The sequence below is a fragment of the Zea mays genome, chromosome 1 (genome assembly GCF_902167145.1).
Source record: "Zea mays cultivar B73 chromosome 1, Zm-B73-REFERENCE-NAM-5.0, whole genome shotgun sequence".
Taxonomy (NCBI): Eukaryota; Viridiplantae; Streptophyta; class Magnoliopsida; order Poales; family Poaceae; genus Zea; species Zea mays.
Window position 1 is genome coordinate 281,322,396 of NC_050096.1, and position 71,374 is coordinate 281,393,769.

The 71,374-nt window shown below is 46.0% G+C and overlaps 4 protein-coding genes, 1 long non-coding RNA gene and 1 other non-coding gene across 9 annotated transcripts; 4 read left to right on the plus strand and 2 right to left on the minus strand.

Moving 5' to 3' along the window:
- The first annotated feature begins 10,814 nt into the window (after positions 1–10,814).
- Positions 10,815–14,917, plus strand: LOC100384369 (CwfJ-like family protein). The gene is made up of 8 exons (NM_001357634.1): positions 10,815–11,624; positions 11,731–11,930; positions 12,021–12,221; positions 12,296–12,856; positions 13,284–13,363; positions 13,563–13,917; positions 14,089–14,301; positions 14,385–14,917. Exons 1-8 carry the CDS (start codon positions 11,276–11,278, stop codon positions 14,715–14,717), a joined length of 2,292 nt encoding a protein of 763 aa, NP_001344563.1. The 5' UTR covers positions 10,815–11,275; the 3' UTR covers positions 14,718–14,917.
- A 3,226-nt stretch (positions 14,918–18,143) lies between these two features.
- LOC115029020 (MIR166hHG) lies at positions 18,144–19,108 on the minus strand. The gene has a single exon (NR_163707.1). It is a non-coding gene; the product is annotated as an MIR166hHG (long non-coding RNA).
- MIR166h (microRNA MIR166h) lies at positions 18,595–18,670 on the minus strand. The gene has a single exon (NR_121041.1). It is a non-coding gene; the product is annotated as a microRNA MIR166h (primary transcript).
- Positions 19,109–20,327: 1,219 nt separating the features above from the next.
- LOC100274394 (uncharacterized) lies at positions 20,328–42,058 on the plus strand. Of its 4 annotated transcripts, XM_035965164.1 has the most exons (13): positions 20,328–20,796; positions 23,982–24,110; positions 24,347–24,469; positions 24,746–25,627; positions 26,162–26,268; positions 26,370–26,457; positions 39,619–39,701; positions 39,795–39,868; positions 39,984–40,036; positions 40,965–41,141; positions 41,230–41,349; positions 41,517–41,605; positions 41,716–42,058. In XM_035965164.1, the coding sequence occupies exons 1-4, from the start codon at positions 20,476–20,478 to the stop codon at positions 25,043–25,045; spliced, it is 873 nt and encodes a 290-aa protein (XP_035821057.1). In that variant the 5' UTR covers positions 20,328–20,475; the 3' UTR covers positions 25,046–25,627; positions 26,162–26,268; positions 26,370–26,457; positions 39,619–39,701; positions 39,795–39,868; positions 39,984–40,036; positions 40,965–41,141; positions 41,230–41,349; positions 41,517–41,605; positions 41,716–42,058.
- LOC109943544 (uncharacterized) lies at positions 26,464–32,756 on the plus strand. Its single transcript, XM_020546921.1, has one exon. It carries the CDS (start codon positions 27,029–27,031, stop codon positions 28,085–28,087), a length of 1,059 nt encoding a protein of 352 aa, XP_020402510.1. The 5' UTR covers positions 26,464–27,028; the 3' UTR covers positions 28,088–32,756.
- On the plus strand, positions 36,467–38,195 carry LOC100281108 (uncharacterized). The gene is made up of 2 exons (NM_001154027.3): positions 36,467–37,294; positions 37,507–38,195. Exons 1-2 carry the CDS (start codon positions 36,536–36,538, stop codon positions 37,645–37,647), a joined length of 900 nt encoding a protein of 299 aa, NP_001147499.2. The 5' UTR covers positions 36,467–36,535; the 3' UTR covers positions 37,648–38,195.
- Positions 42,059–71,374: the final 29,316 nt, after the last annotated feature.

The following is a 71,374-nucleotide window of genomic DNA, read 5'->3' on the forward strand; positions in this document are numbered from 1 at the left end:
GTCCAATTTCCCTTAGCCTTTCTGGCAGCTTCCTGACTTCCATGAATAGCAATAGGCCCTTGCTCTGAAGGTATCTTCATGCATAGATATGCTGGATGAAGAATTGCTTCGAAAGCATTAAGTGTCCCTCGACCGATGATTGCATTGTAGGGATATTCCATGTCAACAATATCAAACACAACCTGCTCAGTCCTTGTATTGTGGACAAATCTGAAGGTCACTGGCATTGTGATATTTCCAAGTGCTACAATCTGCCTTACTCCGAAGCCACAAAGAGGGTGTGTAGCATCATGAATCTTGTCCTCTAGCTCTTGCATCTGTCTGAAGGCCTTAGCAAATATGATGTCAGCTGCACTCCCTGTATCAACCAAAACATTGTGGACCAAAAATCTCTTGATGACACAAGATATGACCATAGCATCATTATGAGGATAATCCTTGAGCTGAAGGTCCTCCTGGGAGAAGGTAATTGGGATATGGGACCATTTTGTCTTGATGAAGGGTCCCTGCACCCCAACATGTTGTACTCTTCTCTGAGCCTCCTTCTTCTGCTTCTTGTTAGTTGGCTCTGAGCATGAACCACCTGTTATCGGGAGCACTAGCTTTGTAGCCAAAGCAGCTTCAGCTTGCTTGTTGGACGAAGCCATCAGCTCAATCAGTGGAAGTGAGTTCACCGGAGGTGGGCGCCAATGTTGGAGACTTGTTCTCAAATGCTATGGATTAAGAACAAGGCAACATAAAAGGGTTAATAGTTAGAACCCTTTGTCCTTCGAAGCATTATATCTCTTAGGATATAAAGATCTTCAGACGAAGGGCGTGAAGGACATACCTTCGACATTTTAACACATATTAATGAAGGAAAAAGCATATAAAACATGAGAAATAACATAGACAATCATATGGCATCATTAATATCCTCAAATCATATTATTATGAACAAACGTGAACAATATCTAATTACATTTATACCTTCAGCTCGACAGAAGGCAAAGATCCAAGTGTGACGTGCGAGCAAATACAAATCAGCATGAACAGTACGGGGGTACTGTTCATCTATTTATAGACATAGGGCGCAGCCTGTGAGATTTTACATTCATGTCCTTTACAAGAGATTACAACTATGACACTGGCTCTCATGGACTAATCGATCATTTTATCTTTAAGTCAGTGCGATCCTTTGTCTTGAGACATGTTACTGTGCCGAAGCTTCATGGATGGTGGCTTCGGCGCTGCTTTTGAGAGGATCTGCCGAAGGTATCTCCTCTTTTAGGATCTTCGGCGACGAAGCATACCCCCAACAGCTCTCAAGTTCTCCGTTTTTGGCGATTAAAGCCAAAGGGGGAGAAAATATTAAGTCCAAAGCAAACAGACCGCACCAACCATTTCAAATTTCAAAAAATTTCACAAATGTTTGTTTTTCAATTGGTATTCAAGGCAAATTTAAATTAGTATGAACTTTCAATTGGCATCTTCAAAATTAAAATTTCAATTAATGTATTCTCTAGAGGTACCAATTGGTATCTATGTTTCACTTAATTTGTGAAAATAAAATTTCAAAATTGGTATCTATTTCAAAACCCTCTTGAAAGCTAACATGAGAATTTCATTCAGGGGGAGCTTTTATTTAGTCAAAGAAAAAGCATTTGAAACAGGGAGAGAAATTTCAAATCTAAAAAATGCTTCTTGCAATCATATTCATATACCTTTGACTATTTGCAAAAAGACTTTAAAAAGAATTTCCAAAAGATTTGCAAAAACAAACATATGGTGCAAAAGTGGTCCAAAATGTTAAATAAAAGAAAAGCAATCCATTCACTCTTACTCTTAGTAATACTTTCAATTGGTTTAACTTCAAGTAACCTATGCACTGTCATCTCTATTGCAAACTAGTTACATTTCTGCACTTTATATTTGCTTTGGTTTGTGTTGGCATCAATCACCAAAAAGGAGGAGGTTGAAAGGGAAATTGGATTAACCATTTCCTATAATTAATTTTGGTGGTTGATGATCAACACAAACACATGGACTAACTAGTTTGTCTAGAATTCATGTATTACAGGTGCATAAGGTTCAACACAAACCAAAAAAAAGAATCAATTTAGGGGACACAATCTGATTGGAGCAAAGAACTTGAATGTGCTGAAGAATGGCGCACCAAACTGTCCGGTGTGCCACCGGACAGTGTCCGGTGCACCAAGCCGTACAACTCCAAACCAGACACTCTCGGGAATACCAGGGCGCACTCCGCTATAATTCACCGGACTGCCCGGTGTGCCACCGGACTGTCCAGTGAGCCAACGGAGCAACGGCTCCCTGCGCGCCAACGGTCGAATGACAGGATAAACAGTGCAGCACAGTGCCGCGCAGAAGTCAGAGCAGCGAAGTCAGAGGGGCACCAGACTGTCCGGTGTGGCACCGGACTGTCCGGTGCCGCAAGAAGACAAAGCCTCCAATGGTTGACCAGCTCCGAACCCTAACGGTTGGGTGACGTGGCGGCACACCAGACAGTGCACAGTACCTGTCCGGTGGCGCACAGGACTGTCCGGTGCGCTCATCGCCAGCAGCCTTCACCAACGGCTATGGAAGTGGTTGGTGGCTATAAATACCCCCAACCACCTCATTCATATCCATCCAAGCATTCCAAACATCTCATTCAATACAAGAGCAAAAGACTTCACTCCAAGACACATCAATTAGATTGAATCATCGCTAAGTCTCCAAATTCACTCAATTCCATTAGGGATTTGAGAGAGGGTGTTTTGTGTTCTTTTGTTGCTCTTGTTGCTTGGCTTGGCCTTTTTCTTTTCCCATTCTTATTCTCAAGTGCTTTGTAAGCAAGGTAAGAGACACCAAGTGTGTGGTGATCCTTGCGGGGTCTAAGTGACCCATGAGATTAAGGAAGAAGGTTCACTCGGTCTAAGTGACCGTTTGAGAGAGGGAAAGGGTTGAAATAGACCATGTCTTTGTGACCTCCTCAATGGGGACTAGGTTCTTTGGAACTGAACCTCGGTAAAACAAATCATCATGTTCACTCGCCTTGATTCTTATTTGATTTGTTTTTCCCTCTCTTTGGACTTGAATTTAATTCTAACGCTAACCCCATCTTGTAGTGTGTGTTTAAAGTTATAAATTTCAGGTTTTGCCTATTCACCCCTATCTAGGCGACTTTCAGTAGTGAACGAACAAATTCATGCCCACTGAAAGGGAAATCGGGTCAACCATTTCATAATTAATTTTGGTGTTTGATGATCAACACAAACACATGGACTAACTAGTTTGTCTAGATATTATCTATTACAGGTGCATAAGGTTCAACACAAACCAATAAAGAAATCTAGTTAGGGACACAATCAAGAATGGAGTAAAGAACTTGAGTGTGCTGAAAATTGGGGCACCGGACTATCCGGTGTGCCACCAGACAGTGTCTGGTGCACCATGCTCGTACAACTCCAAACCAGCCACACTCGAGAATTCCAGGGCAGCCTCCGCTATAATTCACCGGACTGTCTGGTGTGCCACCGGACTGTCCGGTGAGCCAGCGAAGCAACAACTCCCTGCGCCAACGATCGACTCTGCAAAGTGCTACAGTGCGCTGCAGTGTCACGGCAGAAGTTAGAGCACAGAAGTCAGAGGGCACCGGACTGTCTGGTGTGGCACCATGCTGTCCGGTGCAGCAAGACGACAGACAGCTCCAACGATCAACTGCTCAGAACCCTAACGGATGAGCTGACGTGGCATGCACCGGACAGTGCACAGTGCCTGTCCGGTGCGCCCATAGCCAGCAGCCTTGGCCAACGACTACAAAGTGGTTGGGGGCTATAAATACCCCCAACCACCACATCCTTTGGTATCCAAGTTTTTCAGAGATCACATTCAATACAAAAGCTAGTGCATTCACTCCAAGACACATTTGCAAAGATCAAACCCTCTAGAAGTGCCAAATTCATCTCAACCACTTAGTGATTTGAGAGAGTATGTTCGTGTTCATTTGCGCTCTTGTTGCTTGGATTGCCTTTCTTCCTTCCTCACTTCTTTTCTAAGTGCTTGTAAGCAAAGCAAGAGACACCTAAGAGTGTGGTGGTCCTTGCGGGGTCTTAGTGACCCGTGTGATTAAGGGAAAGGCTCACTCGGTCTAAGTGACCGTTTGAGAGAGGGAAAGGGTTGAATTAGACCCGGTCTTTGTGACCTCCTCAACGGGGACTAGGTTCTTTGGAACCGAACCTCGATAAAACAAATCATCGTGTTCACTCGCCTTGATTCTTGTTTGATTTGTTTTCCCTTCTCTAATGTTTCCTTACTTTATTGAATTTGAGTTGGCTCCCATACGTCATCCGCAATCCTTGAACAACTCCTAGCAAGAGAGATATTCTTTTTGACTTGAATTTAATTCTCATGCTAACCCCCGACCTTAGTGTGTGTTTAAGTTTATAAATTTCAGGTTTCGCCTATTCACCCCCCCTCTAGGAGACTTTCACCCACGTACCCGTTGGGTTTCCATTTGAACCCATTAAAAATCCATGGGTGGAGAATTAGCCAAAAATCAAGCCCTAGTAGAGAAAAAACACCGGGTCTCGTATAGCGATACCCATTGCCATCTCTAGCAAGATAGCTTTGAGTATTTTGCTAAAACAATCTTTTCATATAGAAACTGTTGAATTCCTATCCATCTTCTATATCTATACCACTATATAATCCACTAGTTTAAACTTTGCAAAACCCACCCAATCAAATCACCCCCACACTCATAACCTCCACTAAATCCACCAAACAAATTGCATTCAGATGTAACACACCATCAAAACCAATGGTTAAGATCACTAGATAACTCACTCTCCCTTACTCAAATCCAATGGACAATATTATTTAGATCATCTCTCATCCCTCCCTCACCCGCGAGGTCACGACCCTGCCCCAGTCTCCCCTCCCCACCGCCCCTCCCCCTCACACGTGCCACCGTCAACCCTTCCCCTCACGCCATCGCCGCCATCGACCCCTCCCCTAATCTCATCTCTCCAAAATCGTAGTGTCAGCATGAGCTATATGTTAGTCTATATATAGTGAGTTTAAGTGCCTTTCTGACGTCACAGTCACTTTCTACCTTCTTAGGGAGTATCAGCTCTTTTTTGAGGTTGGTCTTGGACAAAGATAGATCTACCATTTTACTATGTTGCATATTTTTTTATAATTCAATAAAACTATTCTAATTCAAAATAAAACCATACGCATTCAATAACATGATAGCCCTTAAATTCAAATATTAACCTTGAAACTAAGACATTTTATCATATAAACATTTTAACATGATAGCCCTTAAATAGATCAATGAAATACAAATAGTTCAAAGTATAATGATAAAAGGCGTACAACAATACTACTTATCAGCGTCCTAAGAAGATTATATCCTAGATATTGTCAAGACTCCTTTCAAAAATCATGATATAAGTAAAACTTGAGGGGAGTCCATACGACGCCAGCCACATGTCCTTCAGGCCCTACGTACTAGGAGGGACTTGCTTGGCTCCAATTAAGGTTGGGTTTGCTCACGCTTGAGGACTTGATCTCGGTACTCTCTGAACTTCTGGGGATGTATCAGCCTTTAGCGCCCTTCAGACTAGAAGACAAGAGTCTCAAGGCCATCTAGGCCGCTAGGGCTCTCCGAGTCTCTTGGGTCCCTCGGACCTCAGATACCCCTGGTATCAGGGCAAGTTTTTTTTTGGGGGGGGGGCTCTCGATCATCAGGGCTCTTCATGTGGGAAGCCAAGCTCCCTACTCAATCAAGTATGAGATCCATTACATACTAAGGAATAAGGCTAGGCACACCCCTATGGTAGGACGGTCCTAGAAGGTATGACCCCAACGACATATTCGTCTCTACTCAAGACGACTACATGGTACTACCAATCTAGATAAGGCTTCCATCCATTATATTAAATATGATGGATGATATTGTGGTTAAGGAGGTACATTGTAGCCACGTCAAAGGTTAGTGTACATACCCGAGGCCATTGTGCGGTGTGTGCCACCACTTGTGTAGCCACACCTAAACATACTAGCGTACCTACAAACATTATACGATACAAGCAGTGTCAACTAATGATAAATAACATAACATTGTACTTCCTATCTCCATAACAACTAAGTCACCACTAATGACACATAGCATAATGTTACTACTTCATGCATCTATGACAAGTTCAAGTTGCAACCATATCGACGTATAACCATGGAGTTCCATTTGTCAATTACCAAACAATGCATTTAGACCACGGTACAATTGCAGTGAAGAATACGAGATATCGAGTACTCAATGAAGACTATGTTTTCTACTTTGAAATATGATTACATAAATCAGAAGCGCATAAAAGAAGATGCATCCTTATTCATAAATATGTATACGTTTACAAGGAGAAAACACCTCCAACAAAGTCTAACTTCTTTCACATATGAAGTGGTGGTGGGGGCTACTTGATCTTCATCTTGGTGAAGCTGCTCATTTGTGCATTAGTTCGGTTGCCCATGAACCACTAAGTTAAAATTAGTGCTGAGAAGATGGATGTGAAGGAGTCTTAGAACTTGCTTGATGCAAGGACTCACCATACTCTACATGTATGACTTTAGCCACTTAGGAAGGTCCTTCATAAGTTCTAAGAGCGACCACACATTATCCCTCCTCTCATCCATTAGGAAAGAGGCCACGAACAGGGACAAGCACCTCTTAAAGTCCTTTCAACTCCACCATCATAGAGGCTTCTGGATCCTTCACCTATTGAATAGTCGTCATGGTTTACATGAGCTCTTGGATAGCGTTTAGACGTATTCGCTCAAGATGGCGTTGTGCCTCCTTTAGTTTAGCATTAGCAAGTTAGTTTCTTTGCTAGCTCATCATATTTTTGAGTTGTGCAGTTGTACTGGAGCTTCCAATCCTCTTCCTTCACTGCATGTCGCTTAACTTGGAAGCCTTGTATACTCAAATATAGAATTAGTTGAGTCATACAGGTATGCACACAAGATGACAATTAGACAAGAATATGGCTTGAAGAACCCACCTTGCAATTGGTTGGTCAAAGACTAAGCATTTCCCTTCAAGCTAGCCTCTCGATCTTAAAGTCTCTTAAGTTTTGTCTAGAGGATTTTCTTATGTTGCTCTGACTTGTCAACTTGAGTTGAAGAACCTTGATGGCTTCACTGTGTTGGGCTTCGACGTGTTGGGCTTCGACCACATGCCTATATCTTTTTATTCAAATTTGCACAACTTTTCTTTTATCAAGGATAAGGGGAGGACACTACTTGTGTATAAATACATAAGGCAATAAAACCACTTAGTAACAAACCATCTTTTCACAACACGAATCGACAAAGTCCTATCTAAATCATTTTTCTTTTCTATATCTCATTCCTCTCCAACAACGTCCTCTACATATAATTATCTATATTAGAGATATATTTTATTTTTAATTTTGTATGTATTTATTTGTCATACTCTTAAATGTATTGTATATATTTTAGTTATACTCTTATTGTTTAAAGTATAAAAAGATAAAGAAGATGAGAGAAGATAGAGAACACTCTTACATGCATAGTAGACATGAATCTGCTCTAAAATTTAGAACATTGAAACATTTATCAGTAGTTATTAGTAGGGGCGGATTTAGACCTAGACGTCGTAACCTGAGGCATGGCCCATATATCTACAATATGTCCATCATATCTTCCGTGGGCCATTTTTCTTAATTCACTCATGTGTCCCAAGCGATCAAGCTGTCCAGCATTCGTCAAATCCGCCGCCATCCACCAGGTTCCATCTCCATCGCTCTCGCAGCCTCGCATGTCGCACCGGTTCAACTAGAGATGTCAATGAGAAATTTCCACCGGGCTATAGTATCACATATCTATTTTTATCATGTTTGTTACATCTTTATATCCATCCCTATATCCATCATGGGTGCAAAAATTATCTCATACCCATCCTTATTCGGGTTTTGGGTTCCCAATGGGTCTTCATCCCCAATTAGGGGATAACTAGGTACTAACAGCAAACATAAACTATCCAAATTTCAGACATCACCACATCAGCAAGCCCTCATCCATGTATCATGATCCATTCATCCATCCATCGGATAAGAAATCAATACTTTTGGACCAATAGAAGAAATGAAGAAATGGAGTCCACTCATCTTCCTTGGTCACCATCTGAGTTCGTTGGCGCATGAGGATCCATGGTTGTCACTGTCATCCTAAGCTCCCAGCAGTCGGCGGTGCTCCTCGTCTCATGTGAAGTCGCTAGTGTGCAATGCCAGCGCAACTATCCAGCGCGTGCGGCAGTTGGCCGGCTGGGCAGGGTGTAGCGTATGGATGATTATTTTAGGGTTTTGTTTTTATGCTAGTCTGCTAGTTGCCTTGACGTGTTGCCTTGTTGGGCTAGAACCTAGGGCCCGGTGCGCTGTCGTGCTGGACTTGGTGACCAGCTCAATTTCAACTCATCTATACTATACTTAAAGCACCAGTTTCAACGGTCGTCATGCGTTGTTAAAAAACGGTGCAAGAGGTGGGATTCGAACCCATGCCCTAATGAAAGAAGGGCGGAAGACACTGGGTGGAATTGTCTAACCAGTAGAACATCATGTTAAGATGTTTTTAATATTGAATATAAATTGTATATAGGTATATACGTTTTTTTGTAAAAAAAAATAATCGTGTCGAGCCGGGCCAGCACTACGGGCCGAGGCTACAGCCCAAGCACGGCACGACGTTCTTGGTTCTTGCAAGCATTAGGTCGTTTCTGAGACCAAATTTGCGCAATGGACTACATGGTGTTTGACGTTGCTGAATTGGATGGAGCAGCAATGATTTGTCACACTAACAGCAAAATGAAAGGTTATTTATTGGTTCTAAACGTTAGTAATTGCTACGAAGTAGCATAATTTATATGGAGCACATCCAATTTTTATTGATGCCTGACTTTAGCAATCACTCCATATTTTGATCTATCTTTTTTATAAGTTTGACTTCATGGGACTTATTTTAGAAACTTGATCTCACAAACTTTCTCTTATTTGGTCTATGTATGATGGAATTATGTCATTTTATAATCTCTGTTCATTCAGTCAATCGTTATGAACTCTTTTCTAATCGCTCACTTCATTGGTCGTGTTGTAACAAAACATATTTGCATGGAGTAAACAATAACATCAGTTAGCCAAATCAAAAAATATATTATACAGAGAGCGGAGACAATCAATAAAAAATCTTGAATTTTTTTGATGGATAGTTTACGTGGGTATTGTTGTAAGCCGTCGCAACGCACGGGCAACTGACTAGTTTATACAAACATGACAGATATACACATATGAAATAACCATGAGTTTGGATTATTGCTTCCTAGACCCATACTCGTTCAATGGGTGAATATTTTGTCCCATATCTATACCCATGTAGACAATTTTTATTCTATAACCATACTCTAAGGGCTTGTTCGGTTAGCTTTCAATCCATGTGAATTAAGTGAGATTAGGTGTGTTTAAATCCTAAACAAGTCAAACCTCTTCTTAATTTTTTCTAATAGGCCTAATAGGAAAATTCCCCACAGGTTATCTGGTAGAGAACATATCTGATGCACATAGAAGATTGGTGCACATGGTGCACATATTAAATTATCACCACTCATTTTAGATCTAACGTCTCTAGTTATTTGGTATATTTTGCTGAGGACACCCTCCAACGTGGTGGTGTGTAGTGGTGGAAGGTGTTATTTGTAAATTGAATGATCAACTAGAAATATTAGATCTAAAATGAGTTGTGATGATTTAATATGTGCACCATGTGCACCAGATATGTCCTCTGTGTGGTATCGGTCCCCCGTTGACGTCTCTAGGGCCCTGTTTGTTTTGGCTTCTGGCAGCTTCTGGCCATCAAAAGCTGCTGCGGACTGCCAAACGCTCAGCTTTCACATAATCAGTTGAGTCGTTGTAACAGTAGGAATCTGTCACTTTCTAGATCCTGAGCCCTATGAATAATTTTATCTTCCTCCACACGTAATCGTAATGATACTTAGATTCTTCCCACAGCCAGATTCTCCTCACAGATATATTTTTAGAAAAGATGGTCAGAAAAAGAAAAAAGCTGAACAACATGCCCTAGGTTCGACTAGAGATGGCAATGGGGACCCGATCCCCGATTCCCCGCGGGGAATTCCTCTATTAGGCCTTGTTCAGTTATTCCCAATACACATAGATTGAATGGGATTGAAAAAAAATTAAGAAGGAGTTTAACTTGTTTGGGATTCAAACCCATCCAATACCACTCAATCCACATGGATTGAGAGCTAACCGAACAAGCCCTTAGGGGATGGGGATGAGGAAATTTCTTCCCCCACGGGGATGTAAATGGGGAAAATTTCTCCCCCGACGGGTAAACGGGGACGGGATGGGGAAGCATTCCTCCCCGCGGGGACCCGTTAAACTTACATATGACGATGTTTTTATATAATAGTTAATAATAGAAATAAAAAATTATCTTGACAAGAGATCAATAGTTGTACAAATGCATTCATTTTAATATACACATAATAATTTTTACATCTAACAATGTGTATAAGTGACAATGTTTTATATTAATAACAAATGAAGTACGATCTAATTATAATTTAAGCGGGTACGGGGATCCCGATGGGGATTTATCTCCGTGGGTAATGGGGATGGGGAAGAAATGTCTCCCGCAAACGTTCGTGGGATCCCGCGAGGAAATTTTTTCGTCACGGGGACGGGATGGGGAGCTAAAACCCGACGGGGAATTTCTCGTTGGTAAAGGGTTCGACAGTTCGCCAACGCCCAGCTTTCTACGTGCTCCGGCCAGCGCCGCCTCGCCCAGCCACCTCCGCGGCTCCGCTCCTCTGCCTCGGCCTCGCGCCCTCTCCCAGCAGCTTCCTCCTGCTCGCCCCTCGCCGTCTCCGGGCGACCGGGCCTGCAGGCGCCGGCGCCTCGCCGCGGCGCCGCCCGGAGCGGCAGCTCCTCGGCCGGCTCCCCTCAGCGGCACTTTGGCACGGCACTTCCGCAGGGCCCAGGTCCCAGCGACAGCCGACAGGCTCACAGGCAACACCCCTTCAGGCCTCAGGAGCTGTCTCAAGCCTACAGCCGTTCCGCCTCGCTCTTGTATCTGACGGTCTGACCCTACCCTATCTCTGAGGAGGTCGAATCTGGCCTGCCCTTCTCTCTCTTTCTCCTACGATCCTTTCTCTCAGTCCAACGAAACCCTCGGAGGCACGGTTCGGTTCGACGACATGCTGTCTGGCGTGAAGCTGGTTCCGCGAGACCAGATCCAGTCTGATCAGAAGCGTAGGGGTGACCAGGGCTCCGATTCCGACTCCTCCGACGGCAAGAGGCCGTGGAAGCACAGTAAAAGAGGGCGGGACAAGAAAGAGAAGAAGAGACGAAGCAGCCGGCGGCAGCGGAGGCGGAGCAAGAGGTACTCGTCGGAAGATTCTTTGGGGTCAGACACCGACGATTCAATCGGAGAGGAAGAGGAGGATGATGTCAGTCGGAGCAAGCGTCGCGGGAAGGACAGGAGGCGGCGACGCAACTTCTCTGACGACGATGATTCCGAATCCGGCGAATCTGACCGGGGAAGAGGTAAATAAACTAGTACAAAATTTGGTCAGCATTTGTTCTTCTGTTGTAATTTTGATAAGCTTGGATATCTTTATCTGATCATATGAGGTATTGCCATTTGTTACAGCCTCTCGCAGGGGGAAGCAGAGACGTGATGACGAGGATGAGGAGGAAGAGACTGAAGGTGATGGGCTTAGGGCAAGTGAGGTGGTCAGGAGGGAGATGGGGCTTGAATGGATGCTCAAGCCAGCAAGCAGCAGCCAAACTGAGGGCACCGGTGTTCGTAAGGTTGATAATGTCGAGAAGGATGAATCTGCACATGAAGAGGTAATGACAATGCACCATCTTGCATGTGATTGCCCTGACTGTTTTTGTCGATAAGCTGTAGTAATCCGCCTTTTGCTTGACTGTTGATAGATTATGAGACCGAACCCAAAGGAACTTAACCCATACCTTAAAGATAATGGAACCGGATACCCAGAAGAATCAACCCCATCAAATGCTGGCAGTCAGTTGCTTGCATCCTCTGTTGTGGGTGATGGAGGTGCCAGCTGGAGACTTAAAGCTTTGAAGCGTGCAAAGGAGCAAGCTGCTCGCGAAGGAAGAAAACTTGAGGAGGTATGCAATTATTCTCAGTAACCAATTCATTTTTTTATTTCTCATTAAATTTTGTGACTATTCAATTTCTATAGGTTGTTGAAGAGAGATGGAGCTCATTAGGCGACTTAGCTGTTTCAGTATCAGCATCAAGAGCTGCCCATTCACATGCTCATTTGCATGCCATTAGAGGCAGAAAATCTGGTAATGCTGACAACTCAGAAGAACGTGTTAAAAGAAATCCAGAGGGTCAGCTGGATGGTAGCAGTGGCAGACGTGAATATCTACGGGATGTTTCTTCTCAGCACCATGCCATGAGAAAACCAAAACCTGATTCTGTCCCATGGAAAAAGAGAAGACAGAATATATCTTCTGAAGATCAGGCACTTATCTCATCAGCGGTAGCAAGCTTAAATAAGTTTTCTGATGATGGAAGCTTTATGGAAAAGATTAGCAATGTTGAGAGCAAGAACACAAATGTTTCCACTGCTAGTGCTAGTGCTGATGAGCAGAGGGACAATGGGCAGAAAACCCCTAAGGAGAGTTCAAACAAAGTACAATTAGTGAGCACTCAGAAACTAAATGCAAACCAGATGGCTGCAAAGATTCTGCAGCTCCGAATGAAAGGCAAGCATCAAGAAGCTGAACAACTTTCGGTGAGTCTTTCAATTATTTTTCTTGTGGCAACGCTGTCACTTTTTTGACTGAATCTATGAATCATTAGATATCAATTTATTTTATAATGCAATAATGGGAATATGCAGAGTACCCTTAACAGATATGTGTTTGATTTAACATCGTAGATATGCTAGTTTTGTGTTTCCACCATCATCTGAGTCCTAAACTTGCATATATTCTGAAAAACTGCACGTAACTAAGGTTCAAAATATGGATTGCATTGGTCATACTGGGTCTTTATTTTCCTAACAGATTGCACCATATATTTGAACTAAGCATATATTTGCCCACATCTCATGATTTAGGAAACTGGGATAAATGTTTTGTTATCTATAAAAATAGGGAGAGGTTGAGATTTTTTATTTGCCTGGCACTATGGCTGAGCTGCTCGTTGTACTTTATCAGAGAGAAATGGAAGCTTTGCTGGAGAATCAGGATACTGCCCATGAGAAGCCTGGTCATGGAAAAGAAAGAAGCTCAATCAGGTAACTATGTCCAGCCATGGTAAAGAATGATATCTGAAAACAAAGTAAAGTATGCACTTGTCATTTTGTGGGGGAAGTATTGTAGGAATAAATGATTTCCTGGAGTACTATGGAAAAGAAGTTCTGGTTTCATTGTTATTTTAGCACTTCTATCCTAATACTCTATCTGCCTGTTGAAGAGTTCTTTTTTCATCTGCAGGCCTACATTGAAGCCTACTGCAGCTGATCACAGGAGAAGAGAAGATGATGCGGACCTTCATTTGGCTAATAAAATTATGCACAACAAGCAGTATAACATGTCCAAAAGTATAGAAGATGAATATGATTTTGGTGATGCTCCCACTAAAAAGGACAAAAGAAAGAATAAAGAAGCACGTGACGAGAGGAAAAGCACTGATAGACGTATGTTGACTCAGAAGGAGCGTTGTATGTATTGCTTTGAGAACCCATCCAGGCCAAAACATCTGGTTGTTGCTATTGGAAACTTCAGCTACTTGATGCTGCCACAGTTTGAGCCTGTTGTTCCTGGGCACTGTATTATTCTCCCATTACAGGTAACAGTTTTTCTGGCCCTGTTGCATTTGCACGAAATTATGCTTTCTTAAGAACCAACCAGCTACTACTTATTTGTGCTTTTGAATAGACTTTTAAAAAAACATTCTGTCCTTTAATTTACGAATAGACAATCAGTTTCTCATTATTAATGATTTTGATAATGGTTGTAGCATGAATCTGGAACGAGAACAGTTGATCAGAATGTTTGGGGGGAGATCCGCAACTTCAAGAAGTGTCTGCTGAAGATGTTTGCACAGCAGGACAAGGATGTGTTGTTTATGGAGACTGTCATAAGCCTGGCCAGACAACGGAGACACTGCATGATTGAGTGCATCCCTGTCCCTTGTGAAGTGTCAAGCAATGCCCCAATGTACTTCAAAAAGGTCAGCTGTCTAACTCCACTTTGATAGCTGAGAATGCTCTCTTGTGCTTTCAGTTGTAATGGGATTGTTTGCATTTACTCCAGGCTATTGATGAAGCTGAAGAAGAATGGACCCAACATGAGATGAAGAAGGTTATCCCGACAAGTGCAAGCCGCAACTTGAGGCAAGTCATCCCGGAGAACTTTGCCTACTTCCATGTGGAGTTCGGGCTGGACCGTGGCTTTGTTCATGTAATAGATGACGAGAGCAAGTTCAGTGCTGGATTTGGATTGAATGTCATTAGAGGGATGCTCCAGTTGCCAGAGGAGGACATGCACCGTCGACGAAGGCACGAGTCCATGGATAACCAGAGGCAGGCTGTTGCTAGCTTCATGAAAGATTGGGAGCCCTTCGATTGGACGAAGCAACTTGATTGAATGTGAATACAGTTTTGAGAACGCTCGAAGAAAAATTGCACGACTTGTACTAAAAGATTTTGTAGGAAACTTGTATTGATGTTATGCTATCACTTTGTTTTGTTTCCCAACATATATGTTTATTTCCCCAGAAACTAACAGGCGCATGTTCTAGCTGTAAAATGATATCGACTGAGCAATGACTGTCATTTAAACTTGCATAACGATGGACCTATGTGTGATTAATTTTAAACCTTCACGCTTTTTGTTATTCTTGCCTATCATGCAGGTTTCTTGGTATGAACATAGATTTCACCTGGTGCCTTGGTTATCCACTGAAAACTCAGAAGAGGTTTCGGCTTCCATCTGCCATCGAAGGTAAGCTACCAGGTAATATTATGTTTCTATATATTGAGCGGGCTGCAGGTTCCATCTGCTGGAAATCAAGTGTAGGAATGATATATGGCTGATATAGCATGATTATCTCATCTTCAGTAGCAGACATTGCATAATACATATGAGCACTGGATGAAGTAGACATTTCTTCGTGATTCTATTCTCGCGATTCCTCGTAATGCATATAAAGGCATCTGGCTCATCAACACGTCTGTCGTCTGAGCCATACTCCAACACATAAGGTCCATGGACAACTAAAGAATCTGTTACATGATCTATTACAAAACTAAACAACATAAAAACAAAACTCTGATTGCATAATGTCTCGTTTCGTCTGAACCACGAGAACACTAATTATGCGTCGGTCTAAACTTGAGGGCAGTAACATATGGTCCGTGTTAACGCTATGATCCTGGAGATAGGAGGAGTTGACGGCGGTGGTAGCAGAGAAGAGGGGAAGGGGGCAGCAGTGTCGTGGGGAGAGGTGGAGGCTTGGAGTTGTGGGGGAAGGGATGATTCAAATACTATTATCCATTAGAATTGAGTGAGTAGAGAAGGATGATTATTAATGATATGAACCATTGGTTTTTATGGTGTGTTAAGTCTGAGTACAATTTATTTGATAGATTTAGTGAAGGTTACGAGTGGAGTGATTTGGTTAGGTGAGTTTTTTTTAAAGTTTAAACTGATGGATTATATAACGGGAGCATTATGGAATCCGTCTCCAAGATAATTCGTGACGTTCCTAGTTGTGCTGTATGGACACTCTTGTAGGCCACAATTGCTTCATTATGCAAGGCCCATGAAGCATGAGAAATGTTCCCGAGCACCTCTTGATTCTTGTTCCTCACCACAAATCCAGTCTCCAATTCTCTTAGGACTTGTTTGATTTTATGAGAATTCATATGGATTGAAGGGGATCATGTGGATTTTAATCCATAGCAAATCAAAATTCTTCATAATCTTTTCTATTCTCTTCCAATCCATGGATTATAGAAATAACCGAACAAGAACTTATTTGGATCAAAAGAATCATCAGAATTGATCCTATATGTATCCTCTTGTGGAGGATTCCATGAACATCCAACAACAGGTATTACTTTCTTTTCAATTTTTTTGCAGCTTTTCAAATTCCATTAGGAAGAATGATATAGAACCACAAATTGTAGTTGCATTCGCCACTCTCCCACCATCATTACCCTTATTTCTTACCAAACACCGTCTCCAAAGTCCAAAGAAAGACATTTTTTTCCATAGCAAGCTTATAAGTCAAATCGACTGAAAACCTTTACTTCGCATCAAAATACCAAGTCTTTTTGTTTCAAGACATGCATTATCAGCTGGTTTCTGCAGTTGAAGCCCTTTCACCTTAGATTATGCTAGCATAGTAACGATTAAACTTTGACAGAATTATTAAAGTGAAAAAGTTTACTTAACACCTTAAACTGTTTCTAGTTGTTTACTCCCCCATTGCACCCCACACGAGTGGTGGAGCCAGGATTCTACGTAGGTTATTTAAAAAATAGCGCTCTCCAAAATAGTACTCCCTCTGTTTTAAAATAGTGTTTGTTTTAACTTTTCAATTTTATGTCTATATTCAAATAGATGATAAAGAATTTAGACACATATATAAACACATGCATCAAATATTGCATGAACCTACTATCACCCTAAAAAGAATTTTAATTTAGGATAGAGGGAGTAAGTACTAAGGGTTTCTTTGGCTGCATAGTAAGGAATTATATGTCTTTCAATCCCTTCTAATTCTCATACAACCAAACAAGGCCTAATAGTACTAGTTGAACTAGACATCTTAGTACATGCAACACATATTGTATTTTAGAACACATGACTATTCCAAGGAACACCTAAGAATATACCTAGCGCCGCCCATGCCCCACACCTTTAAAACCAAAATTCTACCCATTAAACTAGTACAAAATTGCCTAAATAACCCTCTAAAATAGTTTTGAAAGTGGTTTCATTAACCTAACCTGTTAAAAGGTCTACATAAGCATCTAACATATCAAGAGTTGGCTATATAACACCTTGAGATATGATATTATAACTCTTAAAGCATATAATATTTAAACGACACCAGATGGCCATGTAGAACTGTTTAGATACCGTATTCGACCACACTGGCCTATATAGATCACGCATGCATGCAAGGCCATCGGTTGGCTCCCTATCCCTACTCTTTTCAAACTCGTGCCACTGCTCGGTGGGTACCACCCTATTTCATGCTCCACCTCATGATACTCCCCAACAACATTAAGCTCATACACTGCTGCACCTCTGCCCTTACCATTCGGCCCTCTCTAACATCCTTGCTCCCTTTCACTTTCTCATATGGCTACCTAAAAAACTAAGGGAGGACGACCACATGGAGGATGGGGGGATGACAAGGGTGTAAGCGTGGTGCTTGAGCTTGTAGTAGGAGAGAAAAATGTCACCTGTCGTTGTTTGGCGGTGGGTTATCCTAGAAAGAGTAGGGAGGTGAAGCCAACCCATGGATCTGCTTACAAGCATGATGTTGGTATTTATTATGCTTCAAATAGTGAATCCTGCAACCACACATAATATAACTTTGTAGCACTTCACCTACAAGTAAGTATCCCAAGGTATCAATATTTATTTGATCCCAAGGGAAAGCAGTAGCTAGAAATTATAATGAGTAAGTCCAAAGAGTGATGAAATAAGTAGTTTAAAGGAGTAATCAGTTATGGACATGTTTTTATGACTTCTTCGATTATGGACACATTTTTCTCACCATTTAATCGACTCAAACTTATCACAAACAAGAAGGACATAGTTAAGATTGTTATTGTACTACACATAGAGGTTTTCTTACAACCACACACATTTCAGGGTCCAATTACTTCAATGCATACAATACCAACACAACAAGAACACACTACCAACAGAATCAACATCTTCACTGCTCTGAGCAGGACATCTACTGTTCTTGCCAAACCATTAATGTCTACATTGTATTGATGTTACATTGTTACTAGCAAGGTTGTTTCTTCTATGCTGAGCGGCTGCAAGTAGCATCTGCTCCTCGAAATGAAGTGTAGCTAGCAAGGATATATGGCTGGCTTAGCATGATTATCCCATCTTATCTTAGGTAGCACGTAGCAGAGTAGCGCTTCAGCAGCGGCGTTAGTGTTCATTGCAGACTACAGATGAACACTGGATCATGGAATATTAGAGAGAACATTTGTTTCTGAGTGTCTTGGTTCCTCGTGATGCCACTGCGATGTTCGTGTGCATGGTATCTTGCACGGGTTCAGATTAGAACCCTGCTCTGAAGTGCGAAGCGAACCTTCCTTGCAAGGAGTGCGTGCAGGAAGTAGACCAGTCAGTGTCCATGCTTGCCACACTCCGCTCATCCAAATAAAACGCGTACCTGCCGGCCTTGCTGATGAGAACATGGACGCCTCACGCCTGCCCTGCAACACGGGAAGCTCGGCGGATCACTGCCGTCTCCATGAGTCACGGGGAATGAAGCCTGGTCCGAAGCCCGCGGCGGCGCAGCAGCAGCCGTGGCTCGTTCGGACCGGACGTCATTCCCCTCGACAGACATGAAGCTACCGACTCGATCGACGGATCCGGATGGAAGAGGAAGGAGCCCCGTGTAAGCACAAGCACCGAGCGCAACTGATAGATATACCCAGCGACGGGGAAAGGAGAAAGAGGAAGAAGCGGACGCCGAGAGCCGGACGCGACAGCAGAGATCTTGGGCGGTGCACCCCCCGATCGATCAGATGCTATTCGCGTCGCTTTCCTTTCGGGACAGCGGTGGACTGGTTGCTGTGGTCCCGCGCGCGCGGCGAAGCAAACGGACCGCGGCCAGGCAGAGGCAGAGGCACGAGCACGAGGGAAGCCGATCGAACCAGGCAATCCCGTCGTCGTCAGTCGTCACCACGTCCACATGCTACTCAGGATTCCAAGCTTAAGGATCAAGCTACAGAGGAGAGGATGCCACGGCGCAGGTCTCCGTTGGCGCCTTTTTCTTTTTTTGTTTGTTTGTTTCCAAGTCAGAAATGCATCGTGCCTCGTGCCACCATCACTTGGTTTCGGCGGTTGAAGTAATGAAGTCCTTCCGTCTTCAGATTACGCTAGCAGTTGGACTTTGAGAAGATTATATTGAAGTAAAATGCAGGACTGATAAAACATAGGGATATCACCGGCATGGCGGCATTCCATAGGAAACTTTTCAAGAGATTAGACCTCGTGTTAAAATCCTCCAAAATCTCATTATAATAATCTATTCTATAAGAATTTTATATAATATGTAGGAACTCAATCCTTTATTTTAATAAATGATCATATAGAAAAATTTTCTATAGAATTTCAATCCTCCATAATTCCTTCACTTTTGTTTTGGGAGGCCTAAGTGTATAACCGCCGAATTGTCTATGTTTTTTTTTCCAATTGGCTATGGATTTTTAGTGGAGTCCGCAGTCCAATCTATATCCATACATGATATTAGAGAGCTAATTTTTCTCTAATAGAGACCCAAACAAAGATCCTTTGGAACGCGTGAATTTAAGACATACATGAATTTGACAGGAGTCGGTTCATTTTCATAGAAAAAAACACAGAAAACGAGGGGGAAAATCGCGTAATCCAAAGGAGCTTAAAAGTTTATGAATCCAATTAAGAGAGACATTTAAGGAACAGAAATGTATTTTACTCGCTTTATCCCCGCGAACCTTCCAACACAAGGGTCTGTTTGTTTCCCTTCTATATTATATAAGTTGGTGGAAAGGTATAAAGATAAAATATCACTTTGTAATCATAAATAAATTAAAATAAGATACCTAACATCACTTTGAGACTACAAATAAGTTGAAATAAGGTAGTATTAGGTAGATTACTTTAACTTATTTGTCATTCTAAAGTAACATTTTACCCTTTCACTCTTTCATCAAAATATGCTTATACTCTATTCATTCAAATCTATAATTCGTTTGACTTTTTTATCCTATGCTTTATTGACTTGTCTTATTTAAAAAATTTTATAATTATTATAAAAATTTTAAATTATTACTATGGTATTGTTTAGCATACAAATATACTTTAGTTTTGATTTTGAAATTTTTATTTTTTTATAAAATTTTTAAATAAGACGAATCGATAAAATTTGGGAAAAAATTAAATGAATTATGAAGTATGATAGATGGAGTATTTAACTTACGAAAAGTCAAACGAATTATAAATTGTGACCGATGAAACAAACGGGGCCTAAACCGGTCGCGTCATCGGACGGTCCACAGGCCTCCCGTGCGCCCCGCAGCCGTCTCCAACGGCCGATCCATGCCCGTCTGGCGTCTTCCTCAGTCGCATCCCCTCGTTGAGGTCGACAGCGACGGCCATGGCGGCGGCCTCTTCTGCGGCGCCGGCGAGGCACAGCTGCGCAAAGCTCTCGGTCCCAGTGGAGGACCCCAAAGCAGTGACGGCGGGCGGTGGCACCGTCTTCGTCAAAGCCACGTGGCTGCCGTCCCGCTTCTCCCTCGCCGTGACCGATGGTGCCGGCGCCTGGGTCGCCGACGCCTCTGACCACGAGGTGCGCCTCCGCGCCGAGCAGTGGGATCAGCCCGTCGCCGATTACATCGCCCTTGCCGAGCGCTACCTCGCTTTCCAACAGCCTGGTTCCACGTATTCCTTCCATGACGCCGGCAAAGGCCAACGCAGGGTCAGTCCGTTCGGCTCTTCTCGCCCAATTAGTCCATTTTACTGTGCTTTTGAGTACGTACGTGCTGTTGAGTAGATTGAATTAGTTAGCTCATTCTAGGCGAGGTCGAAAAGCTGACCTATTCCATTTCACATGGACGCAAGTCTGCAAGGTGGTTATTCCAGGTTTAACCTTCCACGTTTGATCCTCATTTAGGTCATTTTGCCCATGCTTTTAGACTCAGAGTAGTGCAGATGCCAGATGATGTTAAAAGGATATTTCAAGTCTTCTTTTCCTTAGTTCACACAACTCGCTGATTTTCGTCTGAAATGTTGGATTTTCGTCCGAAATGTTGCTCTTCCAACTGTGTGTGAAACGCTTTTGTATTTCTGTTATGCAAGTAATAGAAATGGGGAAATCTCCGTTGAAAAAAAAATGTTGGATTCGGACCTTTCGAGGGCAAGGACCTACCAATCCGTTCTTAAATTGAAGGACCAAACAGGTGTCAAGGGGTGAATGGGAGCCAATAGATTTTCACTCGGCTTACTTCCTGATTTGGTTCCTGAGTGATCATATGGACCAAAAACCCACACATGCTAGTTGAATAGATGTATTAAAAATGTTCAGAGAACACAACGTATCTTGCGGGTGGGAGGGGATTTTCATAAAAAGGTACTGCTGTTAGATTTAACATGAACGCCCTAGATTTAAAATGTGCACATGACCACCGTATCCCTTTGAGCACAAGATACGTTGCCAAAAGATTAGAATTAAGAAGAACCAGAGAAAGGCTCACAAAACAGAGTAAAATGGACGTCCTCGGGTGCAATACCGTATTCTCCGGTATGAATATAGACCCCTAGTATAAGAAATGAGTCCAGCAGTTTTCAGCATGAACAGTTTTGGGGAAAATCCCAAAACCCTATCGAACTGTGTCCAAAAATCATGAAATTTGAACCACATACTCAGCACCATAGGCAAGATTCTCACCAAAAAGCAGCTCAAAATTCCAATGTCTTCATACCGGATCATCCGGAATTTATATTGGACCATCAGTTATTTACGAACTACACGTTGGAAAATTTGACCTAAAGATCAAAACTGCATCAAATCATATCCGATTGATCTCAAACTTTGCACAAGGTTCCTTGGGTTGTTGGCCAGATATCCTCAACACCAACACCTGGAACAACTCACAACTCCACATATCTAAGAATCCATCAAACAGAATTAGTTTTTCTCAATTTTGCTCCAAAAGATGAATCTGCGTGCTCATGAGGGATCTGCCCAAACTATTTGGCAGGGATAATCTTCAGTGTCCTAACAAGTATCCATGCAATCAAACCACCCCAAACTTGTTGCAACGCAAGATCAATCAAAACAGAGAAGAGAAGGGGAAGGAAAAAAACAAATCCGAAATCAAAGCAAACACATGAGCTATGAATTTCAGAGGAAAGATTGCTTTGATTCAACCCTCACGGAGGTTTTCTATGCTAACCCTGCAAGAGGGAGTTCCACTAAGGATTAGGACAATGGTCCTATTCTACGTTGATCCCTTTGGATTCGACGTTCGGGCCCCAATCGGGATTCGGGACGACGTTCTCGTTTCACGTTTTGGGATAAAGTTCTCGGTAGGGGGAGCGTAGGCATGTTTCACGTTCTTAGTATCTTAGGGTCCAACTCAAGATCTATATATCTGATGGCCACGTGCTCTTCACGACTTTGCTTCGCATCGACGCAAGCTTCAGGATGATGCCTCGTGCTACCTACAATTCCTGTCGGAACTCCACCGGTGTTTTTAGGCCCAACCCCGAGAAACCGTCTGTCCGGTGGTTTTGAGGCCCATACCAGCAAACCCCTCATGTGTAGCGTATCCTATATGCCCCCTCCACGATCTCGACTTGTGTCACCACTAGTCCTCGACCGCCCGATCACCAAGTCCTCCTGCACCTCCGCTTGACTTGATTGATCACCGTCTCAGCTTGGTCAACACGGTCTACTCCACCATGTACACTTGTGCTTGTCGGTGACTCCAAGTGTCAGCCTCCTGCGATTGATCCTTTGGTTTTTCTAGTCCCTTGGTTCAAGTCCTAGTGACCGTCCTTCATCGTTGCCAGTCCATCGGCATGAACTGCTTGACCTTCATCTTCGTCATTAATCACCGCCTACGCACAAGTTAAGAAACATGTTGCCCATACACTCACGCCATGGTTAGTTAAACAACTCAATCTAAGGCCCACGATCATCTTCTTGATAATCACTCAACATACTCTGAGCACCGTGGGCACATATCACCACATGTTTGCAAATTCATATGCGTCTAGCCGTCTACACTGACCAATTTGATAAAAACATTAATGAGTTCTTCAGAAAATTAAGTCATAACCATTGTTAGATTAATGTGCCACTGTATGCTGATTTAATAATACTTCGCCATCTGCTGACCTTTCAGCAAACGTTTTGTGTGGTACTCATTACTAATGATGGCCCTCTGCAAACTTGCCACATACGCCTTTCAAAAATAAGAAGGATAGGTGGCCATCTTTTTCATTTACAAAGGTCACCAGACAGCATTTACAATTCCAATAGTTTCGGATCATAACAGTAAGACAATTTGAGGTACGGTCAACCACAGTTGAGATGGAACTAAGGGACCAAAAAAAGTTCAGTCAATAGACCAACTTTCAGAGGTTAGCATATAGAACAGGACTTGAAAGTGAAAAGAACTTTTATCATAGTATGTGTTCACCACCACCTCTAATACACATTTGGTTGTCTTGATTGTGAAAAGAACTTTTATCATAGTGTGTGCTCAGTTGCTCACCACCTCCTCTAGTAGTGATTAGTTCTTTCATATTTGGTTGTCTTGATTTTTCATATTTAGGATTAGTAATTAGTTTGAGCCAACTTTGAGGTATCACTATTTCCAACTTTTTGTATCGGTTTTACCATCTTGAAACATGAAGCTTATGGAAGCTTCATGTCCTGCTTCTACGGAAAGTTGGTATGACTATTATGCATTGCTTCTACTGAAGGTTATGCACCCTTGCATTTGCACTTGAGTTAAAATATGTTCCTATGGCTATTATGCATATACTATGCATACCAGTTATCCAGCTTATGGACGCTCCATGCTTACTTCCTTTTGCTTCTCAGATTTATTAGTCTTTGCTTATTTCCCTGAAAGTTTGTCTTGTTCCATTTAGCTCGCTTGGACATTTGAAAGACAAGGTACCAAGTTGGAATGGCGGTGGAAGCTGCAGCCTTCACCAAACACGCAGCAGACTATATCTGAGATCCTGGATTTTCTTATGGATGCAAATATACGCTTAAGTGTATGTCCCTTTGCTTCACCTCTTCACTTTTTCAGCCTACCTGTGATTCTGAAACAGGTTTGCCAATCGCTAAGCTCTGCTTATGTTGATGACCAAGGGATGAATTGGTTCTTGAGGCGCAGATGAATATAAACTTGATTTCCCTGAATTATTCCTACCAAAGCTACTGAACCACTTCAGCACGTTTCTTACTTGGCCCTAAATTTACGGAATTCTCTATATTTTCCTCACTTTAGGAAGAGGTTGTGAGGAAAACACAATCCTTTGACAAGTTGAAACAAGAAGCTGAGAAGTGCTTGCAACAAAGTGAAAGATTTAACAATGAGAAAGCTGAGTTCGAACAAGCCGCCTTTTCAAAGGTACCGGTTTCTTATGCTACTGTGTCCACTCAGTGAATATTGCAGGTGATACTTTCTTATGCTGCTCCATACGAAATCCAGCATACCGATGTGTATACATGCCCTCGGCTTCTTTGCATTGATGTACACTGCTATTACTTAAAACGCTGGTTGCTGGGTCTTGCCTTTTTTTGTTCCCTTTCCTGTTGATGTCTAGATGCCAATTCTTATATCATTTGGCTGTAATTTTGATCTTAGTTTATCTATGCGTTACTCACCACTTGTGTGTTCCTCTAGTTTGTGGCCGTGTTGAATTCGAAGAAGGCCAAGCTCAGACAACTCAGAGATAAAGTTGTGGAGCTCGAACCCGCTGTCAAGCCTCCAAAGGAGGAGGCAGGTCAGGAGCAGGAGGAGGAGGAGGAGAACTCAACGGACCGGACAGAGCTCTTCGAGGGAGAGAATGACAAAGAAGCAAGCGCCAAGGATGAACACTCCGGCGAGACAGGCAGCGGCAACGTTCCTAGTTCTCCTGGGGAATCGGCAGCTACCTCCAGAGGAAGAGGACGAGGGAGAGGTCGTAAGAAGGCAAGAAGATAGGCTGCCTAGACTGACAATAGCAGGTCCTACTCGGAAATTCGCTAATCGTCGTGGTGCGTCTTTAGCCGGCTAGTCTCATTTCCAAGAGCACGTGTCTTTCATGTACCTTTGTGTTCGCGTGCTGTTGGCAGGCAGAGTATTGCCTGTGAAACTGATTGTCCGTCTGCTTCGTCTCATCAGTGGAAAATATTTTCCATTTCATCACATGTGTCAGTCATGTGACATGCTTTTCACCTGCGCGTGGAAAAAAAACGAATGAAAAAAGGGGGGAGGAATGTTTGACCACGTGTTTTTAGTGCACTTTGAAGCCAGGGCGGCCAGTCAGCTCGCAGAGTCAAACATGCACAGAGTGCTCTCCTGGCGTCTGCGTTGGCTGCTGGACTGGACCAAATAATCGTCTGCGCTTCCGTTCCACGCGGCAAAAACATTTCCTGCGGTTGACCACACCACCTGCTCCCCCCCTCCCCCCACCCCCCAGCCTTCGCGGCACCGGCAGACGGGGAGGAAGCACCGCCGCCCGCCTCCGCGGGAGAGCAAGCGGGAGAAGACGAACCGGATCTGGAAGCGAACCTAAGCTGCGCGGTAAGAACTCTGTTGCTGATCTGATGCGATTCGCTGGTGGCGTGGCTGGCTGTTCCGGCTGCTGGGTTACTGCTTGCTTTCGCAGTGAATTTGTTCGTTTTTTTGTTTTTGTTAGTTCTGGTGAGTGTTCTTTTTCTTCCTTTCCTGAATCCTGATCGTTTGAGAAGATGGCTTTTTGGAGGGTGAGTTCTTGCTTGCGATTCTGCAGTTCTTGCTTGGCTCCTGAGATGGACCGATTGTTCGTGGCATCTTTTTTTTTATTATTATTATTTAGAAAGGGGATGTTCGCGATATCTTTAGTAATTGTGTTGTTCATGGAAATTCCTTGGGGTGGAGATGAAGTGAAACTATTTTCTCGTCTTGCTGTTTCCCATACCCAAACTAGCTCAACTCTGTGCATCAAAAGCTACAGATTTCCTTGAGGCCGTAGATTGATTGGCATGCTGATATCGGCATAGCTCGTCTCCCTCAGCATACCTTTCCATTTTCTTCAGGAAAGGCCGTTTGATTCGGTTTCTTGTCCATGGCCCATAGGTTTGTCATTGAAAACAGTGCGAAGAGTGAGATGGGTGAAGCTCTGCTAAGAGATTCTTCAGGTTTCTTCTTGGGGATGGAATCATTGCCGTGTCCATCTTGGTCAGGTGTGTATTAAGCTCTACTATTTCATATCTCCATTTCCTTCATCAGCAAGAGAGAGAAAACACTTATAACTCGCACTTATTATTGTTTTCCTTCGAAACAGTTGAGTTGGAGATGGGTGCAACCCTGAACAAGGAATTGAGAACTCGAGATTGTTCGTGGGGCTGGAATGTTGGGCCCATCTGTTCCAGGTATGACAGACCCCGCTTCCCTTGTGATTGTTTCTTATTTCATACGTACGTACTACCTTGTCTTGCCTTTTGCGGATCAAATTATTAGGATCCATCACGCGCTCCGCTGAACCTTGTTGCTCTTTTACGTATTGCTTGGCCGTTCATTCTTTCTGCTTCACACCACGAGCCTGATGCTTAGAGGGAACTGATTCCATAGGCAGGCAGCGCACAAGGCTATGCCTGCAGTAAGATTTCGCAAACGGAGTTCCTGACTCTGCTGCCGGTACCTGGCTAACCGGGTCACGGCAGCCATGGAGTTATTTGAGTTTGTAACAATCTCGTCGCGCGGCTTCGCCACTATATTACTCCGCAGCTGCGCATCGTCAATTTGGTATTATGCAGCACATATCTGCGCCATATTGGGACTGTTATTCTTCCGAACTCTGTTACCGTCTATGAACTGTGGTAAAAGTCAAGTTTGTCCCTGCTGTAACCACGACGCAAGCAGCCCCTCCCCTGCTCCTCCTATCATCTTCCCCAAGGCGAGCTCCACCAGCTGGATCTCCAGGGAGCCCCTGCGACCTTGGCCATGGCCGACCTCCACTTCTCCCTTGGCAGGCGCTGCCCTCCTCTGGTCCGAGCTCGAGCAGGTGAGCTCGCCCCATGGCCTCGGCTCCTAGCCTCCAGGCTCGGCTACGAGGACACCACGCTCGCCCTCACCCTCCGCCTCCCGGGCTCCGACTCCGGCCGTTCCTCCTCGCTCGCCGCGCCCTCCGCTGCGCCGTCACCCAAGGCGCGGGTGGTGGGGTGGCCGCCGGTGAGGTCGTACCGCAAGAACGCGCTCGCCGACTCCAGCAAGGCCAACCGCGCAGCCAATTTCGTGAAGGTGGTCGTCTCCCGCCGCTCCTCGGCCTCTGCTCCTCCCGCGCCCGGTTCCCATCGCCGCTCTCTTCCCCAGCGCGTCTTCTTCCCCAGCCGCGCCGTGCCGAGCTGCTTCTTGCGCACGCGCCGTGCCGAGCTCGCCCCCGACCTCTGCTCTTCCCTGGCGCGTCGCGTTCTTCCCTGCACTTGCCCATGGCGGCCGAGCTCCCAGCCTGCGCGCCCTCCGGTTCTCTGTGTCGCGCGCTGCTCCAGCTCCCACGGCGCGCAGCCTCCCTCTCGGCTCACCGGATCTCCCAGCGCCGCGCCCAGCTTCTTTCTCCCTCAGCTCCCGCGGTTCTCTCTCCATCTCCCTCCGTTCTCTGTTGCGTGCCCAGCAGAACTCCCCTGCGCGCCCGGATTCTCTCCTTCCCTACTCGAATTTGGTCAGGCCCGTGCAGCTCCCTGGCGCCCTGCTTCCTCTGTTCTCTCCCTGGACGCGCACAGCGTTCCGTCGAACTCCTGCGCCGTGCCCTGCTCAGGTTCCATGGCCGCACCAAATTCCCTGCGCGCGCTGGCCTACAACTCGACTGCACACCTCCCTACTTGTCATGGCCACCGTGCCCTGCTCCCTGATTTCTGCTCGCCGCGCGCGCTCATCTCTCTGTTCGCCTCTGCGCACAACTCTCCGAGCTCCATGGCCGGTTCCCTGCTCGCCGGGGATGCTCCTGCTCCAGCTCAACCTCGCCTTGTGCGCTCTGTTTTCTTGGTCTCACGCGCGGCAAGGTAGTACTCCGGTCAAGGGTAGATTAGTACGAAGGGGTACATAACCTGCATCAAAAGCAATAAAACAGACGTTAATGGAGCGCGGGAGATTAACTGTCCCAATCTGGCGTGACTTTGAACTCCATAATACCAAACTGGCGAAGTACAGCTGCGGAGTAATAAACTGGTGAAGCCGCGCGACGAAAATGTTACAAACTCAAATAACTCGCAGCCATGAACAATGTGAGAGGGCGAAAGGCAGCGGAAGAACCCAGCGGAGGGAGGCACGAAGGGGGCAGGGCAGCGTTTCCCCGGCCGGAGCCGGGAGGCGGCGGAGGTGTTAGAAATACTAGACGAGAGGAGGGCCTGAGCTGGTGAGGAGGACTGGAGGAGGAGGAGGAGAGGCGCAGGATGTGCCGGCGACGACGCGCCCGTCTCTCCTTGAGATTTGGTTATCTTCTGCTATGTTTGGCTACGACTCCAATACACGTAGTTTGAGAAGAATTTAGATGTAAATTAAACTAATTTACATCTCAATCCATCTCAACTCATGTGTATTAGGGCATGTAACACCAAAACGGTTCTCCAAGCACAGGAGACAACTAAGAGACTCTATTGTACAATGGAGTGTCTATAAACGTAGTCTATTAATAAATACAGAATTAAATGTATTTGTATAGCATCAGATCGATAGAACAGACGACAAATTCGTACAGTGGGAAGTGAGGCGTCTGTTGCTACTTGATTTACGAGCCAGAGACGTCTCTTCACGGAGAGACGGCTCTAAGATTTTTTTGCAAATAACCCCCTTAAACACCTTAAGAGACTCCACATTAAACACCACTGTACATGCCCTTAGAATAAATGCTAGATCATTCAAACAAACCCTTCCTCGTAAATCAATTTCTATAATCTGACTTCTCAACACATATGTATTGAGATAAATACTAGAGCATCGTAAATCAATTTCTATAATCCGGTGCAAATCAAATTATCTTAAGTTTAGCTGACTTTATATAAAAACAATATCCCTTATATCCGATGGTATATCAAACAATACTAATTTGATATTATAATTCTTGATGTTTTTTTTCTAAAAAAATAACTAAATTCTAAAACTTTTATTCCTATGCCATGTGGATTCGATATGTTTGGAAAAATTATGAAATATTTTGATTTGTTTCAGATTTAAACCCACTCAATTTCACCTAATCCACATGAATTTAGAGCAAAACAAATAAGCCCCTATAAGGTGAGTGAGCATTGTAATAATTAAACCTCGTAAATTTTTTACAAACAATTATTCAATAGCCCCTATGTGTTGTATTATAAGAAAAAGGGTGAATTCACATTTGGAAGTATCTGTCCCAAATTAAAATTGTTTTGGAGGTATTAGTGGATGTGGATTCATATATCATATAATATTTGATTTATGTATTTTATATATGTGTCTAGATTTATCATCATCTATTTAAATATAGACATAAAAACTAAGAGCTAAAACGAGTACTATTTTGTAACAGGTGAGTACCAATAGTCAAAGTATAGTTTAAAAACCATGCCAAGTCGAACACCACCTCCATAAACAAAATGGAAGGGATACTTCCTTTAGCAATTAATTTTTTTTTGTTAATATATATAGTCCACACTTGTTTAAAGCCTTGTCAAACGTTCGTCATAGAAACAACTTTGAGAAAGAAGCCCGGAGGAGTTGGAGTTGTTAATTTTGAGTCCATGGGTTTGTTTGGAAGCAAGGAGATTGGAGGAGAATTGCAGGGATTAAAATCTTCTCGATATTCAAATTAAATAGCGAGTGGATTTTAGCCCTTACAGGGCTAGTTTGGTGAATAGCAAGGGATTTCTTATCCATGGATCCTCTCTAATTCTCTTGTTACCAAATTGGCTCTCGGTCTCCTTTAATCCTCTCGCTCCCAAACAAGCACTAATGGTTCCTAGAAGCATCTACAATACAACCATTTTAGAATACACATGGAAGTCGTTTGAGACTTACAGGAAAAGCATAAATATGGCCATAGGAGGGGCAAGGGAATTAAATCCATGTTATTTAGATTTGTTTATGTATTCTAAGTCTGTTCTAAAAAAATATGAAATCTCAACGTAAAAGGTATAGTAGGTGAATAGATTCTTAAAAATCTACATAGTCCTCTAGTTCAACCCATAATCTTTTGTCCCCTAATATTTTTCACATTCTTAGCATCCAAATTTTCCAAAATATTATCCACATGGCAATTTATAGGATGAATCGTTGTCTTTTCTATTTGGAGGCCTCTCATTTCACTCCCACACGATGGCACCTTCCAAGGACGACTAGGGCTACCACTGTGTCCCTGCGCCACACTCCGGCTCAACCATCTATAATCGCCGCACCTCTTGCCTATCTCCCCTTCAATGCTGCTTCATCGTCCAACATCCATGTTCTTCTTTTCCATCTAACGGTACCCTCCTTAGCACATCCCGCCTCACACTTCAATGTTCGGTGGAGTGGGTATGACTACAACCACGACGCTTGCGCCTAGTCGGGCGTAGGATCTCCATGGCAGGACGTACCCCCTGCCGGTGATGACATGTTGTTGAATCGGTTCGTCTCAATGGGCAGAGCGGCATCCCTCCTGCTAGGTTGTCACATCATCATAAGAATCTCTTATAGAATATATAGTTGACAAGTGTTTCAACTAAACAACTTTTAGCTTTTCTACAACCATCAACTCACATCGACTTTCCCGTAGTTTACAACTAAAATCAGATTTTCAAGAATCTATTACTGAACCAAACAGGCACTTAATTTAATTCATAAAAATATGTGGATACTACCTATCCAGTAAAGAGTGATATTTTATCCTATGACAAACTATCTTATATTTAACCAGTTTTCATAGAATAATTATTAATATTTATGATACAAAATATGTTTACTATAAAAATAGATTTTATGATAAATGTAATGGTATTTATTTAATTTGGTATCATTAATCTTAGTATTTTCAATATAATCTTAGTCAAACTTAAGATTGTTTGAATTATGACATTACCATAGTGACACTCTTTGCAGAACTAGGATAATATGTTACAAACAAATTACAAAAAATATGAAAATAGAAGTTTTGTATCTAGGGATGCAAATGGACACTTGATATGAATTGGTCTTTTCTAGGCATTCAAGTTTATGTCATTTCTTCTCCTAGGCAATTATATCATATGATATATCATTAGCTTATTTTAGCGAGATCGTAGAAAATTGAACTCTATGATATATATGTCATATCTTAATAGTATATGTCATGAGCTCCATATATCGCCAGTTGAACACATACATATCTCAGCGGAATATTTTAGAGAGTGCTTGACTGATATAACATGACTTCAATTTTACAACATCTAGTGAAAAGGTCTGGCTTTGAAAATGGTAAGAGCAAAGGTTTATAGGACTTGCATAACTAGTAGAAAAAACAGGCTGTAGTCTCGGTTTTTCAGTCAGGACTACAAAACCAAGATTAGACCTTTAGTCTTGGTCTAGAGAATCTAGACTAAAGGCTCTGAGGCTAAAAAATGTTCATGCCCATGTGGCTCGTGAGACTTGGACCCAAGACCAATTACTAAATATAGGGAAATTAGAAAAATTAATTAAACTCTACGATATCTATATCCTATCTTAATAGTATAATTGAGGAGCTCCATATATCGAGGTTGAATACACACACATCTTTGTGGAATACTAGAGTGCTTGAATAATCTAACATGACTTCAATTATAACATCTATAGAAAATGGTTGGTCTAGAAAATGGTAAGAGCAAAGGTTGATCGGGCTTACGTTACTAGCTAGTATGAAAATGTGGTTAATCCTTTAGTTCTGCTCGGGAGAAAAACCGGAAATAAAAGGTCTTCCAAGGCTAAAAAAAATCCCTCGGCACCCCTATGACTCGAGTGCCCCATACCTTATGCATTGCCTCACTCGTAGCTTTGCACCCACCTACACAACTCATGCATCATTGGATGGATGCTTTCCTTTTAAAAACTGAGGTCTTTAGATGAAATGTTTTCATTGTAAACTAACCCATTGAAGAACCTTTATTTAGTCCTAGTTGGTGTTGCCGACCAGGACTAAACGGTTAAGGCTCTTTAATTTAGTTCGGGTTGGTAACATCAATCGGAACTAATATAAGCCTTTAGTTTGTATTACAAGTGAAACTAAAGGTCCTCCAATACCTAAGTACTAACTACCTCTGTTTTTTAGTATTTGTCGTCCCTGATTCATTTTTGAACTAAAACACGACAAATAAAAAAGACCGGAGGTAATAACACATTAGTCGTGGGTCCAAGTGTGTTGAATCCAAGGTCTATTCTCTACTTATGCATTAAATTTAAAACAACCAGCTTAATTAATTTACATATCCCATTATTAACCGACGTTAAATAATGGCTGCTTATTTATTCCATTACTCATGCATCACTTTCACAGACGTGGGTGATTTGCAAATTCCATGCATATGCGAATGAATAGGAAGGATCAAGCCACCATTCATGGAAGTTGATCCCGTGAATGGAATGTTTAAAGGGTCATAATAGATAGGTCTAATATGATTTAAAAATTTCACAAAAGCCGCCACACATGTAAGTTTAGAAAAATATGTGGAAGGGTTGATCTTATATTATACCAACTGTTGAATTTGAAATCCATGAAGCCAGTTGACATACATCCAACTGGACCTTGTTTTGATCACATCTGCACCGTTCCATTGTGTATGCATCACTTTCACGCAGCATGTGGTTGGTTTGCAAATTGCATGCTGTGGTAAATAAGAGATATGAAACCATCCGTACGTTTTGCTGATCTAGGAGTATTTTTTTACATAACTGGAAAAAAGGTAAATGTATTTTTAGAAGATGTTTGTGGTTGCAACAAACCTTCTTGTTTAATTTAACACCGGCCATAGTACCCCCATACATTGACACATGCATGCATGTAACCCAAAGATACAACTGACTAGTAGCACTGAATATTCAAAAGAGTGACATAGGAAAAGAAGGCTAATTAAAGCTAGCTTAAGCTCCAATCGTGTTGCTAAACCTCAAACAAAAAATATTAAAAAAAATCTCCCTAACGGTGATTTTATTGAATTAATCAAAGATAAATAGACCGAGCCCAATTAAATAAATCTAACAACGCTTCTCTTTTTCCAAGAATGGATGAGCTGCTCGGACCTTCAATTTCCGTCAAATTATGATGCTATCATGTATAGCTAGGGGGAGGGGGCACACCAAATCCCTGGAAATAATTAAACATTTAAACTAGTCGACACACATGTACATGCCGTTTGTTAATAGTCCGTGTTAAACAACACGGCTGCATGATTTGTTCCATGAACATGTGCGCTTGCATTGCATGCATCACTTTCAGACATGTGGGTGGTCTGCAAATTCCAGGCGTACGCAGATGAGCCAGAGAAAACCACACCAATCACCTCGCACTTGAATTGGAATTTTCGGAACCACCACCAACGACCGCATGACTATGCTGCATGGAACTTGGACGATGGACACTATACTTAATATAAACTGCACGATCACCCTCCCTCCACATATGCCACAACAGAGTTAACAAACTAAATTAACTCATTAATCAGACGAAACTCTTTTTTTTAAAAAAAAGACTAGCATATTAGTCGTGCTAACATTATGAATCTAGATAGGGGAAGAGGGGTCGACGGCGGAAGTGACAGTAAGTCGGAATTAAAAAAAAAGGAAAAAAAGGCAAGTCGGACATGGTACTGCAAAGTACACGCTGCATGCACGTACCGTGTCGCCAGAAACGTGTTACATGTCCAGGACCGGAGCGAGGAGAGAGTGGAAGCTTGTACGGCGGCACGGTCAAGGAGCGGTCTCTAGTCTCTACTCGTCATTTCATTTCCGCTTCAAACATCCACGCGCGCCGTCTCTCACGGAGTCATGGTCGCTCCACCGTGTGGCGCACACTGGCACTTGCATGCATGGGGTATGGGCATCTGCTTTCTACTGTAGCTGCATATGGTAGTCGTGTGCTTTATACTCGTCAGTCGTTGTTGGGCACCCATACGCGCTGAAACGGTGTAAGCGGATCCTGACACAAACGATGGGAGAGAGCTCACGTGCACTACAAGATAAATGATAGGAAAATGTAGCTTCCCGTTACGTGTCTTACCCCGCTACAGGGTGGAGATATTTATAGGCTTTGCCCGGAGATAGGTGGTCCAAAGTTCGATCCTACCCCGGTCACCAACTATATCCGGGGAATATTCCGTGTATCAGGGTAACAACGGTAACAACAGCAGTGCACGCGCAGCGACCAATGCACACCGAATAACACACCCGCTAACTAAGCTGACAGGTGGAGCCCCTAGAGGTGCCTCATGGTGGGCTAATGACGTAACGGTGTGACATGTAGCTTCCGCCGGCCTTAGAGCCTTCGTGCTATGGTACACTTCGCTGCGCTTGGACGGAAGGCGGTCGCCACCGTTGGAGCCTTCGCGCTATGGTACCCTTCGCTGCACTTGGACAGATGAGTGGCGATGGAGACTCTAGGGCGACATAGCGGCGAGGGCCTCGATTGCTGGCGATCGCTCGGAGACCCTCGCCATTGTTCTCTTGCCACTGGTCGATTGGTGGATCGAAGGTCCCTTCGGCTATGGACCTGCGTAGTTAATGTGAAACAAAAGGAGAGGTCTTCGTTGTATGATTGAGGTCTTGTTCGTCCTCCGCCCAACAGTAGTTCCTCCGAGGAAGTGGTTCATCTTGATGGGCCATTCCCGAAGTCTCTTGGTCTAGAAGGTGATGAGCGCTGCCCTCGATTATCTGGTAAACCGCTTGTGGGACGCTGGATGTGACCGTTGAGGATTCCAAGGCGTCACTATGCGGCCGCTGGTGCTTGACTATACATATCGGCCCGCACGTAGGACCGAGTTACTGTTTGTCGCTTTCAGTCTCGCCTCACCGCAGTCGTTGCTTCCCCCTCGACGACACTGCGATGCCGGCGTGGAGCACGACACCAAGCTTTCTCGCCCTAGCCCCCTTGAAAACTATCGGTCGTCGTTTCCCTCAATACGCTGCCATGGCTCCTAGTGACGATAGTGTGGCGGCACCGCCGCTGCTACCAATGTCAAGCGGTGGGGGCGTCGCCGCTTTTCCGTCAGTTGTCGCGCCGTCTTCTGATATGGTTAGTCGCGTTAGTGGGTCGGGCCACTTGAATTATGAGTTGGCCCGTCGAGAACTTCGCGACGGAGGGTGAAGGAGATGGAATCTTTGGGGGTACTTCCCTACTGGTTACAGCCTGGCAGCGGGCACGGAGACTGTACCGCGATCGGATGGCGAAGTCCTGGTCTTGCTCACGTGCCCTGTGCTTGAATTTCTCCCCTAATATACTTATTAAGCCAATAAATGCACGATAATTTTGTAGATCGACGGTTAGGTTATGTCCAGTGGCAGCCACATGGGCAATGGAAAACACGAAGTGTGAATGCGCGTGCGTAAACAAGAGGACGCCTCTATCTAATAAAAACGCGTATGCAGATGGCACATATAGACTTGTGGAGAAGAGATAAACCGTGGATTTGAAGTATGGGAAGGAGGGCACTCATTTTTCGCATCCTCGTTCACGCTCTGCTGGTGGATAGTTTACAAACGCGAAAAAAGTATGGGAGCAGGGTGTTGGAGATAGCTTTAGGATATATTTAGATCCACAGGACTAAAATAAAACGACTAAAATGATTTAGCTCCTTTAGCTCTCATGGAGGAGCTAAAACTGAAAAGTCTCTGGTCCCCACTTTCCCCTCACCTTACCTCCCTTAGGACTGTGGAGTCTTGGGTCCCCACCTTCCCTCTATCACTCCATTTAATGTTTTAATGAATGTCTAGTCACTTTTTCTAAATGGGAGTGACTAAATTAGTTTTGTAACTTTATTTTAGTCCTGTGGATCTAAACATGCCCTTAGCGTGACAGTTCTTTGAAATAGCAGTTCTTGTGGGGGTGCGAGCGGCAAATACAGCGCCGGCTCTTGGTTTCCAAGTGGCCCCCTACGTGGAACCTTCTGAGACGGCTATCCTACGTGTACGCTAGCCTCCAAACTTCAAAGCGCGTCTCTGCAGGGCTCGCACGTGCTCTTTTTCCCTCCTCACCCCGAATTAACAATCGCGAAATCCCAGGTTTGACCTTTCCCCCAGCCTTGTTGTTCCAGTGGGGCCCACTACACCCATGTCCCCTTCTTCCTCGCACACGCGGGACACTGCACCTGAGCCTCTCAAGCCCTCAACACGCCAATTTGACCACGTGACCGTAATCTTGATCCACGGCCTCCTTGCACTTGCACCGCACCGGTGCCTATTTAACCCGCGCTCGAACAACTCTCTGCCGGCAACGCAACCAAACCGCTCTCGCTCTCGGCTCTCGGCTCTCCACCAGTCTCCGCTCTCTGGACGCCGGAAATGCAGATGGACTCCTACAACTACAACTACGCCAGTTTCTTCCACGACGAGGCTCCGTCCTTCTACCCGCACGTTGCGGTGCCGCCCTCCCCGGAGCTGCCCATCGGCCTCATTGCCTCGCCAGGGGAGCCGGAGCCGCCCTTCGCGCCGCCGATGCCGGCCTCGTTCCAGGACTACACGGGCGCCGTGGGCGTGGGCGTAGGGGTGAGAGCGCCGTTCGGGGGTGCCAGCGTGCACGGGCAGGCGATCGACGCGCTGGGCGGGGGCGACGGGCAGCGCGAGCAGAGCATGGCAATGGCGGAGGACGGGGAAGAGCCGGCGCCCCGGCGGCGGCAGCCGGCGGGAGGCCCCGCCGCCGCCGCCGTCGAGAGCAGCCGCGGGTTCCGGCACATGATGCGGGAGCGGCAGCGGCGCGAGAAGCTGAGCCAGAGCTACGCCGACCTGCACGCGCTGGTGGCGGCCCGGTCCAGGGGCGACAAGAACTCCATCGTGCAGGCCGCCGCCGTGTACATCCACGAGCTCAGGGGCGCGCGGGACCAGCTGCAGCGCCGGAACGAGGAGCTCAAGGCCCGCATCCTGGGCCACGACGCCGGGCAGCAGTGCGTCAAGGTGCAGTTCGAGGTGGACGAGCCGGCGTCCGCCATCGACTCCATGATCGGGGCGCTCAGGCGCCTCAAGGGCATGGACGTCAGGGCCAGGGGCATCCGCTCCAGCCTGTCCGGGCGCAGGCTGTGGACGGAGATGAATGTGGAGACCACGGTGAGCAGCACTCTCGCCATCCTCGTTGAATCGTCCTTGTGCTTTGCTGACAATGACTGATCCACTTCAAAATTAACCGCAACATGTCAGCGCCCTCGAAAGAATCATTGTCAATGGACAATGGGGTGTGCCACTTGTTAGTTGTTAGTTACTCGATCGACGCAACACTGGAGCTAAACCACGCGGTTCCTCTTGTCGTCCTGGGTTTGCAGATGGCGGCCGACGAGGTGGAAAGGGGCGTGGAGGAGGCTCTGCTGCAGGAAGTGGAGAGGAAGCAGCAGCAGCAGCTTGGAGCTGGGAGCGCCGCCCCTGGTTTTCCAGGCCCGTCATCGCACGTGCAAAACGTGTTTTGACACGCGATCCTCCCCCACAACAAGAAGCGAAAAAGAAACATGAACCCCGAGCCTCATTTCTTGATTCTTTTTTCTTTAAGAACCGGATGCGCAAAACGAGCATCCGCGTCCCTGGCTCTATTGATTTATTTTTAAGTAGAAATCGGTGCTGTTTGTGTACAAGTGTTGTCGCAGCCTCCAAGTGGGATTTTGAGCACGTGTATAAAGTTATAGGGCTCGTGTTCTTACAACACACACACACAAAAAAAAAAAGAGACGTGCGGACAGTGAGGACTGAGGACATGTGGGCAGGGATCAAGTGGGCCGGAGGAAGCGGGCGAGAAATGGGGTCGAGGGACAGGCACGTTCCGGTCGTGCCGTGTGGAGATTCCTAGCCGCGGCGGCAACCGGTCACCAGTGTGCTCTCGTTGTCCTTGGTCTCTACTACTCCTGCTACAAATGGTGACGCCTTTATTTTATCGTGTGGAGTGGATGTAAATGGACGCCACCACAATAAATTAGAGTACTAAATTAATTTTAGTTTAAAAATAAATAAATAAAAATAGAGTATGATTCTAATCCTATTCACTCTTAAATCTCTACTACTACTTATGTTAGTATGGTAGGCGTGCACAGTTGTGGTTCTGCCGCGCCTCCACGTCCCTCCGCGCCGCCCGAAATCTTGGATCGCATCAACAGCCGCAATGCCTCGCCTGCCCCTGTCTCCGCGAATCTCGCCTCCCCCGCCCCCACAAATCTCGCCGTCGCCATTATCTCAAGTTCTCAACCCGTCCACAGCCTCCTCTCCAACAGCAAGCGCCGCCGCCGCCTCGCCTCGGCAAACCCGGCTCCAGGGCGACAGCTCCCGCCGGCGGGACAACATACTTCAGCGCCGTGAAGCCGTCCGTGATCCAGCTGCGGGGGCCCACCAAGGTCAGCGTCTTCATCGCCAGCAACGACGCCGAGCAGGCCTGCCGCCTGCGACTTCAGGATCACCGGAAGCTACCACGACAGCGCCTGTGCCGTCTCCCTCGGTGACTCCGACACCGTCATCACCAAGGCAAGTGCGCTCTAGGCTCTCCCTCCTACCCACCCATTCTTGGACCACCGAGGACGTCGCGGCAAGCTCGCCCTCACCCCAGCAATCTCGCCGGCCCCCGCGGCCCGACCTCGGCAAACCCGGCTCTCCATGGAAGGTACGCGCAGTCCACTCCTCCATGGAAGGGCGCGATCCTCGACCCGGCCACCACGCAGATCCACTCTACCCGAGCAATGCATCTCTCCCTTCTGTCGTCAGAGATCTCGCCCTTCCGCGCGGTCCCAAGCTCTACAGATGGTGGATAGCCAGAGATTTTGCCCTTCCATCCCGTCCTTCCCACCATCCTTGCCCCAAGCCAGAGATTCGCGCCGTGGATCCGCCACCCAGTACCGCGCCGTGGATGGCGGACCTCCCAGTACCGCGCCCGCGCCGTCCGCGCATCACTAGCAGCAGCAGCCGCAGACCCAGACACCATCACCACCATCTCGAATTTGACGTCTCGAGGTCGCCGTGCCAGAGAGCTTGGGGGCTAGGCGGACGATGCAGATGGCGGGGAGGTCTACGACAGGCTTAGGCCCTAGCGCAGAAAGTTGCTTGCGTCCGTGGCTAGCTCTCATGGCCCTCGGTTGTCCGCCTCGCCGTCGTCGACGTCGTACCCTTCACGTTCCTCGTCGAGAAGGTTCGACCTTCTCTGATCTCCATCCTGCCCCTGGCAAGCTCGTCACTGCCATTCCTAGCATGGGCGCTGGGGCTTGACTCCTGCGTCGTACTCATCTTCCTCAACACCTCGCCTACGCCCACCAGGTGTTCGACAGAGTGCCATCTGTCCGTCTTGCAGGCTGGTACGAGCATCGCTGACATAGCCTCAATCACTTCCTTATCTAGATAGTTTGTTTTGTATAATTTTGTCAATTATTTAGAATTAACTAAATTTTGTGATTCTGTCTTTGCAGGACATGGACATCGGCCACCATGTGAATGGCCTGCGTAAGCACCCATCCAACGAGGTCTGGCAACTGGTGAAGCTGCTCGTTAGGTTATGAATCAGCTGACTGCTCCATTGGATCGACAGGACATAACTGTCTTCCGATAATCTGATTGTGGATTTGTCTTTGTTTTGGTTTTGAAGGAAATGGAAGGAAATAGTGGATGATTGGGTGAGGCTGCACAACTCAGGTGGTGATGGTAGTGGCTCCATCATATGTATGGTGCTATACAGAATGTTGAACTTATCTAATGTGTTGTGTTTAGCTCCAAAGCTTTTGGAATTACTTCGTGTTTGGTGATAGTTTTGATACCTTTTCATTCATGGTGGCAGGCGATGGTGACTCACCTGACAAAGTCCAATCCAAGTACCATCAAAATACTCATGTAACTATTCTTCCACGCTCCAATTTAGGCTGATCTTCTGTTTCTTGTATATAGTAATTTAGTAATTGCAAATAAAATAATTGTGCCACACCAGATAAAAAAACTCGACCTACCAGTGGTAAGACAACCATATGGTGTCGGATAGACAAGGGGAATTTTTTTAACCCACGACCGGTGCCAGGACCTTAGACCAGTGCTTCGGCAATAGGACAGACGAAGGGATTTTTTAACCCCCGCATAAAATTTGCTCTCACAGGGAGTCAAATTCAGAACCTGAGGAGTGCTACTCAGATCACCTAACCAACTCAGTTAAATCTTTTTTTATGAAAGATTTGACAGGTGTGTAGCTCAATTTCCCTTAATGTTGTCATTCTACATAAAAGCACCGCCCTCCCGTGGTTGCTGATTCCCTGTACCAGGCACTTGGTATTCCTCCCACGTTCTTTGCGATAGGGACTTGGTATTCCTCTGAGCACGACTTCAACGGCGGCAACTGCGACCAGGCACGCAGGCACCGGGTGGTGGTCGAATCGAGGGAGGCCATGCCCCTGTCCTTCGACAACTCCACCACCGAGGATTCAGCGGCTGCCGTGAAGCCTAAGCCCAAGGTCAGGGTCAGGAAGAACCCCATGAAGCAGTCATGCTTCGACTTCACCAAGGTGGACGCCGTGCTTCTCCCCATCGTCTTCCTCCTCGTCCGCCCCAATGTTGGCAAGTCAGCCCTCTTCAACAGGTGAGAGGCACCTTAGGAAGGCATCGGTCATTGCCTCTCGCCTGTAGTTTCTATGCCGCTATGAGGGGTGGTGGCATTTCCTCAAATACGTTGCATGTATCACTGTAACTGTTCTTCCCCTTCTGTTACCATTAACCCATGCATCTAATTACTTGTATATTTTACGTTACCGTTTTCCTGTTCTCAACATTTCAGATTCTAGATGATGGTACGACAAATTATTTTAGGAGTGCTTTGCCATAATTTAAAGCTTGGAAGGGAGCTTTCTATGATTTATTTTTCTGACTGTTTCGTCACATGTTCTTTCCCTAGATGAAAGTCTTGATTTATTTTTGGTTCTGCAGGATCATTGCGTCTCTGCGAGCTAATCAGGTTGGGATACTTTGTTATGTTTGGACAGTTCTATGATTGGGAACTGTGTAGAATGTGACAGCATTTCTTATTTTAATGTGCATTGCAGCTCTGTGAGCGTCTCCCTAGCCCCAATGGCGAGTCAACTATTGATTGCCATCAGATCTCAAAGATGCCAAATCTTGCATTCACCATAGCAAATAAGACTTTCACCTTAACACCAGAGCAGGTAACTCCCTACTTACAGTTTCTTCAGTGTTTGAATTAGTAGTGAAACATTGTCTAGGGAACCATGATCTCATTTTCAAAGTTACAGTTCATTTATTGGATATTCTTTGGTGCAAACATATACTTCTTCTATTTCTCTTGAATCCACTGATTGCCTTTGTGCTGCAGTACATAGTGAAGCTAGAGCAAGCAGGACAAACTATCTGCATCAGTGGGTTTATGGCATTTGACGTACCGCCTCCTCGTGGTCCTCTCTGGTACGCTGAACATATATGTACATAAGTGGCAGTAATCCACACTCTACAGTCTTTGCTTTCTCTAGCAAGAATCAAGCATGCAATCTGACATCTATCTTGTAAACATTCAGGATACTTGGTGATGTTTTTATGGGTGTCTACCACACTGTTTTTGACTTCGGCGAGAACATGATTGGGTTTGCCAAATCTGCATGAGGACTGGAGTTCTGCGCTTTAGTAGCATGTCCAGTTTGTTATCCCGGTATTGTACATATATATGTTGCCAACTGGTGTAATCCGCAGTGTTTAATAGTATATATTCATGCAGAAATCTAGAAGATTGTGGCATGATATGTGTTTGCAAATGGAGCTATGTTATGTATGGAGCTCCAGGACCTAGAGTTTTATGTAAAGGGAGACGATGAGGATTAGGGCTTTTAACCTATTCTCATCACGTTATTGTCCTGATTACTATGTGTAAGTATGGTTGCTGAGCTTGTTTGGGAGCAAGACAATTGGAGGGGATGAGTGGACTAAAATTCCCTTCCTATCAAAATTGAATATAAAGAGTATTTTAGCTCTCTCAATCTTCTTCAATTCTCTTGCTCCCAAACATATCCTTATAGTTTGGGGGTGTGTCGCTTTTTGTGTTGTAGTTTGGTTTTGATGTTTGATATAACATAATCTTGAGTCGTGCAGGTTAAGGTTTCTAGCTAATTTGTACACTAAGTAGATGCCAAACCTTCTAATTTTGTATAACTTCTATGAATCCTTGAAAAAAACATTGTTGCTTTGTAACTGGGTATTAATCACTACCTCTTTTTTTGCATTTGTTTACTTGATCTCTTCTCTGGGATATCAGTAATGCCTTCTTTGATTTCATTATATCAGTAACTGAGTAATGCCTTCTTCGATTTCATTATATCAGTAACGCTTTATCATACCATCGTAGACAATGATGAAGATGGTTACCTCAACAGCGTACTGTCTGTGACCCGGGCTTTAGGGGATTGGGACATGAAACTACCACAAGGCTCGCCATCGCCTCTATCACTGAACCAAAGATCCGCTGACCACCCTGATGGAAGATGATGAGTTCCTCATCATTGTCTATGATGGGATATGGGACGTGATGACCAAAAACATGATGTGAGCACAATCCGCAAGGGCTCTGGAGGCGTGATAATTTATGTTCCATCGCAACGCATAGCAATGCATATGCACTCTACGATTATATATAAAGTTTGTATGGTACTGATGGTTTAATATAATGGTGAAATAGCTAGATTAAAATAACAAAATTCACGTATGGCTAGAATTATAAATAGATTATGAAACATTTTCTCAAAACAATATGACACACATTTGTATATAAGTTATCGTGGTATTATATGTTCCCGTTGCAACGCACGGGCACTCACCTAGTTTTATAATATAAAACCTAGAGTCCATTACCACCCTATCGGCATTAGGAGGAAGGGGTGCAACCAGCCTCGCCTGTCAGCGTCATGCTTAATTGACTGGAGCAGAATATTTTTTTTTTGTTTGCATTAGCCGCTTCCTAGAAATTTCACGTGAGTTAGCTGGTTAGAGTTGGCCTCTGAATTATATGGCTGCAGTGACATACGTCGCTGACACTAATACGTACTTTTATGTTATATTATTAGTAATTATCTCTCGATATTAGGGGTGGACACTTTTTCATCGTATAATGAAAATGGAATTGAACTGTATCGAACTGAAATTTTGGTTTTTTTCGGTATTTTGGTTTAGTTTCGTTTTTTTATCTAAAAAGTACGGTGTTCGGTATCGTAATCAGTTTTCACCGTATACTCAACCGGAATACCCAAAAACTAAATACCAAACTTTATCAATTCTAAAATTTGACTATTTGATTGTGTAAACTAAATGTGTGATACAATTAAATTGTTATTCACTTAGTTGTATGATGTATGATGTAATTCTAAATCTTTGTATATATATTTTTATTTTTTTAAAAAAAATTTATGTATAATTTATCATGTAAAATTGGTGTATGTGTTGTCTTGAGTATAAGTTTGGTGTTCGATTTTTACCGAAAAATGAAGTAAAAAGTCGAAACCTAACTTCTCGGATTTTTATTTTCTAGAAAACGAAAAGTTCTGAAATAGGTGAAGTAGGTGATCCGTATTTTTTCATTTCCTAGAAAACCAAAAAAAAACCGAAGTAGGTGATCGGTTCTTGATGTCTGAAAACCAAAGTTTTTTAAAACTGAAAAATCAAACCAAAGTTTCAAAAAAAACGAGTCCCCGACTTTACTCGATGGAGTAGGGCTAAGGGTGGGTCAGTGCAAGGAGATATCGTTAGCTAACGTGGCCTAGAGCGTGGTCGATATCGAGCGCCATGGTTCTATGATTGACGATTCAGCAGACTAGTCGAGACCCGCTAACCAGTCGGTTCAGCTGGTACCGATCGTCTTAGGATCGTACTAGTCGGTACAGATCGTCGTGTTCGAGTCTAGGTCAGTATCAACCAGGTTTGATTGATACCGACCACCTACTGCTAATGCGACGTCTCCTAATTTGCTGATACTATTTTAACGGTTTGTGTTTCGATTTATTTAAAAAACTTAAAACTCCAAAAAAACTCGAATCCACCCTACAAATAGACCAGAGGTGCTTGGGTTCATTTACACTCCTTTCTCTCCAATTGACAAGTCATCTTCTCCGTTTGTAGCCTTTCACACTATGTTTCAATATGCATCTAAGTTGGAGTCCTAATTTTGATAAGTTCACATACTCAACAAGCAATCTCTAAAATGTTCTGAGACCCATATGAGAGCACCTAGAGGGGGGGGGGTGAATAGGTGATCCTGTAAAATTAAATACTAAATAGCCACAAAACTTAGTTATAAAAGTGTTAGTGCGACTAAGTAGTTGAGAGGCGAGTTCTTGTGGACAAAACAATCACAGAGAAAGCAATCACAAGAGACACGCGATTTTATCCCGTGGTTCGGCCAAGTAACACTTGCCTACTTCCACGTTGTGGCGTCCCAATGGACTAGGGTTGCACTTAATCCCTTTCAAGTGATCTGATGATCAACTTAAATACCATGGTCTTTTTCTTTAGAGTATCTTCCCGATTGCGAGGAATCTCCACAGTTTGGAGTCTCTCGCCCTTACAATTAAGATCACAAAGAAAGCACGAAGTAAGGTTGGGAGAAGCAACACACACACAACACAATTCTGCAGCACACACACGCACACAAGTCACGACTTGAGCTCGAAAAGTAGCACAGAGAGTTCACAACTCGAACGGAGCTCAAATCACTAACACAATCGATCAAATGCGCGGAGGCAGAGTGTGGGAGTCTTAGAATGCTTAGTGAATGCTTAGATGACTCATCCATACGCCTAGGGGTTCCTTTTATAGCCCCAAGGCAGCTAGGAGCCGTTGGAGATCAACATGGAAGGCTATCCTTGCCTTCTGTCGATTGGCGCACCGGACAGTCCGGTGCGCCACCGGACAGGTCCTGTAGACTGTCCGATGCGCGATCTCCTTCCAAATTTGGCATATCCGACCGTTGCTCCTCTGGGCTGATTGGCGCACCGGACACTGTCTGGTGCACACCGGACAGTCCGGTGCACCAGCTGACCATTGGAGCAGTCCACGTGTCGCGCGAAGATTGCGCGGCCGACCGTTGCTCAGGCGACCGTTGGCTCACCGGACAGTCCAGTGAATTATAGCCGTACGCCGCCGTCGAAACCCGAGAGCGGCGAGTTCACCGCGGACCAGCCTGGCGTACCGGACACTGTCCGGTGCACCACCGGACACTGTCCGGTGTGCCAGACCGAGCACAAGATTGGCTGCATAGAGCCAAGCTGTTCCCTTTTTCTCTCTTCTTCTTTAGTCACTGTTTCTAGCACTTGGATAACCATGTTAGTACATAAAACAATTCACCAATTCTAGAAACATACCTTTTGCCTTGATTTGCACTTCTCACTTTATTTGGCACATAAGAACTTAATTAAACGTGTTGGGAACTTAATCACCAAAACATTATAGAAATGACCCAAAGGCACATTTCCCTTTCAATCTCCCCCTTTTTGGTGATTTATGCCAACACAACCAAAAGCAACCAAAAGAAGCGCAACATCAATGCAATTGAGGACCAAATTGTTTTTGACTATAATTTGGCATATTTGGATCGCTCTTTGCCACCGCTTGGTTTGTTTTTGCAAATTAAATTCATTTTCCTATCTCTAAGTCAAACACGCTTGTTTGGGCACAAAGAGAGATATTCCAAGAGAAAAATTGATCAAGTGCCAAAAACTCCCCCTTTTTCCATAATCAAAATTCTCTCCCACAAGAGACCAAATTTTGCAATAAGAATATTTTGGACAAATCAAAAGTTCTAACTCTATTGTTTTCAAAATTCACAAGTGGTAGATAATCCATTTGCTTTGGCCTTAATTTCTCCCACTTTGGCATTAAGCACCAAAATGGGATCATTTTTGGCCCTTTAACCTCATTGCCTCACCAAAAATGTCAATTAAGAGCAAAAAGGCAATGAGAGCATAAGTATGAACTTGGAAGAGAGTACACTAATACCGGAGTGCAGTGGAAGTGTCACCCGGTCTTAGAAGGCAAACCGAATGCGAACCATGTACGTGCCAGGATCAGCAATTCACGTACACAGCAGTTACATAACATGGACATCATCACACAGTGCTCAAATAGTATTAAAAAGGGAAATAATAGTCGATTACATCATATGTCTGAGACATCCACATAGTCTTTACAATAATTAAAGTGCGAAAACGAAACGTAGATAAAAGCGGCATTCACAGGCAGCCGACTGGGGGTTGCCGCTAACCCACACCTAGAATTCATCATAGTCCTGGAACTCATGGAAGTCTCCTTCCACAACTTCATCTTCTCCTGAGCAGTGGTTGCAATGCTGACAACCTAGGGATGGGGGGGTTTGGTGTGTAGAGCAAGGGTGAGTACACATCAACATACTTAGCAAGTATCCTGTTTGGCTGTAGTGGACTAGCTTTATGTGGGGGTAAGTCAAGCGGTTGCTTTTAGTTGGTCAGATTATTATTTACTAGTAGAAAGCCAGGTTTTAACATTAACCCAAGTTGTTAGCCCGATGTACCCTTTCCAAACGGAAAGAATACCACTTACCAGCACCATAGTCATAACCCAAAACCATCAGTCTCATTCCCACCTGTAAACCAAGATGTCTCTGATCAAGTACCACTAATCACTGGAGCTCCCTTGACCGCTCATAACCACGAGCACGACTGATATATCAGTTTTCAAACACTCTGCAGAGGTTGTGCACTTTACCCACAAGCCGTGATTCCCTTTCCGCCTGGAGAGAGCTACTCCCCATTGACCACTACCTAGGTAGTCCAGCAGGGCATCACTACGTAGCCTTTACAAAGATTCCCCGAGGCCGTAGCCGCCCGTTAGGTTTCCTAAATGTACCGCACTCCTTCCCAAGGGACAAATCAACCTTGGTAGAGCGAGCCGCATACATCGAGCCCCATTGACGGCACGACGGCTAAGCGAACTACACCCCGGTTCCTCTAATTACTCAGCTAAGGGCGTCCCACTCCACCCTCATGGTTGCACTGTTTTCCCGGGCGGTCATCCAAAGAACAGGTCCTTACGGAGAGGCACTCGAGAAACCGCTCGAGCCCCCTTAAAAACCACAAGTATAACATCATAATAAGAGAAGGGAAAACAGCGTATCATAGATAATCTCATCATGTTCATTGATTAGAGTTGAGCAATAGCATAAAGCTAAACAATAATAATCCAACCCAAATAGGTAAACAAGGACATGGACAACAAAAGCTAGTCAAACCTTAGGCATAGATGTGTAATGCGGGAGGTGAATTAAAGAATGAATAGGACAGAGATAGGTCAAGGGACACTTGCCTCCACCAACCGACTGCTGCTCAGGGCTTCTCCTGCGAGTTCTTCGGGCTCTTCAACCGGATCGTTCTCTATGCGAGTGCAAACATACATACATCCATCCATTCAAATTAGGAAACAAACAGTACATCATACAAGAAAACAAATAGATTAAACATGCATAAAATATGGCATACGATATTGCATTTACCTTGGTTAGAAAGAAATGGGGAAAGGTCTCGCAGGGGTTAAAGCTTATGCTCGAGGCGCACTACGGGTAGACGAATAACTAGACGTTACGTGCTCTAGTTCTACTTAGCTCCAATAATAAGGATTAGCTACATGCACTACTAGAAACGTGACCACTTTTAGTAGATTAATATTAAATGAGATAGACGATTAGCTACATAAATTAACTAACATAACCAATTTCTAAATTGAGTTTCCTATTTCATTAACATAAACAACGTGATTAGCGCGCATAAAATATAAAAAGCGGGGGGGGGGGGGGGGGGTAGACGGGCACGTCTAGGGGTAGACGAAGGCACGACGGGCCGTGCCAAGGCACTGCGCACTACGCGAGCACACGCGCAAGGCTGCACGCACACGCCACGAACTAGCCGTGCGCACGTCGGGGCCGCGCACTAGCCGAGCTCAAGGCCGCGCGCCATAGGCACGCTGGGCCGAGCTCGAGGCCACGCCGGGGCCGTCACGACGCGAGCAAGGCACGCCGGGGCGGGCGGGTGAGCACGGCGCACGGGCGGGGCGGGGGCACGGCCGGGGCGGCGCAGCCGGGGCCGGGGCGAGGGCGGTCGGGGCCGGGGCGGCACGGCCGGGCGCGGGGGCCGGGCACGGGGTGGCGCAGCCGGGACGGGGGCCGGGCGGCCGGGCGCGGGGAGGGGCGGGGCTCGGCCGGGCGGGCGCGGGGCGGCTCGCCGGGGGGGGACGAGTGAGGGTGGGGGCGGCTCGCCGGGACGGGGGCCGGGCACGGGGCGGCGCGGGTCGCCGGGGCGGCCGGGCGGGGAAGGGGGAGGGGGAAGGGGGAGGAGAGGGGAGTGGGGGGCCTTACCGCGGCAGGGGAGGGCGGCGCGGCGGCGGCGCTGGGGGACGGAGGCGGCGGCGGCGGCGCTGGGGGAGGGAGGAGGCGGCGGCGCTAGGGGAGGGGGCGCGGTTAGGGCAGGGGAGGGGATGACGGGCGGGGCCCGCAGGGGAGGGGAGAGAGAGAATTTGGGGAGGGGGAAGGGGCGGCTGGGCCGCTTGGGCCCAAAGGGGGAGGGAGGGGGGCGCGGCTGGGCCGGCTGGGGTGGCCCACGGCGGGGGAGGGGGGCGCGGCTGGGCCGGGGGCCGGCTGGGCCGCCGCGGGGCCCACACGGGAAGGGGGGGGAGAGAGAGGAGAGAGAAAAGAAAAGATTTTCCCTTTTTTTCTTCTAAAATCTACTTTCTCTAGATGAATGCATTTACATTTTACACAATCAAAAAGTATGCATGGTTTGGCATGGTGCATCACACAAAATAAAGTATTTTAGGGTTTTGCTTTACATGGGATCTCAGGCCGAATCCCGCTATAACTTTGGAAAAGATCAAGGTTTAACGAGGAGAAAAGGGAAAAAGAAAGGGTAACGCCTGAATTTGGTGAGGGAAAAGAAGAAAAAAATCTACCCCCAAATTCAGGGCGTTACAAACCTATCCCCCTTAAAAGAATCTCGCCCTCGAGATTCAGGGTTGGCTAGCAAAGAGCTCAGGGTATTTGGCCATCAGATCATCTTCACGCTCCCAGGTTGCTTCTTCCTCAGAGTGATGACTCCATCTGACTTTGCACATTCTGATGGTCTTCCTTCGGGTGACTCTGTCTGCCGTCTCTAGGATTTGCGATGGCTTCTCAACGTAGGTCAAGTCCTCTTGGACCTCCAGACCTTCCACTAGCAACTGCTCCTCTGGCACACGCAAGCACTTCTTCAATTGAGACACATGAAAGACATCATGCACTGCGGACAATCCTTCTGGCAAACCGAGCTGATAGGCCACTTCTCCACGCTTTGCGAGAATTTGGTACGAACCGATGTAGCGGGGTGCTAGCTTGCCTTTCACTCCGAACCTTCTGACTCCTCTGATCGGTGACACTTTCAGATAGACGAAGTCTCCGACTTCGAAACTCAGCTCTCTTCTTCTTGTGTCTGCATAGCTTCGCTGCCTTGATTGCGCTATCTTCAGGTTCTCTCGAATCATCTTGATGTTCTCTTCAGCTTCAAGCAAAACGTCTGGCCCGAACACTTGCTTTTCTCCAGGCTGATCCCATTGCAACGGAGTTCTACAACTCCTTCCATAGAGCGCTTGAAATGGTGACATCTTCAAGCTGGCCTGGTAACTGTTGTTATAGGAGAACTCTGCATAAGGCAATTTCTTGTCCCATCCGGACTGATCTTGCAACGCATAGGCTCTCAACATGTCTTCGAGGATTTGATTGGTTCTTTCAGTCTGACCATCTATCTGCGGATGATAAGTTGAACTGAAATTCAGATGTGTGCCCAAGGCTTCATGCAACTGCTGCCAGAAATGAGAGGTGAACTGCGTTCCCCTGTCTGACACTATCTTCTTTAGCACACCATGAAGACAAACGATCCGAGACATGTACAATTCCGCCAATACTGCACTGTTGTAGTTGGTCTTGACAGGTATGAAGTGGGCTGACTTGGTCAAACGGTCCACTACAACCCAGATAGAATCGTAGCCGGCTCGAGTACGAGGCAATCCGACTATGAAATCCATGCCGATCTCATCCCATTTCCACTGAGGGATTTGCAACGGTTGCAACAATCCAGCTGGTCTCTGGTGCTCTGCCTTGATTCTTCGACAACTATCGCACATAGCCACATGCTCTGCGATTTCCCTCTTCATTCCGCACCACCAGAATTTCTTCTTCAGATCCTGATACATCTTCTCACTGCCAGGGTGAATCGAATAAGCTGTCTCATGAGCTTCCTTGAGAATCAACTCTCGAATAGATTGGACATTGGGAACACACAAGCGGTCTTTGAACCATATCACACCTTCTGCATCCTCCCGAAAATCTTTGCCTTTGCCATCTAGAATCAGTCGCCGGATCTCACTGATCTTTTCATCATTATTCTACGCTTCTCTGATTTCCCGCTCCAGGGTAGGTTCCAACTCGATTATGACTCCTCGCGAGTTATTCAGAAATCCGAGACTCAACCTGTCAAACTCTTTGGCCAACTCATAGGGCATCGGATGAGCGACCATCAGATTGACTTGACTCTTCCTGCTCAAAGCATCTGCCACTACGTTCGCTTTGCCTGGATGGTAATGGATCTCCAACTCATAGTCTTTGATCAGCTCTAACCATCTTCTTTGCCTCATATTCAGCTCTGACTGAGTGAATATGTACTTCAGACTCTTGTGGTCTGTGTAAACATCACATTTCTGTCCATACAGATAATGCCTCCATGTCTTCAGTGCGTGAACCACTGCTGCCAACTCTAGATCATGGATTGGGTAATTCTTCTCATGAACCTTCAGCTGTCGGGACGAGTAAGCCACAACTCTTCCCTCTTGCATCAACACACATCCCAAACCTGTGTAACAAGCATCGAAATACACCGAGAAGGGCTTGTGCACATCAGGCAAGACTAAGACAGGCGCGGTAGTCAACTTCTCTTTCAGCGCTTCAAAGGCCTCTTGACATTTCTGGGTCCACTTGAACTCAACCTTGTTGCCTATCAACGCTGTCATTGGTTTCGCAACCTTCGAGAACCCTTCAATGAATCGCCGATAATATCCGACCATTCCAATGAAGCTCTTGATTCCTCGAGCATCTGTTGGCGCTTTCCAGTTCAGAATGTCTGCCACTTTCTTCGGATCCACAGCCAATCCTTCTTTGTTGATTATGTGACCCAAGAACAGAACTTCACTGATCCAGAACTCACACTTGCTCAACTTTGCATACAACTGGTGCTCTCGCAATCTCTGCAATACCATCCTCAAATGACCTGCATGCTCTTCTTCGCTTTGAGAATAAATCAGAATGTCATCAATGAATACCACCACAAACTTGTCAAGGTAATCCATGAATACACTGTTCATCAAGTTCATAAAGAAGGCCGGTGCATTGGTTAGACCGAAAGACATCACAGTGAACTCATACAACCCATACTTGGTAATGAATGTCGTCTTAGGAATGTCTGAAGGTCGAATCCTGAGCTGATGATAACCCGACCTCAGATCTATCTTGGAGAACACACTGGCTCCTCTCAACTGGTCGAACAGATCTTCTATTCTAGGCAAAGGGTACTTGTTCTTGATCGTGACCTCATTCAAAGCTCGATAATCGATACACATCCTTTTGGTGCCATCTTTCTTCTCCACAAATAGGACAGGGGCGGCCCAAGGCGAGGTGCTTGGCCGAATGTAACCTTTCTCTGACAGCTCATCAATCTGCTTCTTAAGCTCAACCAACTCTGGCCCAGATATTCTGTAAGCTCTCTTGAAGATGGGGGCGATTCCAGGAAGAAGTTCTATGGCAAATTCAACTTTCCGCTCTGGTGGCATACCTGGTAAGTCCTTTGGAAACACATCTGGGAACTCGGACACAACCCTGATACTCTCAGTTGGGTCTGTTTCACTGCTATCGACAGCCATCTGATAACAACTTCCTTTCTTCGGCTCAGGCGGGACTAACTCCGTCACCACTTCCTCTCCTAATGGGGACATCAACTTGATTGTCCTCTTATCACAACTGATAACTGCCTGATACTTATCTAGCCAATTCATCCCTAGGATGACATCTATTCCCTGAGTACCCATTACTATGAGATTAGCGGGAAACGCTATCCCCCTTATTTCCACACTTACATTCAAACAAATGCTATCGGCTCGAATTCTACCACCGGCTGAGTCAATTTGAATGGGGGTTGACATGGTAGTAATTGGAAGGTTATGTGCTTCTACCCATGATGCAGTAATGAAAGAATGTGTTGCTCCAGTATCAAATAACACTTCTGCAATATGGGAGTCGACTGGGAACATACCTACTATCATGCCGGGGGTCTCCTGAACTGCTTTAGCCTCCAAGTGGTTCAGTCTCCCATGATTATAACGCGGCTGAGAGCGGTTGCCTGCTCCTGGCTGAGGCACATTCTGCTTTGTTGGGGCATTGGGGCCTGATTGCTGCTGGGCTGCCTTCTTCGAACATTGCATCACCCAATGGCCTTGCTCTCCACAGTGGAAACATGCTCTGTTTCCAACCTGAGCTGGTGCTTCCTGACTGTTCTGCTGGTTTGCTGGGGCAGGAAAACGAGGTGCCTGCTGATTCTGCCTCTGAAACTGACCTCCTCCTGACTGATTGTTCTGACGATTCTGATACTGGTGCTGAGGATAATGTCTTTGAAACTGCTGATGCTGCTGAGGTGGACGCTGGTTCTGCCTGAACTGCTGAGGTTGATTGCTTGAGAAACGAGGGCGATTGCTGCTTCCAGGCTGGGGTCCACTGATCTTGTGCTTGTGATCCTCCATCTCCTTACGCTTCCTCTCTGTCATGATTGCTCTGTCAATCAGGTGCTGGAATGTCGGGAAAGTATGATTCATCAATTGGTACTGCAGAGGGTCAATCAAGCCTCTCAGGAAACGATATTGTCTCTTGGCGTCGGTGTTGACATCTTCAGGTGCATAGCGGGACAACTGCAGAAACCTGTCCCGGTATTCACTGACCGACGACGACCCTTGCTTAAGAGCCAGGAATTCCTCCTTCTTCACTGTCATCAGACCTGCAGGAACATGATACTGACGAAAGCTTCCTCTGAACTCTTCCCAGGTGATAGTGTCGGGGTGGGCATGGGTGGCGAGATAAGACTCCCACCATGACTGAGCTGCTCCTCTCAACAGACGGGGACCATACAGGACTTTCTCCCTGTCATCACAATGAGCGGTATGCAACTCCCACTCCACAGTGCGCAGCCAGTCTTCAGCGTCCATGGGGTCAGAAGAGTGAGCGAATGTTGTGGGATGACCTCTCATGAATTCAGCACGCTTGTCTCTAGGCATCTGAGGCTGAGGTGGGGCCTGCTGCTGCTGCTGCTGAATGGCGGCCAGAGTCTGACCAATGGCTTGAACTGCCTGAGTCTGCATCAGAAACATCTGCTCGATGGACATCGGGGGCGGGGGCGGCAGGTGCTGTTGCTGGGGCACCTCATCTTGCGGAGCTGCCTGCTCCTGCTGAGCACGCCTTCCTCCTCTGCGCCTGTTTTCTGATATCTGCAGAATGCAATCACACATCAGAACTGATCTTGCAAATCTTGCAGCATAAGAAGAGAGTATAGAGTTCTCCACAACGCTGAACAGATGAGCATCTTCACTGTTCTCCAGTACAGACTAACACAGCTTCTCAGATAAAGAGGAAAGTGGAATAAAAGGCTTCCCAACTAAATAGCTAACTCCATTAACATATAACAGGTAAACCAAAATGCAGGGGATACCCACATCCTGGTGACAGTCATTACAAAGATCCAAATCAAACATAGTTCATCATGACAAACATAGATGCACAGGATATAGCAAACTACCCTATCTAACTAAAACTAACTAAGAGCGAGACTGACGCTAAGACTATGGCTTCTATGTATATATCTTCGTATTAATTACAAGATCCGACTCTAACGACCTATGGTTCTAAATTTATCTTGGTCTTGCAGTCGGGGTTGCCATAAGACCGGTGTCCACGCCGAGGTGAGCGGTACGGGTGCTGAGTCCCGACGGGAGTGGGGGAACCATCGTCCAGGTGACGACGCTCCGCGCGCTCAGCCCGCAGCAGGGAGATCTCAGCACGAGCCCTACTCAGCTCGTCTAGCGCATGGTCCAGCTCCGTGTTTAGCACGGCGGCTAGGTTGACTGTGCTGCTCAACCTAGGATTGTCGTCACCAACAGGTGAGACAATCACGCCTCCTGTGCTGCCAGATGGACGGCGGGGGTAATACTTCAGGTCGAGACCGTCAGCTACCCCATCGAGAACCGAGCAGTAGTGCAAAAGCGCACGCCGTGCGACATCTTGCATGGCCGCCTCAGCTGAGTCCCGCTCTGAAAGTTCCCTTTGACCCGGGAACAGGATCTGGATGTCGCCTAGAGGGGGGGGGGTGAATAGGCGAATAAAACTTTTCAATTTAAAACTTAAAATCTTACTCTACTCGAAGACTTAATACGCAGTGGAGTGAGAAGACTCTTCGAGTAGGTTGCAGCGGAATCGGAGATCCTGTCTCAAAATGTCCTGCACTTCAAATAAAGCTTATACCACAGATAAGTATTGAAGTGCAGATATAAAGGCGAGTAAGACAGAGAGTCAGGATACAATACAGAACAGAGCACACAGACGCAAGGATTTATCCCGAGGTTCGGCCAAGCCTGAAATGCTTGCCTAGTCCTCGTTGGAGTTAGCCACACCTGGGCTTGGAGTCTATTTCAACTCCTTCCTCCGTTTGCTCAGATCTGTCAGTATGACAGATAGAGCCTTTCACTATGTTGAGTTGGGTTACAACAGAACCACGGCTGCTTACAAACTTCTTGGCAGCACCCCGGCAGAGTAACGATACGCTCAAGACCTTGCTCTAGCTCTTAGCAGCACTTCTCCTCTCTCTAAAGGCTTATAGCTGTGCCTTCTACACAAACTAGAGAGATACACACAAGAGGGAGAGTGAGAATGGATTCGAGTGATGTCTACACTTGTTGGCTGCACTTGTACATTGCTTGAGGCGCCTAGGGGTCCCTTTTATAGGCACAAGGGGCCTAGGAGCCGTTGGAAGCAATCCAGGAAGGCAAATCTTGCCTTCTGTCGGGTGGCGCACCGGACAGTCCGGTGCACCACCGGACACTGTCCGGTGCCCGATTTCTTTCCATAAATGGAGCAGTCGACCGTTGCAGTCCTAGAGCCGTTGGCGCACCGGACAGTCCGGTGCCCCCATCTGACCGTTGGCTCGTCCACGCGTCACGCGCGGATTGCGCGGCCGACCGTTGGCCAGCCGACCGTTGGCTCACCGGACAGTCCGGTGCACCACCGGACAGTCCGGTGAATTATAGCCGTACGTCGCCAGACTTCTCCCGAGAGCGGCCTGTTCACCGGAGTTCAACCTGGCGCACCGGATACTGTCCGGTGCACCACCGGACAGTCCGGTGTGCCAGACTGAGTTGAGTCTTGGCTGTACACAGCCAAGCCATTTGCACCTCTTTTCATTTCTTCTTCCTTCTGTTTCTAACACTTAGACAAGTATATTAGTACATAAAAACCAATGTACTAAGTCTAGAAACATACCTTCTCTTAATTATTACATCTATAGCATTTCACATGCTTGAGCTTTGATGTTGGACTCATAAATCATCAAGTCGGCTTGACTTGATCTAGATTGACATTTCTTAGCTCCAACACCCTGCAAAGGTCACATAGAACATCTCCAAACATAGGAACAACTCAAACTAAAAGTCAAGGTGCACTTAGCTCTTTTGGGCTGCTTCCAGTTCTGTTTTTGACATTTGTTTTCGTTCTAGTGACATTGATCTCCTTCTTAGAGCTTGGTCTTGAGCCTTATGACTTACACCACATACTTATAGATATTTCCTCATTGGTTGTAAGTCACGTCCTTATGTAGTGATCCTTGATGTGCCTAGCTGTTCTCAACTCGATCACCCTTGACTTTGCAAGCCTTCTTCTTCACCCTTGGCTTTGGGTTCCTCAGCCTCCTTGACCTTCTCCCGTGCACTTGGTACCTCGAAGCTCTTCTTGCCTCTGTCCTTGGCTTGATCAGTTGTCTCCGAGCTACGCACCCGAGTATCACTTTTGCAATGTCCATCTTACTTGTGATGTCCATTATGTATCCATAATCCAGTTCTTGGACCATCATATTTGTTCACTTGTGTTGAACCCTATAGGCTTTACCTTAAGCACCTGTTCAACACTTAGTACACTTGTTAGTCCTTTAATTGAGTTGTCATCCAAACACCAAAATTCACAAGAAAGCTTTCACGCTCAGAGATAGAATAATGCTCCGAGCATGCCTCCGCGCCCTGGAGACTGTTCTCCGAACGGCGCACCAAGCAGGTCACCTCCCAGCGGTCCGAGTAGACCCCGCGACTATGCTGGTAGACCACACAGCGATACTCGATAGACCAAGTACGCGGTTAAGTGCCCGACGTAGCAGGGTGTCGAGCGCATTGTGGAAGTGACACCCGTGAGCAACGACGAGAGTGATGGGTCGAGCAACCCATCCTTCCGGCTCCTGGCCAGCAGGGAAGTCGGCGTCGTGGCTCGAGCTGTCGTCGCCACCTCCGTCGTCTGGGTCTCCTCCAGCAGCTACTCTAGGGGCTGGGGCGCCCAGTGGTGGTGCAGGGGGCGCCTCCAGGGGAAGCACGGGGGAGCAGCTCCTCACTGACTCTATCTCCTGCTGGAGCGAGAAGGAAGAGCCCTGTTGTTCCTGCTCCTGCCGTCGATGTTCCTGCTCCTCATGCAGGCGGTGGTGCAGCCTCTCCAAGTGGCTGGACTGTCCGGCCACGGGACGGCGAAGCGGACGCTCAGCAAGGCGGGAGGGTAAGTGAGAGCACCTAGAGAGGGGGGGGGGGTGAATAGGTGATCCTGTAAAAGCTTCAACTTATAGCCACAAAACTTTGATTAAGCGTTAGCACAGTTTATGCCAAGTGGCTAGAGAGGAGTCAAAACACAATAACCACAAGAATTCAATCACAGAGATGACACGGTGGTTATCCCGTGGTTCGGCCAAGTACAAAACTTGCCTACTCCACGTTGTGGCGTCCCAACGGACGAGAGTTGCACTCAACTCCTCTCAAGTGATCCAATGATCAACTTGAATACCACGGTGTTCTTGCTTTTCTTTTCTCAATCCCGTTTGCGAGGAATCTCCACAGCTTGGAGCCTCTCGCCCTTACAAAAGATGTTCACAGAGAATCACGGAGCAAGGGAGGGATTAGCAACTCACACACGACACAAAGATCACAGCGAATACGCACACACAAGACCCAGACTTGAGCTCGAAAGACTAGCACACTAGAACGGAGCTCAAATCACTAGAATGTTGAACAAGTGCGCAAGATTGATGTGTGAGTGATCAAGAGTGCTCAAGGAATGCTTGGTGTTCTCCTCCATGCGCCTAGGGGTCCCTTTTATAGCCCCAAGGCAGCTAGGAGCCGTTGAGAACAAATCTGGAAGGCCATCCTTGCCTTCTGTCGTCGGGCGCACCGGACAGTCCGGTGCACACCGGACACTGTCCGGTGCCCGATTTCTTTCCTTAACAGGCGCAGCCGACCGTTGCCGACCGTTGCGGATCTGGAGCACCGGACAGTCCGGTGCACACCGGACAGTCCGGTGCCTCCTTCCGACCGTTGGCCAGACCACGTGTCGCGCGCAGATTCCGCGGCCGACCGTTGGCTCGGCCGACCGTTGGCTCACCGGACAGTCCGGTGCACACCGGACAGTCCGGTGAATTTTAGCCGTACGCCGTCGGCAAATTCCCGAGAGCGGCGTCTTCAGGTCGAGACAGCCTGGCGCACCGGACACTGTCCGGTGCACCACCGGACAGTCCGGTGCCTCAGACCGAAACAGCCTGTTGGCTGTACACAGCCAACATTCTCCTTTTCTTCTTCTCTCTGTTTCTAACACTTAGACAAACATATTAGTACACAAAACCAATGTACTAAGGCTTAGAAACATACCTTTACTTGTGATTTGCACTTTGTTCACCCATGGGCATAGATTCACATTTAAGCACTTGTGTTGGCACTTAATCACCAAAATACTTAGAAATGGCCCAAAGGCACATTTCCCTTTCAATCTCCCCCTTTTTGGTGATTTATGCCAACACAACATAAAGCAACTAGAACAAGTGCAAAATTACTTCAAATAGAATAAATTTGAGTTTTATTCAATTTTTGGCATATATGGATCATCCTTTGCCACCACTTGGTTTGTTTTTGCAAATCAAACTCAAATCTCTATCTCTAAGTCAAACACACATGTTGAAGCATAAAGAGAGTCATTTCAAAAGAGATTGATCAAAGATTTCAAAAACTCCCCCTTTTTCCCATAATTACTACTTCTCCCCACAAGAAGCCAACTTTTCACAAAAGAGACAATAAGAGAGTTTTGACAAAACAAAAGCTCTACTCTACTATTTTCAAATCTCTCAAGTGGTAGCTGATCCATTTTTTGCTTTGGCCTTTATTTTCTCCCCCTTTGGCATCAAGCACCAAAACGGGATCAATCTTGGCCCTTTAACCCCATTGCTTTACCAAAATCTTCAATAAGAGCAACTGGCAATAAGAGTTCATGAGATGAACTTGGAATAAGTTACCCTCTCATCGGAGTGCAGTGGAAGTCTTTCATGGTCCAAGTCCACCTTTTCCCTTTCAATTTTCCTTCGAGACTAAATCAAGCAACTCAAGCATATGGTTAGTCTCAAAGGGTCAAGTTGTAACATAACTCCCCCTAAATATGTGCATCACTTACACAAGGACTTGTGAGGTCCAGGGAATGTTTGTATAACTTGAGCACCACAATAAGCAACAAAATGCAGAATGAACATGATCATAGGCATAAACACATGTATGCTACAATTCAATCCAAGTTCCGCGAATCTAAGACATTTAGCTCACTACGCAGCCTGCAAAAGGTCTTCTCATCTAGAGGCTTGGTAAAGATATCGGCTAGCTGGTTCTCGGTGCTAACATGAAACACTTCGATATCCCCCTTTTGCTGGTGGTCTCTCAAAAAGTGATGCCGGATGTCTATGTGCTTTGTGCGGCTGTGCTCAACAGGATTTTCCGCCATGCGGATAGCACTCTCATTATCACATAGGAGTGGGACTTTGCTCAGATTGTAGCCAAAGTCCCTGAGGGTTTGCCTCATCCAAAGTAGTTGCGCGCAACACTGTCCTGCGGCAACATACTCGGCCTCAGCGGTGGATAGGGCAACGGAGGTTTGTTTCTTAGAGTTCCACGACACCAGGGACCTTCCTAAGAATTGGCACGTCCCTGATGTACTCTTCCTATCGACCTTACATCCAGCATAATCGGAGTCTGAATATCCAATCAAGTCAAAGGTAGACCCCTTTGGATACCAGAGTCCGAAGCAAGGCGTAGCAACCAAATATCTAAGGATTCGCTTTACTGCCACTAAGTGACACTCCTTAGGATCGGATTGAAATCTAGCACACATGCATACGCTAAGCATAATATCCGGTCTACTAGCACATAAGTAAAGTAATGACCCTATCATTGACCGGTATGCTTTTTGATCAACGGACTTACCTCCTTTGTTGAGGTCGGTGTGTCCGTCGGTTCCCATCGGAGTCTTTGCGGGCTTGGCGTCCTTCATCCCAAACCGCTTCAGCAGATCTTGCGTGTACTTCGTTTGAGAGATGAAGGTGCCGTCCTTGAGTTGCTTCACTTGGAACCCAAGAAAGTAGTTCAACTCGCCCATCATTGACATCTCGAATTTCTGTGTCATTACCCTGCTAAACTCTTCACAAGACTTTTTATTAGTAGAACCAAATATTATGTCATCGACATAAATTTGGCACACAAACAAATCACCATTACATGTCTTAGTGAAAAGAGTTGGATCGGCTTTCCCAACCTTGAAAGCATTAGCGATTAAGAAATCTCTAAGGCATTCATACCATGCTCTTGGGGCTTGCTTAAGTCCATAGAGCGCCTTAGAGAGCTTACACACGTGGTCGGGGTACCGTTCATCCTCGAAGCCAGGGGGTTGCTCCACGTACACCTCTTCCTTTATTGGCCCGTTGAGGAAAGCGCTCTTCACATCCATTTGGTACAATCTGAAAGAGTGATGAGCGGCATATGCTAGCAAGATACGAATTGATTCTAGCCTAGCCACAGGAGCAAAAGTCTCCTCGAAATCCAAACCTGCGACTTGGGCATAACCTTTTGCCACAAGTCGAGCCTTGTTTCTCATCACCACCCCGTGCTCGTCCTGTTTGTTGCGGAACACCCACTTGGTTCCCACAACATTTTGCTTCGGACGAGGCACCAGTGTCCAAACTTCATTCCTCTTGAAATTGTTGAGCTCCTCTTGCATGGCCAACACCCAGTCCGGATCTAGCAAGGCCTCTTCTACCCTGAAAGGCTCGATAGAAGAGACAAAGGAGTAATGTTCACAAAAATTAACTAATCGAGACCGAGTAGTTACTCCCTTGCTAATGTCACCCGGAATTTGGTCGACGGGATGATCCCTTTGAATCATCGCTCGAACTTGGGTTGGAGGTGCCGGTTCCGCTTCTTCCTCCATCATTTGATCACCTTGTGCTCCCCCTTGATCACACGCCTCCTGTTGATGAACCTGTTCATCGTCTTGAGTTGGGGGATGCACCATGGTTGAGGAAGAAGGTTGATCTCGTTCATCTTGTTCCTGAGGCCGTACTTCTCCAATTGCCATGGTTCGTATAGCGACCATCGGAACATTTTCTTCATCTACATCATCACAATCAAAAACTTGCTCTCTTGGAGAGCCATTAGTCTCATCAAATACAACGTCGCTAGAGACTTCAACCAAACCCGATGATTTGTTGAAGACTCTATACGCCTTTGTATTTGAGTCATAACCTAACAAAAACCCTTCTACAGCTTTGGGAGCAAACTTAGAATTTCTACCTTTCTTCACTAGAATGTAGCACTTGCTCCCAAATACACGAAAGTAAGATACATTGGGTTTGTTACCGGTTAGTAGCTCATACGACGTCTTCTTGAGGAGGCGATGAAGGTAGACCCTGTTGATGGCGTGGCAAGCCGTGTTCACGGCTTCCGTCCAAAAGCACTCGGGGGTCTTGAACTCTCCTAGCATCGTCCTCGCCATATCGATGAGCGTCCTGTTCTTCCTCTCTACCACACCATTTTGCTGTGGTGTGTAGGGAGCGGAGAACTCATGCTTGATCCCTTCTTCTTCAAGGAATTCCTCCACTTGAAGATTCTTGAACTCGGACCCGTTGTCGCTCCTTATCTTCTTCACTTTGAGCTCAAACTCATTTTGAGCTCTCCTGAGGAAGCGCTTGAGGGTCCCTTGGGTTTCAGACTTATCCTGCAAAAAGAACACCCAAGTGAAGCGGGAAAAGTCATCAACAATAACCAGACCATACTTACTTCCTCCTATGCTCAGATAGGCGACGGGTCCGAAGAGATCCATATGCAACAGCTCCAGAGGTCTTGAAGTGGTCATCACATTCTTGCTGTGATGCGCTCCTCCCACCTGTTTACCTGCTTGACAAGCTGCACAAGGTCTATCTTTTTCGAATTGCACGTTAGTCAAACCTATCACGTGTTCTCCCTTTAGAAGCTTGTGAAGGTTCTTCATCCCCACATGTGCTAAGCGGCGATGCCACAGCCAGCCCATGCTAGTCTTAGCTATTAAGCATGCATCTAGACCGGCCTCTTCTTTTGCAAAATCAACTAAATAAAGTTTGCCGTCTAATACACCCTTAAAAGCTAGTGAACCATCACTTCTTCTAAAGACAGACACATCTTCATTTGTAAATAGACAGTTATACCCCATGTTGCATAATTGACTAACTGATAGCAAATTATATCCCAAAGACTCAACTAAAAACACATTAGAAATTGAGTGCTCATTAGAAATTGCAATTTTACCTAACCCTTTTACCTTGCCTTGATTCCCATCACCGAATATAATTGAATCTTGGGAATCCTTATTCTTGACGTAGGAGGTGAACATCTTCTTCTCCCCCGTCATATGGTTTGTGCATCCGCTATCAATAATCCAGCTTGAACCCCCGGATGCATAAACCTGCAAGGCAAATTTAGGCTTGGGACTTAGGTACCCAACTCTTGTTGGGTCCTACAAGGTTAGTGCAAATATCCTTAGGGACCCAAATGCAAGTTTTGTCTCCCTTGCATTTTGCCCCTAACTTCCTAGCAACAATTTTCTTATCCTTTCTACAAATGGCAAAAGAAGCATTTAAAGCACAATAAATTGTAGAAGGTTCATTTACTACTTTCCTAGGAGCATTATGAACTTCATTTCTCCTAGGCATTTGATGTATATTTTTCCTAGGCATATTTCTATTATGCACATAAGAAGAACTAGAAGCAACCATGACATGAGCATCAAAATCATCATAAGCATTATAACCCCTATAAGCACTTCTAGTTTGTCTTCTATCATGATACAAAAAAGCATGGTTCTTTTTAGTGCTACTTGCCATAGGAGCCTTCCCTTTCTCCTTGGCGGAGATAGGAGCCTTATGGCTTGTCAAGTTCTTGACTTCTCTCTTGAAGCCAAGCCCATCCTTAATTGAGGGGTGTCTACCAACCGTGTAGGCATCCCTAGCAAATTTTAGTTTATCAAAATTACTCTTGCTAGTCTTAAGTTGAGCATTAAGACTAGCTAATTCATCATTCAATTTTGAAATAGAAACTAAGTGTTCGCTACAAGCATTAATATCAATATTCTTACACCTAGTGCAAATTTCAACATATTCAACACAAGAGTTGGATTTATTTGCTTCTACTAGTTTAGCATTTAAATCATCGTTTATGCTCTTTAAGTTAGAAATAGAATCATGGCATGTTGACACTTCACAAGCAAGCATTTCATTCCTCTTAATTTCTAATGCAAGGGATTTTTGAGCCTCTACAAACTAATCATGTTCTTCATACAACAAATCCTCTTGCTTTTCTAAAAGTATATTCTTTTCATTCAAGGCATCAATTAATTCATTAATTTTGTCTATCTTAGATCTATCTAAGCCCTTGAACAAACATGAATAATCTACTTCATCCTCATCACTAGATTCGTCCTCACTTGAAGAAGCATAGGTAGAGTTGCGAGTACATACCTTCTTCTCCCTTGCCATAAGGCATGTGTGACGCTCGTTGGGAAAGAGGGTTGATTTGTTGAAGGCGGTGGCGGCGAGTCCTTCATTGTCGGAGTCGGAAGAGGAGCAATCCGAGTCCCACTCCTTGCCTAGATGCGCCTCGCCCTTTGCCTTCTTGTAATGCTTCTTCTTTTCCCTCTTGTTTCCCTTTTCCTGGTCACTATCATTATCGGGGCAGTTAGCGATAAAATGACCAATCTTACCGCACTTGAAGCATGAGCGCTTCCCCTTCGTCTTGGTCTTGCTTGGCTGCCCCTTGTGACCCTTTAGCACCGTCTTGAAGCGTTTTATGATGAGAGCCATCTCTTCATCATTAAGTCCGACCGCCTCAATTTGTGCAACCTTGCTAGGTAGCACCTCCTTGCTTCTTGTTGCTTTGAGAGCAAAAGGTTGTGGTTCGTTGATCGGTCCATTCAAGGCGTCGTCCACGTACCTTGCCTCCTTGATCATCATTCGCCCGCTGACGAATTTTCCTAAGACTTCTTCGGGCGACATTTTGGTGTACCTGGGATTCTCACGAATATTATTCACCAAATGAGGATCAAGAACGGTAAAGGACCTTAGCATTAGTCGGACGACATCGTGGTCCGTCCATCGCGTGCTTCCGTAGCTCCTTATTTTGTTGATAAGGGTCTTGAGCCGGTTGTATGTTTGAGTTGGCTCCTCGCCCCTTATCATCGCGAACCGTCCAAGCTCGCCCTCCACCAACTCCATTTTGGTGAGCAAGGTAGCGTCATTTCCCTCATGAGAGATCTTGAGGGTATCCCAGATTTGCTTGGCGTTATCCAAGCCACTCACTTTGTTATATTCATCCCTGCACAATGAAGCTAGAAGAACAGTAGTAGCTTGTGCATTCTTATGGATTTGCTCATTAATGAATATAGGACTATCCGAACTATTAAAGTGCATTCCACTATCTACAATCTCCCATATACTAGGATGGAGAGAGAATAGGTGACTACGCATTTTGTGGCTCCAAAATCCGTAGTCCTCCCCATCAAAGTGTGGGGGCTTGCCGAGTGGAATGGAAAGCAAATGTGAATTTGAACTTTGCGGAATACGAGAGTAGTCAAAGGAAAAGTTAGAATTAACCGGTTTCCTTTGCTCGTAGTCGTTGTGGTCGTCGTCCTTTTGGGAAGAAGTAGACTCATCACTGTCATCGTAGTAGACGATCTCCTTGATGCGCCTCGTCTTCTTCTTCTTCCCTTCCTTTTGTCTATGACCCGAGCCGGAGTCGGTTGGCTTGTCATCTTTAAGCTCATTGACGAAGGACTCCTTCTCCTTATCGTTGATCACGATTCCCTTCCCCTTAGGATCCATCTCTTCGGGCGGCTAGTCCCTTTCTTGAAGAGAACGGCTCTGATACCAATTGAGAGCACCTAGAGGGGGGGGGGTGAATAGGTGATCCTGTAAAAGCTTCAACTTATAGCCACAAAACTTTGATTAAGCGTTAGCACAGTTTATGCCAAGTGGCTAGAGAGGAGTCAAAACACAATAACCACAAGAATTCAATCACAGAGATGACACGGTGGTTATCCCGTGGTTCGGCCAAGTACAAAACTTGCCTACTCCACGTTGTGGCGTCCCAACAGACGAGAGTTGCACTCAACTCCTCTCAAGTGATCCAATGATCAACTTGAATACCACGGTGTTCTTGCTTTTCTTTTCTCAATCCCGTTTGCGAGGAATCTCCACAGCTTGGAGCCTCTCGCCCTTACAAAAGATGTTCACAGAGAATCACGGAGCAAGGGAGGGATTAGCAACTCACACACGACACAAAGATCACAGCGAATACGCACACACAAGACCCAGACTTGAGCTCGAAAGACTAGCACACTAGAACGGAGCTCAAATCACTAGAATGTTGAACAAGTGCGCAAGATTGATGTGTGAGTGATCAAGAGTGCTCAAGGAATGCTTGGTGTTCTCCTCCATGCGCCTAGGGGTCCCTTTTATAGCCCCAAGGCAGCTAGGAGCCGTTGAGAACAAATCTGGAAGGCCATCCTTGCCTTCTGTCGTCGGGCGCACCGGACAGTCCGGTGCACACCGGACACTGTCCGGTGCCCGATTTCTTTCCTTAACAGGCGCAGCCGACCGTTGCCGACCGTTGCGGATCTGGAGCACCGGACAGTCCGGTGCACACCGGACAGTCCGGTGAATTTTAGCCGTACGCCGTCGGCAAATTCCCGAGAGCGGCGTCTTCAGGTCGAGACAGCCTGGCGCACCGGACACTGTCCGGTGCACCACCGGACAGTCCGGTGCCTCAGACCGAAACAGCCTGTTGGCTGTACACAGCCAACATTCTCCTTTTCTTCTTCTCTCTGTTTCTAACACTTAGACAAACATATTAGTACACAAAACCAATGTACTAAGGCTTAGAAACATACCTTTACTTGTGATTTGCACTTTGTTCACCCATGGGCATAGATTCACATTTAAGCACTTGTGTTGGCACTTAATCACCAAAATACTTAGAAATGGCCCAAAGGCACATTTCCCTTTCAGTAAGAAGGGGATGACGGACTTTCGTGCAGTGTGTCTAAGACGAGCCATCTACAAAAGACACCGCAAGCAAAAGAGTGAGAACATAATTAATTATGACCAGCAAGTAATGAACCATAAATAAATGAAGGATTAGAATAAAAACATAATTTTCAGCAAGGTATAATATATAATAGAACATAGGTTTGGTCAGTATGACCTACTTTTGAAGGGGTACCAAAGTCAAGGCAGGGACGGAGGTCTATAATCCTTAGAACGACCATTCTACTCTAGGTTAGCGGTCCTACAGCCAGCACGGCTTTGATAGCAGCTTATGTCACACCCGGTCTTAGAAGGCAAACCGAATGCGAACCATGTACGTGTCAGGATAAGCAATTCACGTACACAGCAGTTACATAGCATGGACATCATCACACAGTGCTCAAATAGTATTAAAAAGGGAAATAATAGTCGATTACATCATATGTCTGAGACATCCACATAGTCTTTACAATAATCAAAGTGCGAAAACGAAACGTAGATAAAAGCGGCCTTCACAGGCAGCCGACTGGGGGTTGCCGCTAACCCGCACCTAGAATTCATCGTAGTCCTGGAACTCCTGGAAGTCTCCTTCCACAGCTTCATCTTCTCCTGAGCAGTGGTTGCAATGCTGACAACCTGGGGATGGGGGGGTTTGGTGTGTAGAGCAAGGGTGAGTACACATCAACATACTCAGCAAGTATCCTGTTTGGCTGTAGTGGACTAGCTTTATGTGGGGGTAAGTCAAGCGGTTGCTTTTAGTTGGTCAGATTATTATTTACTAGTAGAAACCAGGTTTAAAAATTAACCCAAGTTAGCCCGATGTACCCTATCCAAACGGAAAGAATACCACTTACCAGCACCATAGTCATAACCCAAAACCATCAGTCTCATTGCCACCTGTAAACCAAGATGTCTCTGATCAAGTACCACTAATCATTGGAGCTCCCTTGGCCGCTCATAACCGCGAGCACGACTGATATATCAGTTTTCAAACACTCTGCAGAGGTTGTGCACTTTACCCACAAGTCGTGATTCCCTTTCCGCCCGGAGAGAGCTACTCCCCATTGACCACTACCTAGGTGGTCCAGCAGGGCATCACTACGTAGCCTTTACAAAGATTCCCCGAGGCTGTAGCCACCCGTTAGGTTTCCTAAATGTACCGCACTCCTCCCCAAGGGACAAATCAACCTTGGCAGAGCGAGCCGCATACACTAAGCCCCATTGACGACACGACGGCTAAGCGAACTACACCCCGGTTCCTCTAATTACTCAGCTAAGGGCGTCCCACTCCACCCTCATGGTTGCACTGTTTTCCCGGGCGGTCATCCAAAGAACAGGTCCTTACGGAGAGGCACTCGAGAAACCGCTCGAGCCCCCTTAAAAACCACAAGTATAACATCATAATAAGAGAAGGAAAAACAGTGTATCATAGATAATCTCATCATGTTCATTGATTAGAGTTGAGCAATAGCATAAAGCTAAACAATAATAATCCAACCCAAATAGGTAAACAAGGACATGGACAACAAAAGATAGTCAAACCTTAGGCATAGATGTGTAATGCGAGAGGTGAATTAAAGAATGAATAGGACAGAGATAGATCAAGGGACACTTGCCTTCACCAACCGACTGCTGCTCAGGGGCTTCTCCTGCGAGTTCTTCGGGCTCTTCAACCGGATCGTTCTCTATGCGAGTGCAAACATACATACATCCATCCATTCAAATTAGGAAACAAACAGTACATCATACAAGAAAACAAATAGATTAAACATGCATAAAATATGGCATACGATATTGCATTTACCTTGGTTAGAAAGAAATGGGGAAAGGTCTCGCAGGGGTTAAAGCTTATGCTCGAGGCGCACTACGGGTAGACGAATAACTAGACGTTACGTGCTCTAGTTCTACTTAGCTCTAATAATAAGGATTAGCTACATGCACTACTAGAAACATAACCACTTTTAGTAGATTAATATTAAATGAGATAGACGATTAGCTACATAAATTAACTAACGTAACCAATTTCTAAATTGAGTTTCCTATTTCATTAACATGAACAACGTGATTAGCGCGCATAAAATATAAAAAGGGGGGGGGTAGACGGACACGTCTGGGGATAGACGAAGGCACGACGGGCCGTGCCAAGGCACTGCGCACTATGCGAGCACGCGCGCAAGGCCGCATGCACACACCACGAACTAGCCGTGCGCACGTCGGGGCCGCGCGCTAGCCGAGCTCAAGGCCGCGCGCCATAGGCACGCTGGGCCGAGCTCGAGGCCGCACCGGGGCCGTCACGACGCGAGCAAGGCACGCTGGGGCGGGCCGGCGAGCATGGCGCACGGGCGGGGCAGGGACACGGCCGGGGCCGGGGCGAGGGCGGTCGGGGCCGGGGCGGCACGGCCGGGCGCGGGGGCCGGGCACGGGGCGGCGCGGTCGGGACGGGGGCCGGGCGGCTCACCGGGGGGGACGAGCGAGGGTGGGGTGGGGGCGGCTCGCCGGGACGGGGCCGGGCACGGGGCGGCGCAGGTCGTCGGGGCGGCCGGGCGGGGAAGGGGGAGGGGGAAGGGGGAGGAGAGGGGAGGGGGGCCTTACCGCGGCAGGGGAGGGCGGCGCGGTGGCTGCGCTGGGGGAGGGAGGCGGCGGCGGCGGCGCTAGGGGAGGGGGCGCGGTTAGGGCAGGGGAGGGGACGACGGGCGGGGCCCGCAGGGGAGGGGAGAGAGAGAATTTGGGGAGGGGGAAGGGGCGACTGGGCCGCTTGGGCCCAAAGGGGGAGGGGGGGGCGCGGCTGGGCCGGCTGGGGCGGCCCACGGTGGGGGAGGGGGCGCGGCTGGGCCGGCTGGGGCGGCCCACGGCGGGGGAGGGGGGTGCGGCTGGGCCGGGGGCTGGCTGGGCCACCACGGGGCCCACGCGGGAAGGGGGAGAGAGAGGAGAGAGAAAAGAAAAGATTTTCCCTTTTTTTTTTCTAAAATCAACTTTCTCTAGATGAATGCATTTACATTTTAAACAATCAAAAAGTATGCATGGTTCGGCATGGTGCATCACACAAAATAAAGTATTTTAGGGTTTTGCTTTACATGGGATCTCAGACCTAATACCGCTATAACTTTGGAAAAGATCAAGGTTTAGCGAGGAGAAAAGGGAAAAAGAAAGGGTAACGCCTGAATTTGGTGAGGGAAAAGAAGAAAAAAAATCTACCCTCAAATTCAGGGCGTTACAGGAAGTCTTTGCATCGTCCAAGTTCACCTTTCCCTTTCAATTCACTTTTGAGACTACATCGAGTATACTCAAACACAAAGATTAGTCTCAAAGGGTCAAGTTGTAGCATGTCTCCCCCCTAAATATGTGCACCATTTGCATATGGACTTGTGAGGTCCGGGGAGATTTTGTACAACTTGAGCACCACAAATAGATAACACAAAATGCATAAAGTTACGCGAATCTAAGACATTTAGCTCACTATGCAACCTACAAAAAGTTTTCTCATCCAACGGCTTGGTAAAGATATCGGCTAGCTGGTTCTCGGTGCTAATATGGTACACCTCGATATCTCCCTTTTGCTGGTGGTCTCTCAGGAAGTGATGCCGGATGTCTATGTGCTTAGTGCGGCTATGTTTAACAGGATTATCCGCCATGTGGATAGCACTCTCATTATCACATAGGAGTGGGACTTTGCTCAGATTGTAGCCAAAGTCCTAGAGGGTTTGCCTCATCCAAAGTAGTTGCGCGCAACACTGTCCTTGTGGCAACATACTCGGCCTCAGCGGTGGATAGGGCAACGGATGTTTGATTCTTAGAACTCCAGGACACCAGGGACCTTCCTAGAAATTGGCACGTCCCTGATGTGCTCTTCCTATCAACCATGCACCCGGCATAATCAGAGTCTGAGTATCCAATCAAGTCAAAGGTAGACCCCTTTAGATACCAGATCCCGAAACAAGGCGTAGAAACTAAATATCTAAGAATTCGTTTAACGGCCACAAGGTGACATTCCTTGGGGTCGGATTGATATCTAGCACACATGCATACACTTAGCATAATGTCCGGTCTACTTGCACATAAATAAAGTAATGACCCTATCATAGACCGGTATGCCTTTTGATCAACGGACTTACCTCCTTTGTTGAGGTCAACATGCCCGTCAGTTCCCATTGGAGTCTTCGCGGGCTTGGCGTCCTTCATCCCAAACCGCTTGAGAAGATCTTGTGTGTACTTCGTTTAGGAGATGAAGGTGTCGTCCTTGAGTTGCTTCACTTGGAACCCAAGGAAGTAGGTCAACTCGCCCATCATCGACATCTCGAACTTTTGTGTCATCACCCTGACATCCTCAAAGCCAGGGGGTTGTTCCACGTATACCTCCTCCTTTATTGGCCCATTGAGGAAAGCGCTCTTCACATCCATTTGAAATAGCCTGAAAGAGTGGTGAGCGGCATAGGCCAATAGAATTCGAATAGACTCTAGCCTAGCCACAGGAGCAAAGGTCTCCTCGAAATCCAAACCTGCGACTTGGGCATAACCTTTTGCCACAAGTCGAGCCTTGTTTCATGTCACCACCCCGTGCTTGTCTTGCTTGTTGCGGAACACCCACTTGGTTCCCACAACATTTTGCTTTGGACGTGGCACCAGGCTCCAAACTTCATTTCTCTTGAAGTTGTTGAGCTCTTCCTGCATGGCCAACACCCAGTCCAGATCCTGCAAGGCCTCTTCTACCCTGAAAGGCTCAATAGAAGAGACAAGCGAGTAATGCTTACAAAAATTAGCTAAACGTGAGCGAGTTGTTACCCCCTTGCTGATATCACCCAGAATCTGATCGACGAGGTGATTTCTTTGGATTGTCGCTCAGACTTGAGTTGGAGGGACCCGTGGTGCTTCTTCCTCCATGACTTGTTCTTCTTGTGCTCCCCCTTGATCACGCACCTCTTCTTGAGGAACCTGTCCATCATCTTGAGTTGGGGGACTCACCATTGTAGAGGAAGATGGTTGATCTTGCTCCTGTTGTTCCTGTGGTCGCACATCACCTATCGCCATTGTGCGCATTGCAGCCGTTGGAACATCATCTTCATCTATGTCATCAAGATCAACTTGCTCTCTTGGAGAGCCATTAGTATCATCAAATACAACGTCGCTAGAAACTTCAACCAGACCCGATGATTTGTTGAAGACTCTATACGCCTTTGTATTTAAGTCATACCCTAGTAAAAACCCTTCTACTACCTTGGGAGCAAATTTAGAATGTCTACCTTTCTTCACCAGAATGTAATATTTGCTCCCAAATACACGAAAGTAGGAGACGTTGGGTTTGTTACCGGTCAGGAGTTTGTAGGAGGTCTTCTTGAGAAGGCGATGCAGATAGAGCCGGTTTATAGCGTGGCAAGCTGTGTTCACAACTTCCGACCAAAACCGCTCGGGCGTGTTGAACTCTCCAAGCATCGTTCTCGCCATGTCGATAAGCATC

Excerpts from the sequence above, each read along its gene's own strand:
- LOC100384369 (NM_001357634.1), top strand. The coding sequence starts at position 11,276 with ATGCTGTCTGGCGTGAAGCTGGTTCCGCGAGACCAGATCCAGTCTGAT. Across the intron at positions 11,625-11,730 it reads CGAATCTGACCGGGGAAGAG|CCTCTCGCAGGGGGAAGCAG; the intron begins GTAAATAAACTA and ends CATTTGTTACAG. Across the intron at positions 12,857-13,283 it reads AAGAAGCTGAACAACTTTCG|AGAGAAATGGAAGCTTTGCT; the intron begins GTGAGTCTTTCA and ends GTACTTTATCAG.
- LOC109943544 (XM_020546921.1), top strand. The coding sequence starts at position 27,029 with ATGGCCGACCTCCACTTCTCCCTTGGCAGGCGCTGCCCTCCTCTGGTC.
- LOC100281108 (NM_001154027.3), top strand. The coding sequence starts at position 36,536 with ATGCAGATGGACTCCTACAACTACAACTACGCCAGTTTCTTCCACGAC. Across the intron at positions 37,295-37,506 it reads AGATGAATGTGGAGACCACG|ATGGCGGCCGACGAGGTGGA; the intron begins GTGAGCAGCACT and ends CTGGGTTTGCAG.
- LOC100274394 (XM_035965152.1), top strand. The coding sequence starts at position 38,331 with ATGCCTCGCCTGCCCCTGTCTCCGCGAATCTCGCCTCCCCCGCCCCCA.